This window comes from Nicotiana attenuata, unplaced genomic scaffold (genome assembly GCF_001879085.1).
Source record: "Nicotiana attenuata strain UT unplaced genomic scaffold, NIATTr2, whole genome shotgun sequence".
NCBI lineage: Eukaryota > Viridiplantae > Streptophyta > Magnoliopsida > Solanales > Solanaceae > Nicotiana > Nicotiana attenuata.
Window position 1 is genome coordinate 152,967 of NW_017670298.1, and position 72,089 is coordinate 225,055.

A 72,089-nucleotide genomic window follows, 5' to 3' on the forward strand; every position below is an offset into this window, starting at 1 on the left:
ATGGGTAGTGTGAGAAGCATGTGTTATGATCCTAAGGTGTAAAAGAAAATTTGTTATATAAGCATGTGATATATGGAAGGCATGACCAGGAGATTAATGATGAGAGAGTAAGTCTCTCACAGGAGACAACAAGTTATGAAAGGAGAGTCAATTGAACCCACAATAGAAGACCCTTGTACTATGAATTTTATAAGAATCCAGAAATGTACGAAGTTGTGTTACACTTCTAATGGATATTGAAACGAGGAATTAGAATACCAAGCCTGTGTGGCTGAATAAGAGTAGAGAACTTATGAGTTCAATACCATGGCGACTTAAATCTCCCTAATAGTCGAACATATATACGAGGGCCAGAGACATGAGACATATGTCCCTCAAGTTGCTAAATTCAAGACTTGTGTCGAAATCTGGGACATTCACCCCAAGTGGGGGAAGAAGGGCCATAGTGAGGCTACTTAAATACAATGAAACAAGAGTAGGACCATGTAGCTATGATGTTTGAATATTTGTTGAAGACATGTGTAGTCTACAAAAGTGATAATGGATCACGTGATTCTCTGAAAGGATATGCTAATGATAGACCACTAGTACTCCAAGAAGGTGGAAGATTAAGGAAGATAAATTCTTTAAACAAGGCAATGTAAATGACAGGGTCAACGATCCTAGAAACTAAGAGTAACGTTTGTAAAGGGTCTTATACTTGTTAGAGGGTCAGGGACAATGGAATGTAACGACCCGGCCGGTCGTTTTTAGAATTTACGCCCCGATACCCTATTAACTGCTTTGCCCAAGTTTATTTCTGCTATTTTGATTTGCCGGGATGTTCGGTTTTGAGTTTCGGAGAGTTTTGGGACACTTAGTCCCTAAATGAGAGCTTAAGTGTTGGAAAGTGGTCCGTAGTCGGAATAGTGTGAAGACGGCCTCGGAATGGGAATCTGATGGTTCCGTTAGCTCCGTTAGGTGATTTCGGGTTTAGGGGCGTGGCCGGATTGTGTTTTGGAGGTCCGTAGCTAATTTAGGCTTGAAATGCCGAAGTTTGAATTTTTGAAGTTTCCGGTCCGATAGTGAGATTTTGATCCGAGGGTCGGAATGGAATTCCGGAAGTTGCAGTACTTCCGTCATGTCATTTGGGATATGTGTGTAAAATTTTAGGTCATTCGGACGTGGTTTGGTTAGGTTTTTGATCGGAAGCGTATTTTGAGGAAAGTTGGAGTTCTTAGTCTTAAGTCCTTGATTAATTCGAGTTTCCGACGTTGTCTTAGGTGGTTTAAGGATTGGTACAAGTTTGAATGATGTTATGGGATATGTCCGTAGGTTTGGTTGAGGTCCCGGGGCCTCGGGTGTGTTTCGGATGCTCAACGGGGCATTTTGGAGTTGTTTGAAATTGCAGAATTTTCTTCAGCTATTGCAGACCCTTTTCTTCTTCGCGATCGTGTCCTCCTCCACGCGTTCGCATAGAGTAATCTTGGAGGAGGACCAGTTACCTCTTCGCGTTCGCGTTCAATACTCCCGCGTTCGCGAAGCTTTGGCAGTTTCCTCCATCGCGTTCGCAGCCAAGCCCTCGCGTTCGCATAGTGTTATTTGGCGCTGAGGGCTGTGTCTATTTTCTTCATCGCGTCGGCATGCCCTATCTCGCGTTCGCGTAGCCTTGCCAGTCCAAGCCTTCGCGTTCGCGTACTGTTCCACGCGTTCGCGTAGGGCAATTCGGGCAGCCTTCATTTTCCCTTCTTCGCGAACGCGTGACTTCCTCCGCATTCGCGATGCATTAAATATCTGGGCAGTTATAAAAATTTCAAAATCTCCCAAATCGGATGTCAAAAACCCACTAAAAACTCAATAATTCGGTCTATGAAGTTTTATCAATTTTTCATTCAAAATCAGAAATTAAAGGAGGAATTCACGCTTAGATTAGTGGGTTACAAGCAAAAAGGAGTTTAGAATCGTTACCCAATTGATGTCTCTGAAAAACCCTCGAAATCGCGCTCAAATCCAAGCTCTCAAGCTTGAGTTTTGGTAAAAATGGCTAAACCCTCGTTTTGAAATTTTTATAACGAGCCATGCTAGATCTGATGCTGGGAATAAGCCCCTCAATGAACTGGCGAACCTTCTCGCGAACCGTAGATACCAAAGCTGGTGCATGTCTAGCCAAGTCAATGTAACGGACAACATACTCCGAGACAGTCATAGTACCCTGGCGCAAATGCTCAAACTCCGCGCGCCAGGCGTCCCTAAGACTCAGGGAAGCTGCCTCATCCGGACTGTCTAACTCATAAGCACGCCACCACTGATAGGCGGCTCCTCGAAGCTGGAAAGTGGTGAAGGAAACCCCACTCGATCCTGATATGCCTATTGTGCGGAGAATACGGTAGCACTCCTCCAGAAATCCCAAGGCATCCCCTTAGGATTGATATTGTGGTAATTGAAATGCCTCGTGCGTGAGGTGACGAGCGCGCACTTGTGCTAATTGTTGGAAATCCGGTTTTTCTTTAAAAGTAGCCTTGAATTGTGTTCCTCTTTTCCCTGCTTACACTGTTTGGATATTAAACCTGCTGTAGCTTAGAGAAGCATGTCTACTTGACTAAATTGCTTTATCTGTCTTAACTGTCTTAATTATACTACGTGAATCATGCTAGGTTAGGATTACCTGTTTCACTTTGATCTGAAATTGATTGGATTGGATTTTGCTGTTGCTGTGTATTTACTTTGGGACTACGGAACGGTATTCCGGGAGATCCCCCTGCACTTTATTTTGGGACTACGGGACAGTATCCCGGGAGCTCCCCTGTATGTTTACTTTGGGACTACGAAATTGCATTCCGGGAGATCCCCCTGCACATTTATGAGTTGGACTACGGGACTGCACTCGGGAGATCCACTGGACATGATATGTATATTTGGGGACTACAGGACGGTATCCTAGGAGATCCCCGGTTGTTATCTCGGAACAGAGTTATGTTCTTTTACTGTGTTTTGCTTGCCTTTGTAATAATTGTTGTTGTCCTTTATATCTTGTGTTATTTAATTACACTGTCATTTCACACTGTTAAACCTGTATCTTATTTAACCCCAGTAGGGCCCTAACCTTCCTCGTCACTACTCAACCGAGGTTAGGCTTGGCACTTACTGAGTACCGCTGTGGTGTACTCATGCCCTTTTTGCGCATGTTTTTCATGTGCAGATCCAGGTACTGCTGCACAGACTTACCATCCTTGAGGCAGGGAGAGCTTTGGAGACTTTGAGGTACATCTGCCGCGTCCGCAGACCGAAGAGTCTCTATCTTTATTCTATCTTGTAGTATTAGCCCTTCTATCATTTTGTTGATGTAGACATTCTGGAGTTAGGGCATTTTTACTATATTTCTCTTAGCTTGTGTTCCCGTGAGTTTCCGGGTTTTGGGATAGTATTGTAGAAGGTTGAGATATTGTGCTGTATGTGCCGAGTGGCATTTTACATTTCGTTTCCATTTTGTTAAATCTTGGTTTTAAGTTATAACTTCCGCAAGGCTTCAATTGTTTTTTTCCGCACTTGTTAGGCTTACCTAGTCGTAGGGACTAGCTGCCATCACGACAGTTCACAGAGGGCGAACTGGGGTCGTGACATGGAACCCAAGGAAGTACTATAGATCAAATGTGAAAGGTACCGAGTTTTTAGAATGGGTTAATCATGGATTTGCGATTTAACTAAAGTTCAAAGGCTTTAAGAAAGAAGGAACGAGTAGGAGAAATAAATGTGATGCTATAATAACCCAATAGTGAATTTGGGCTTGATGGAAAGCATTTTAAGAATATTACAAGCAAGGAAGTGTTAAATGATACACTGATGAACACACTTTCCCACGGATATCCCAACAAGTGTCGAGAGGTGAGTAGGATGAATTCCCAACATAGGGAAAAGACCATGTAACATATGGAAGTGTGCATAGCTATTCACTAACTAGGAAGAGTGAGGCGAGAAGAAATGGGAAAAAAATCTATAAATTGATATAGTCATGGTTATCGCAAAATAGTTCGAATCAGAATGGCGGACTCCCCTAGAGCACAAGAGTTAATAAGAGGTATAATGGACTAACCGTAATGTAACCGACTTGGTGACACTAAATATCAACTAGAAGATTTAAAAGGAGTTCATGTATAGACATTACAACGGAAAGTGAGGGTACTGGTGGTGTGATAAACTCAACAAACTAGGCACAATGATACTACGAGTTCATGGGAGGCAGACAAGTGTATGGCACACTAAGGCTATCAACTATGCATTAAGGGCAAAATGGAATGGAAATGAATTTCTCATTCACAAAGAAATGATGGTACCAGCGTATTGGCCAGACCAAAAGGGCATCAAAAAGGGAAAAACAACACAATCTACCCAAAGGGCAAAGGAAACGCTTCGAAACATATTGAGAGAGGATGAACACTTGTTAAGAACCAGACATGTTTAACATGGTAGCTGTTAAGCCGCAATACCAGGAAACACTATTGGTAGCTGCAATACTAGGCATAAGGTGAGTTACTTGAGGTTGGAATCAAATGGACTAAGTCTTACACTTAAGAGGAAAACCAAAAGGCGTTGTTGAAGAATTTAGGAGGATCTCATGTTTCAGAGAATGCCCAGTTCGGTCCAGTGACACTTCCTGAATTGAATATATATAAAGGGTGTTGATATGAGTTTTGGGAAGTGTTTAACAGTAAAGAGGGATCGTTAGAATGTTAACAAGGGAAGTAGAGTGGCTTCTTAAATTCTGTAAGGCACATAAGGAGGAAAGAGTTTGGCTACGAAAGGTCTGAGCACAATGTCACCTTACATTTGATGAAATGTCGTGCAGGTTGATGTTATCAGAGTGTATGCGCAAGCTAGAAGATCTTACTCATTTGATATGGATGGTACTATAAGAAAACTCCTCTAGTAATGTCTTTTGTTGAGAATTTGAAGAGCAAGTTGCAAGTATTCACAAGAAGATTGTAACCATATTAGGGAAATTATTATAGAACTCAATTTCTAGGAGGTCTTATGTAAGAGAAATCTGATAAAGATGTTCCACTAATGATGCAACATGGTAAGGTGATGGTTTATGCCTCTAGGCAACTCAAGAATCATGAAAAGAACTATCCAACACAGGACTTAGAACTTACGGCCATGGTGTTTGCATTGATGTTTTGGCATCATTATTTGTATGTGGTCCATGTGGATATATTCACAGACCGTAAGAGCCCTCAGTATATTTTCAAACAGAGGGAGTTGAATCTAAGGTAGAGAAGGTGGCTTAAGTCATTCAAGGACTACGTTATTGGTGTTCTATATCATCTAGGGAAGGCTAATGTTGTAGCGAATGCTCTTAGCCAGAAATCTATGGGTAGTTTGTCCCACTTGGAGGCATATCAAAGGCCGTTGGCCGAGGAGATTCATTGGTTGGCTAGTTCGTGAGTTCGTCTTGCGGACTCTAGTGAAGGAGAGGAATTGTGCAAAACAGGGTTGAATTATCTCTTGCGGTGAAAGTAGAAGAAAAGCAATACGATGATCCATTATTGGTACAACTGAAATAGGGGTTCCTAAACATAAGACCACAACTATTTCTTTTGGCATGGGTGATGGTACACTAAGGTACCAAGGGCGACTGTGTGTTCCAAATATAGATGGTCTCTGGGAATCTCGGCGAATTTCCATCAACTCCCCGAAGAATTTCTATAATCCTCAAACATATTAGCCTACCTCGGCACCATGAAATCTCGGGTTTTAGGTAAAAAAAAATACGAGGCCTTATAGTTTCATCCACTTAGGATCATTCGTCCTTGAATGAGGGTAAAAATTCGCCTTTAGCATCCAACATGATTCTACTTATTACTTCACACACCGGTCATACCAAATTTTTACTAACTCCAAAAATTTGCAAAAATTCTGCCAGAGTTTCCCCTGTAACCGGGCCTATCCACCTGTTAGGGAATCTCAGAAACCAATCCTAACAACATATACATAAATCATCAACGCAATATAACATGAAAACAACACCAACCGTGGTCTCATAAGCAATATATTACCAGAAAGGAACACCCCTAATATACACTTTATCAGTGTTACATATTTCATAGAGGGTAAGCTCTTAACATTTTTATTGAACACAATTTCATAAATACATTGTCATTCAATTAAATGGGGGTACTTTTATTCATCTCTTCCTCGGCCTCCAATGTGGCTTCTTCAAACTGCTGGTTCTGCCATAGCACTTTCACGGAGGCAATCTCTTTATTTCTCAACTTTCGGACTTTCCTATCAATAATGGAAATTGGAATTTCTTCCTAAGTCAATTATTCATTAACCTCAATAGTCTCAACCGAAATAATGAGTGCCAGGCCTCCAACTACCTCCTTCAACATAGACACATGAAACAGAAGCACCAGGTGCACTAATGACATTTCAGGTGGTAGTTCAATTTTTTTGTATGCCACCTAACCAACTTTTTGAATAATTTTTTACGGTCCGATATACCTCAGACTCGATTTGCCTTTCTTACTAATTTGCATTATACCCTTCATGGCTGAAACCTTCAAGAATATCCAATCATCCTTTTTGAACTCCAAATCCCTACGTCGAACATCCGATTAGGAATTCTAACGACTCTAAGCAGTTTTCAACCGCTCTTTAATAGTCTTAACCTTCTCCACAGCCTAATACACGAGGTCCGATCCTACCAATTCTGCTTCTCCAATTCCTAACCACCCAATGGAAAATCTACATCTCCTACCATGGAGTTCCATGCAACCTCACTATTTCCTTGATATACAACTGACCATAATGTTCTACTGTGTTAGTGGCCTTAACAGGTAAGAAGTGTGCTGATTTCGCGAGTCAATCCACAATTACTCAAAATTTCACGAGTCAAAAGTTGCAAGGAGTCCGAGTTAGTACTACCACAAAGTCCATACTACTTATATTCCCTTTCCACCTTGAAATATTCTATGTCATGTGCCAACCCACCACGCCTTTGGTGTTCGGCCTTCGCTCGTTGATAATTTGGACATCTTGCCGCAAATTCAGCCACGTTCCTCTCCATATTGTTCCACCAGTAGACCTCCTTGAAATCATGATACATCCTTATAGAGCTCAGGTGCACAAAATACTTAGAAGTGTGAGTCTCGGTCATTCTTATTGGCGCCGAGATTTTGGTACGGACTTTTTGAGTTTTACAGTACGTTGAGGAGTTGATGGAAAGTTTTTGTAAGAGAAGGCGATTCTGCGGCCAAGTTTGCGACCGCAGAATAGGTTTATGGGCTACATATCCATTGCATACCTGAGCAAAACAAAATTTTGAATTTTTGAAGGTCATTTCAGCGGTCCATTATGTGACCGCATATGCACTTCGCGAACTGCATTTCAGTAACAAACATGGCATGAGGAAATTTGGAAGGTGATTCTGCGGTCTAGTCTGCGATCGCAGAACAAGTTTACGGACCGTAGAATTGTCGCATACTGCTTCAGACAAGTCCAATTCTTGGCGGCCCAATTGGCAGGCCGCATATCGATTATGCAGTTAGGTCTGCGACCACAAACCCGAGTTCGGCAAGTTTAAGTTTTGGAAATTTTACCCGATCCTATTTTTATAAAAAGGCTTTAGGGGTCATTTTTAAAGGTTTATGTGATATTTTTACAGAGAGGTGAGGGTATCTTTGAGAGAGAAAGAGAAGACCTAGCAATTTTGTTCATCAGTTCTTGCTCAAGGCTTGAAGATTTCACAAGGTCTTCATCTAAGAGGTAAGGTTTCATACCTTAGTTCTTAATTTTGAAATTTAACTAAACATGGGTAATTAGTAAGGCAATTCTTTGGTGTGGGAGTTGTTCATCTTGCGTGCATGTGAAGATTGTTGAGAAAAAAATGGTAGATAATGGGTTGTGGGATGATGGAATCCACCATAGGAGAACCTTGAAACCTTAATGCACACCTAGTGTTTGATAAAATGCTCAAATGAGCTTGAACCATAATCATCTTCCTAATTTTTTGTTCAATTTGTTATATTTCTAAAATAGATCGAAGTTGCTAAGATTTTCGGAACATTTTAGAGTTTAAGGAAGCTCAAGTAAGGTATGTTAGCTAAACTCTTCTCTTAGAATTGAACCCCATAATGTCATGGTACGTTCTGAGTTCCTCATTATGAATCCATTATTCAGAATAAACTTTGTGTCCAAAGACATATATGTTCAATATGTATTCTGAATGATCTTGTCATGTTTTGTTATCATTTGAAAATGTGTTGAAAGGATAGGATGTGTATTAAAAATGTTACGACTTCAAGTCGAGTTCAAATGAAGGCTAATATGCCAAATTGTATAAGAAATCTCAATGTGTTTAAGACTCTATTTTTCTCACATGTGTACTTGATATCTTGTATAGAAATGCCATGTTGTTGGAAATCCATGATGATGTTGAAAGTGAAAAAAGCGACCGTGAAATACGAAATACAGCCAACATGCCAAATTAAAAATGGATATTACAATTGTGACCATTAGTGCCAATGGATGAAAAGGTGTGAAATAAGTATGAAATGGGATGATTGATAGAAAAGGGCGATATTTCGAATGATACGGCCTAGCCGATCGGGTCGTGATCGGACGCCATGACGCACACATGGTGGTGACTGTGTTGGAAATTGTAATCAAATTTGTGAACAGTGGTATATCGGTACTAAAAGTTTTCCCAACTTAAAATATGGAAATTTACATGAAAACTTATCTTATTCATAATTTGATTTTTGGTAATTGTTTGAGGCTTACTGAATTATGATTTCCGTTTCTTGCATTATTGCTCGTTCTTTTGAGGGGGTGTTTGGTCATATATACTAGTATCATTCGACTGTACTAATGTCCCTTTTTTTCGGGGGTGCTGCATCTTTAATGGATGCAGGTGGTTCCACAACAGGCGGTATTGATCAGTGATAACGGTACACTCTCTTCCCAGCTGACTTGGTGAGCCCCACTTCATTCGGGGTCATGTATCCTTTGTTCCTCACTTATTGCGTTTTAGGTATAGCTGGGGCCTTGTTGGCGGCACTATCATAGTATTCTTTTATATCTATTACAGGCTCCGTAGACATAGTGTGGGTTATGTACTGGTGTTGGGAAAGTCAATTGTCATGATGTATTTGAATCACTTGTTCCACGTCCGCTATGAAAGTGTATGTATAGTAAGACTTAAAAATGGAGTTAATAATGGAAATGGAAATTGGGTTTGTTAATGAAATCCCCTCAGTGTTTACTTAATAAGCTATATTCTCTCTTTATTCATGGATGAGGTTCAGTAGAAGGAAATCTAACAGGCTTTCTCATCCGGGTTATCTCGGTTGAGCGTCGGTCACACTCCCCGAGTTCAGGGCATGACATGGTGTGATTGTACGGGGTACCGGGGGCCTCGGGTGTGATTCGAGGTGGTTTCAGACCAAGTTTAGATGTTTTGATGTTGTTGGTGTGCTTCGCAATTGCGAAACTTGTCCCGCAATCGCGAAGAAGGATGATGAAGGACCCCTATTTTTGCCTTCGCGAATGCGAGGAGGCTCACCCGAATACGGAGAAAGACCTGGTCCTACTCCGCGAATGCGAAGGCTTAATCCTGAACGCGAAGGAGGCTATGAGGGGGATGGCTATGAGGCAGAAGGCCTTCGCGAACGAGAGGGGTGGAGTGCGAACGCGAAGGGCAGGGTCAGCTGGGCATCACGAACGCATAGATTATCTGGGCAGCTAGGAGGAGTTGGCCTTCGCAATCGCAAGGCTTTTTCCACGATCGTGAAGAAGAGCGGGCTTGGGCAGATTTGATTTAATACGGGATTTGGCTTATTTTCTTTCATTTTTCATTTAGTTGGGCAATTTTCGGAGCTCTTGAAGAGGAGACTTTCATCATCTATCATGAGGTAATTTATTCCCACTTGTTGTAAGCTATATACATGAGTTGAATACAGATATTAGCATGAAAATTTGTAGAAATTGTGGGATTTGGAAGAAAACCTAGAATTTACTATTTTTGAATTTTGACCAGGAAATTGGGCATGGAATTAGGAATAAATTATATATTTGAGTTCGCGGTGTTATGGGTAATGTTATCTTCAAAAAATTTCAGAATTCGGGCACGTGGGCCCGAGGGTTAACTTTGTTGGCTTTTCGAACGGATTTGGGAATTGTCATAAATTGTTAAATTATGGGTATTAGAGTATACTTTTATTGCTTTTCACATTGTTTGACTAGTTTCGGATCAATGGGCATCGGTTTGAGGTGTTAGAGAGGAGTTGGAGCCGGTTATGGAATGTTGGAGCGAGGTAAGTCTCCTATCTGCCCTTGTGAGGGGAAAATTACCCCGTAGGTGTTACACTTGTTATGTTCTACATGTTGTGGGAGCTACACACGTATGAGGTGACGAGTATCCGTGCGTATGCTAGAATTCCTGATTATGTCCGGGTAGACTTTGAGTCACTCCATGCTTCTTTTTGTACTACTTGAGTTATCCTTACCTGTTTAATTGCTTTAATTCGCATTATGACCTGAGACTAGAGTCGCGTAGAGTAATGGACTCGCTATCTTAGATACTTGACGAACTACTTGATTAGCTGTAGAAATTGTGCTTCCCTTATGAATTTCTTCCGCACTATGCGTATTCATCGCAAAGTTTCCTTAATTTCATATTCACACATATATTTGTGAGTGGGGTCAAGGACCCGTTAAAGCCTCTTATTCTTATGGGATCGGGTCGTTCGCATTGGCAGGATGTTGTAACACACTCTTATGGGATAAGACCGATCTCCTCGGCAGGATATTGTAACACACTCTTATGGGATCGGGCCGTTCGCCTCGGCAGGATATTGTAACACACTCTTATGGAATCGGGCCATTCGCCTCGGCAAGATATTGTAACACACTCTTATGAGATCGGGTCGTTCACCTCAGCAATATCACGTATCATATTCGTATGGGGTCGGGCTGTTCGCCTCGACAGTATCATGTATCATTCTCTTATAGGATCAGGCCGCTCGCCTCGGCAACTTTATGAAATACTCCTATGGGATTAGGCCGCTCGCCTCGGAAAAATCTTGCGTAGTATTTGGCAAGAAGCCAGTGTATCTATGAGTTTCCGGACTTGAGATGTGATGATCTATCTGGTGGGGAAAATATTGTATACTCTATTTAAGGAAATGACCGATATTCGAATACTTTGCATTTACTGTTCAGATGAAGATCATGTCATGTACCTATATTTGTGTTACACCCCATGTTTTAGTACGTGGAAGTACGCCATAAGTAAATTGATATAAGCTCGGAAATGAGATGTTACATTCCGCATTTTCATACGTTAAAGTCTCATCGTAAGCTAATCGACGTAAGTTCGGGAATGAGATTATTTTGAGATTATAAGCATTATGCTATTTCAAACAAATGATGAGTAAATTCATGAAGGTGAGAGGGTAAACAAATCAAGGAAAATGAATTTTCGTCAAAATTTGACATATTGGGATGAAATATGTCCCGAGCTAAAATACCCGATATTTGTGGACTAGTGCCATACAAGGTACCACATGATCATAATAGTATGGTATATAAGGTGTGTTAAAAGTGAGTAGTATTTTAAGTAACTTGAGGTAATTCTTAATTATGTGGATAAGGATATCTTTGGGGCTGCCACATGGCATTAAGCCAAGCCAAGCGGCACCAATATGCATGATGAGTCAAAAGACTTAAATTGCCACATAAGGGTCTTATTTGGGAATATGAAGACCAGCAACGTTATCCAAACTCATGTATAAGGAGCATTCATCACCATTTCTTGAACTGTTTTTTGCTAGAGGAAGTGACTTTCTGGAACTTATCTAATTAAACATTATAAAAATATGTACATGACCAAAATCTGAATTATTTGTAAAAGCAATAGGGAACGAGATTGTAGTCTATCCTTAAACATGGAAAAGAAGCATCTTTCTTCCATTGCCAATGACGTCCTACAGAGATGTTCCTTCATTGTGAGATGCAATTCGGGGAGCACGATACAATCTTTTTCAGGAATATGATACGGATTTTTCTCTACTTCGATCTGCCGGTATGTGCTCTTCGTAAAAGACGTGTGTTAGAGGAATTGTCAAGAGAATAGGTCCAGGTATGTTAAGGCTATCCCTTCTTTTTCTGGCATGATCGATACGATGCAAACAAAATGAGCAAATGCAAAACTTCCATAAATGACTCTATTCATAGAAATACTAGAGATGCTTATGTTCTTGATTCTCTATGTGTCATATTATTCTATCATCTATTCTGGGTCTCAGAAAAATACGTAAGTTGAAAAAGTTTACTTCATGATATTAGTCAAAGGCATAATGGTCTTATGACACTCCAAGAGATTTTATTGACGTACTTCTCATGCATTGCATTCATGTACAGTGACCCATGACCAGATGGCGTCATATACGCGTATATATGTATATTATATGTATATGGGATATGGAAAAAGGTTACGACGTTATATACATACCACCACCTGATCAGCTGGTATACGTTGATGATTTACCCACACTGGCCGAGATGATATGATGGGATGCCCTCAGAAGCTTGGTGATGTTATGAACGCATATACCCATGCATGGTATGACATTTATACGCATATGCATGACATTATGAAAATGAAATGATTCACAGAGCTATGCAAACGTACATGTTGAGTCTTTTACTCCATGTTCCTCTCATGTCTACTATTTACTGATTTTCATTGCTTACATGCTCGGTAGATTATTTGTACTAACGTCCCTTTTGCCTGGGGACGCTGCGTTTCATGTCCACGGGTCCTGATAGACAGGTCGAGAGCCCTCCAAGTAGGCTATCAGCTCAGTGGAAGATGTTGGTGCGCTCCATCTGCTTCGGAGTTGCTTGTTTGGTTAGTATGATTTAGACGTGTATTGTTTGATATGGCGGGACTCTGTCCCGACCTTTATTAGAATTACGTATTCTTAGAGGCTTGTAGACATATGTCATGTACGCAAAAGATTGTATGGCCTTGTCGGCCTTTGTTCAGTATACGAGTGGTTATTTTGGTCTTATAGGCCCGTATGTCTTATGTATATGTTGGTATTACATATTGTATTCTACTTATCTCATGGCATCCTTCCAGCTCAATTATCTATGATAATATGACATGAAAAGATACTTTATGTTGGTACCCGGTTGAGTAAGGTACCGGGTGCCCGTCGCAACCCACGATTTGAGTCGTGACAAAAGTGGTATTAGAGCAGTTCTTTCCTAGGGAATATACAAGCCGTGTCTAGAAGAGTCTTGTTTATGGGTTTGTCCTGCACCACACTTATAAGTAGGAGGCTACAGGGCATTTAGGACTGTCACTCTTTCTTCTTACTCTAGATCGTGTGGTAGAGCTCAGTTGTAAGAACTTACCTTCCTAAACTCTATCTTATTCATAATATGATAATGCGTACATCTAGAAAGACAGTTGGTAAGAGATTGAATATGGCTGTGGAATAATTGAGTCAGAGGAACTCAATTTTTGCATCATGACTATGATGATTAAATGTAAGGTCTCCAACAGAACTTGTGGATACTAAGACGTGTAAGCTTCTTGATAAGGATCCATAAGGCAAGAATATCTATCCACTCTTACAGTAAAAAGGAATAAGAGATTCAGAAGATAGGTACAAGTTTCAACAAGTAGAAGAAGCAAGATGAAGAAGGGTACGAGGTGCCCAGTTAATAAAGATTATCAATATTTACAATTCAGGCAGAGGAATATAAGACTTTTGAGTTAACCTTCAACAATAACAGAGGTATGTACAATTGGCCACATCCATTTCATTTATGCCCCATTGGGGCTAACATAAGTAGTATAAGAAAAGGACGGATATCACGATCCGGATGGGGTTAAAGTGACCCAAAATATTGGGTGGATTGTTTGCGTTAGTTGACATTTCTGAAGGATATTGCAAAGGTGCTAATAAATCTCCTTATGAGACACCCAGTTAGTGCACTCTAAAATAGTTCATTAGGATGTGAGTACTACAAACATAGGCAATGGAAGCCTAGAAGGGATAAATATTACCTTAGTATGGCTCCCATCCCTGGTAGGGAGAGAATGTTAGGCAACACGAAGAGCCCGTGGATGGAGCAAGGGGAGCTAAAAGTAAAAGAATGCCTTGTCGAAGTTTTTGGAATGGAGTGATTGACAGAAATGTTAGCAAGAAATAAGAAGAGAGTTAATGAAGCATTATGAGTAAGACGTGATACATGGATGACAATGGTAGATCAAAAAAATGACAATATTACAGAATCTATTATCAAGGGAAGGAAAAGACGAGAAGTGACAGGCCTTGAGACAACAAAAGAGTATAGGCCATAAAGTCATATCCTCATTTCAAGAAATAAGTTCGTGACTCAAACGCGACTACTAAAAGGAAAAGTTAGACCTCAGAGTAATAAGAAATCAGCATGGACTGATGAATAAGATAAACTAAACATGAACTAGGGACTGAGTAATAGTCGGCATCATGGGAATTTTAGAGATCGCGTCCTGATGATAACAAAATGGACGACAGAAGAATATCCTTTAAAGGATATTTAGGAAGACGCTTCCCTAAAGAAAGAAAGGTAAGTAAAGTTAAGCTTAACGGACTGTATGTGCTAGTTACACTAAGTGTCACCCTCGCGAGTGAGGAATTTCGTTATCCTTGGTATAGAAGAATCACCGCGAGGCGAGCAAGGATCATCGATGATGTAAAAAGATGCCAAAGATGAGAAGGTAAAACATCTATACGAAGATCATCGTAACACTAAATCTTAGTGCTCCCCTAAAGAGGGGAATATGGAGTAATGTGGGATTAAGTCAGAATTAAGCGGTCTAGTAACTATGAAATGGTAAAAAATGCGATAAAAAAATGAGAAAAGGAATGAGATTGAACTGATTCAAATCCTAAAGATATGCTACGATCCCAGAACATTATGCAAACACGATGTCAAGGAAAGGAAGTAAGGGTTCCTACCCAAGATGTTATTGATAAATAAGGAGTCGGTGCAAGACGCAAGTTAAGACAAAGGGAATAACCCAAGAGGGATTACGCGGAATACAAATATGAAAATGGACCAACGAGGAGTTAGTAGTTGATTCAGGAAGAATCTAGTTATGGCTAGATAAGAGGTTACAGACAAATCAGCAGATCGTGCAAGATAAACATAGTGAACCCCAGCATGGGAATTCAGTCTCGCAGACATGACATCGGGATCCTTGAGATATATTCAGATAGGAGTTGGGGTAGTTAAAGGTAAATAAAAGAGAGTGCCACTGGAAAGACAATCAATATATCAGCTCAGAAGCAACCCTACAAGTACAAGGGCATGGAGGTAAGTAACTACGGACAATTATAGGCGAGAAAGGACATCACAAATTCTGTCGAGTATATGATACAATAAGCTTTCTGCCTTGCAAGAATCACAGGGTCCTCCCTAAGTACTAAAATGAAAAACTGGCTGAGGAAGTAAGGAAGAAGGCTTCGACCTAAGCTCAGTGACCTAAAGAGGAAGTGATCTTATGACAACAGTCTCACAACAACATTGTATGTACTCCATGAGAAAGTGGCACCTACCATGGCTAAGGAACGGGAAGAAAAATCAAAAGTAATATTCGAGACCATGTGAGTTGCGCAAAAATTTCGGCATGCGTGGAACTAAGAAAAGCTATGTATACACGCAATAGAGGGGCAGAAAGACCAGGAAAAGTAATAGCTTACGTTTAAAGGAAGCTTAGAGGGAACAAAAGGGATTATGCACTTAAGACTTCAGAGTGATATCCATGCACCATATATGTTGTCATTCATACAAACGTAGAGGACTCCGGAATAAGTTAAAAGAAAAAAAAATTGAGTCCAGGTAATAGACAAAGGATTGAATTGTTAAATGATGGTATCACGGATATTCCAGAGCGTCCATGAAAGGCTAAAGTAATAACTAATACCACGAGCCGCAGATTGGAAGATAGCTTAAGACTAAAGACTGATCAGAAGGAAGAAGAAAGTAAAAAGTTACATCAACGAAGTAAATCAGGAGTTTGATTATTGGACCCAGAAAATTATAGACCTCGTGAATGAGAATATTGCATGATCACTCTTAATATCAGAGGTAGAAGAGGGATAGTACAAAAACCATAGTCTATAACGGCCCTACGATAAAGCCGGTTAGAAAAGTACCAGCCTCATAAGAAGTCATACGATGATCCCACTGGATTGTGTATGCACCAGAGGTGCAAGTATTATAATAGAGCTTCAAGTTATGGACGTGAATTATACCTATGTGGAAGGGAGGTCATGAAAGAGATAGAAGATACGAGGCGAGATTTTAAGGCAAGTAAGGTAAAGGTGAACAACGTACGAGATACTCAAAGGCAGAAGATCGTGAATTTTCCATGCTTCCGATAGAATGATAGAAGCACTGGGATTCAGTATCCAGGAATGATAGCGGCGTAGTCAGTGGCATACTTCCAACCTATGGTTTCTAAGTACCGAGAGATCTAGTAAAGAAAGTAAAGAAGAGTTATGAGACGATGTGAAGTCTCGCTTGATGTTCCAGAATAACACAAGGAAATCTATGGTGCAAGCAAGTTGAAGGAAGGCAACGAATAATATAAATAGATATGTATAGGTCGCAAGCTAAAGTATAGTAAAGCAACAAAGTTTTATGACAAGAGTAAGAACGAGAAAGGGCGAGTGAGAAGGTGACGAGAATGAATAAGTCCTCGGGATTAAGACCATGAAAACAAGAGAGCTAATGGTTTCTCTAAGTTATAGAAAGTTCAGTATAGCCTGAATGAACTCAAAGGTGTCTAAGACTAATAACATCCAGAAAAAAATACGATGCTGCCCTGGTAGTAGAATGAGGGTGTGATTGTGATAGATAAAGGATGACGTTTGATCCTTCGATTGAGTAATGGCATGAAGAGGATTTCATGAATTGTGCGGGATTAAGATACCCATGTAAGGTGAGTCATATTGGGATGCTATGAAATATGGTTATGGAAGTATAGTATCGCCCCTAGGTGGATCAATCTAATTACACCAGATGTCCCCGATGAGACGTGAGCCCTAGCGGCAGTGTTACATAAAAGATCAAGTTATCAGTGGTAAATGATAGATCAATATTAAGGTGAATCAACAATGGATGAACAAAATTAACAAAGTATAAGGTAAGATTAGGCCTTCATTCTTAAGAGGAACAGTAATGAGAAAGCATTAAAGGACATAGATTTATACATACGGGATAAGCAACGAACGTAGCCTGGAGTTTGGTAGCAGACCACAATAACGATAAATCAAGGTAAGATTTATGGTATATTACGACCTACTTAGATGCAGTAAAGCCATGTGGATAAATAACCGGGCTTATGAAATAAGGTACAACAATATTCATAAGTTCAACAAAGTACCGAGCGAAGAACTTCAACATACCTATAGATGCCTAGAGGGACATCTTGTCAAGATCTGTATATGTTTACAAAGTGAGTCCTAGAGATGGGCTAAAAGTTGGAGGAAAAAGAAGAGAAGAGTCGCATAGGAGCACTTACAAGGTCAGAGTCGTACAGGCTGCATGATAGAAGGTAGCAACAGTTACGAGATTGGAAGGATTCCGACCATAAGTCGTAATGTGAGAAAGAGGCCTAAAGAGGAAAATGCCCTGGCCTTTGGAATTATTCACAGAACAATTGCCTAGATAGCAAGGAGAGTACTAAAGTATTCTGAAGGCATAAGGCATGAAAATGATAAGTGCATCAGTCAACATTCGAGGACGAATGTTCCAAAGGGGGGAATGATGTTACACCCCATGTTTTAGTACGTGGAAGTACGCCATAAGTAAATTGATATGAGCTCGGAAATGAGATGTTACATTCCGCATTTTTGTACGTTAAAGTTTCGTCGTAAGCTAACCGACGTAAGTTCGGGAATGTGATTATTTTGAGATTATAAGCATTATGCTATTTCAAACAAATGATGAGTAAATTCATAAAGGTGAGAGGGTAAGCAAATCAAGGAAAATGAATTTTCGTCAAAATTTGACATGTTGGGATAAAATATGGCCCGAGCTAAAATATCCGATATTTATGGACTAGTGCTATACAAGGTACCACATGATCATGATAGTACAGTATATAAGGTGTGTTAAAAGTGAGTAGTATTTTAAGTAATTTGAGATAATTCTTAATTATGTGGATAAGGATATTTTTTGGGCTGCCACATGGCATTAAGCCAAGCCAAGTGGCACCAATATGCATGATGAGTCAAAACACTTAAATTGCCACGTAAGGGTCTTATTTGGGAATGTTGAGACAAGCAACGTTATCCAAACTCATGTATAAAGAGCATTCATCACCATTGCTTGAACTGTTTTTTTCTAGAGGAAGTGACTTTCTGGAACATATCTAATTAAACATTATAAAAATATGTACATGACCCAAATCTGAATTATTTGTAAAAGCAATAGGGAACGAGATCGTAGTCTATCCTTAAACATGGAAAGGAAGCATCTTTCTTCCATTGCCAATGACGTCCTACAGAGATGTTCTTTCAGTGTGTGACGCAATTCGGGGAGCACGGTACAATCTTTTTCAGGAATATGATATAGATTTTTCCCTACTTTGATCTGACATTATGTGTTCTTATGAAAAGACATGTGTTAGAGGAATTTTCAAGAGAATTGGTCTAGGTATGTTAAGGCTATCCCTTCTTTCTTTTGACATGATCCATACGATGCAAACGAAACGAGCAAATGCGGAACTTTCATAAATGACTCTATTCATAGAAATACTAGAGATGCTTATGTTCTTGATTCTCCATGTGTCATATTATTCTATCATCTGTCCATGGGTCATAGAAAAATACGTAAGTTGAAAAGTTTACTTCATGATATTATTCAAAGGCATAATGGTCTTATGACACTCCAAGAGATTTTATTGACGTGCTTCTCATGCGTTGCATTCATGTACAGTGACACATGACCAGATGGCATTATATATATATATATATATATATATATATATATATATATATATATATATATATATATATATATTATATTATATTATATGTATATGGGATATGGGAAAAGGTTACGACGTTATATACGCACCAACAACTGATCAACTGGTATACGTTGATAATTTGCCCACAATGGCTGAGATGATATGATGGGATGCCCTCAGAGGCTTGGTGATGTTATGAACGCATATACACATGCATGGTATGAAATTTATACGCATATGCATGACATTATAAAAATGAACTGATTCACAGAGCTATGCAAACGTACATGTTGAGTCTTTTACTCTATGTTTCTCTCATGCCTACTATTTACTGGTTTTCATTCCTTACATATTCGGTACATTATTTGTACTGACGTCCCTTTTTCCTGAGGTCCTGATAGACAGGTCGAGAGCCCTCCAAGTAGGCTATCGGCTCAGTGGAAGATGTTGGTGCGCTCCATCTGCTTCGGAGTTGCTTGTTTGGTTTGTATGATTTAGACGTGTATTGTTTGGTATAGCAGGACTTTGTCCCGACCTTTATGAGAATTAAGTATTCTTAGAGGCTTGTAGACAAATGTCATGTACGTAAAAGATTATATGGCCTTGTCGGCCTATGTTCAGTATATGAGTGTTTATTTTGGTCTTATAGGCCCGTATGTCATATGTATATGTTGGTATTACATGTTCTATTCTACTGATCTCATGGCAGCCTTCCGGCTCAGTTATCTATGATAATATGACATGAAAAGATACTTATGTTGGTACCCGGTTGAGTAAGGTACCGGGTGCCTGTCGCAACCCATCGATTTGGGTCGTGACAATTTGTTTTGTTTTTTAATTATCATTTTTCATACTTGTCTACTTTTATTGTACTTGATTTACTGGACCACTAATAAGTGTCGATGTCGACCCCTCATCACTACTCCTCTGGGGTTAGGCTAGATACTTACTAGTTACGCGCTGATTTACGTACTCATGCTACACTTCTGCACTAATTGTGCAGGTATATATTTTTGGTGGTCTTTTGGGCGCAAAGGTGAAACTATTGCGAAGACTTTACGGTGAGCTGCATGCTATGTTATGATCTGCAGCACACAGACTTCTCTTCATGTTTGCTTGTATTATCCTGTCAGTTTTACATTTCAAACAGATATTGTATTGGTATTGTATTTCTTAGTAGTTGCTCATGCACTTGTGACACCGGGTTTTGGGATGTTCTAGAATTTGTGCATAGTTTTGCTTAACATTGGCACACCTTTACTTAATATTTCACTTAAATTGTGTGTATCTACGATTTTTAGTGCATTGATTTCCCTATCTAGTAAGATTTATGATTTCAAAAATAAAAAAATGAATAATTAAGTTGGTAGGTCACCGTTGGCTTGTCTAACGACAACATTAGGCGCCATCATGACCTATAGTGGGTTTTTGGTCTTGACAGCTTGGTATCAGAGCACCAGGTTCACTTAGGTCTCACGAGTTATGAGCAAGTTTAGTAGAATCTAGCGGATCGGTACGGAGACGTGTGTACTTATCTTCGAGAGGCTACATGGCTGTTAGGAGAACTTCCCTTGCTTGATTTCTCATCGTGCGATTTGATTTCGTTGAAGCTTATGCCTTCGGTTCTTTCCTACTCATTCGTAGGCAACGTCGGGCATTTGTTATCATTCGAGCATCAACGAGTTGTGATGATGCCACAGATGTGGTGCAGGATGTTTCTCCCTGTATTTCCGGGCGGGCTGTTACTATCACATTGTGGAAGGGTGTTTTGTCGTTTCAACCTTGTGTTGGTGTTGCCTACAGTTGAGATCGGTTATTTTCGAATTTGGTGAAAAATTTGTTAATTTTGTGGTGTCATCTCCCTTGATTGAATGCATTAAGGCTTATCGGCATGTTGGTTTCATTTGTTTGCCTCTGGGCACGGTGTTGTGAGATGGAACCTAAGAGGAAGTTATCAGAGCTGGCTGTGACCTCAGGATCGTATCATCGTTTCCAGTGTTGATGGTTCGAGGGAGATACTCTCTGAGGTGGTTTCAATGTTTAGAAATTTTGAATGAGACGAGAAGGGCTTGATTGGAATGTAGGAAAAATATGAGTATTCGATCATTGTTTTAAATGCGATACAACTTCGAGTTTCAAACATATTGTTGGACCTTCTGGTGATGTTAATGATTGGAAAGATTCATACGGGCAGCAGATCAGTGTGGACCCAAGGAGATTAATTGATTTGATGATGGATGTAGTTATAGATATCACATTGGAGGAAGTCGATATGAGGTTACACAGGTGGGCTATCTGTTGTGAGCAAGTTAGCGGTTGTTTAGTTTTGATGATGTCCCTCTGAATAGTTCTAGTTTTTGCCCATCATGAGATGCATGTATTGCGATGTGAGCTTGGGTCACATGAAGAAGACGGTATGACCCCTAGGAGGTTGAGCATGCGATTGTGGATGATAATTCTAGAGGCAGTATGATTGGTGCAATAAGGGTTTGCGAGATATAGGCCGAGTAACAGTGTGGGATCATGGTAACTAGGAAGAAGAAGTCGTTTTGGGGTCTAGATCTATACGATTGTAGCATCAAGCTAAGTGGGGGAGCCTGCCGTCTATGCTTGGGTCACGTGGTAGTGTGCATGTGCAGTTTCTGGCTATCGGTGCCTTTGTGGATTAGTTATGACCAAGAGAAGAAAATGTCAAGGGTATTTTGGGCAAGGAGTTGGACGTGTATGTGCTATATTTCACCTTATCGTTCCATGTGTAGATGTTTGGTATGGCTTAGAATTTATACTTCTTGTGGATGTGATGTGCAAGGAAAAGAATTTATTTGGCTGCTTCTTTGGAGTGTTCATGTGCTAGAAGAGCACTAGAGTTTGGTCATATATTCAGGACCATGTCAAAGTGTGTGACTCTCAATAGTGGTTCTAGTGGATTCAAGAATTAATGTGCGGTGTTTAAGAATTTTAGGTTCGTTACGTGGCCGAGGACTGGGTTTTATAGCAGAGTGTAAAGAATACTTGGTGAATTTCTATGTTATCATTAGGTATACGGTGTGGTGTTAGAGAAATGGGAGAAACAACTTTGGACTCAGAGGAGGTCTTCCATAATGGGTGTACATCAGGAGATGCTATTGGGTGCATGAGGACGGTATGAGATGGCTGATGGGTATTGAGACGATATGGTCTTGTGATTCGGGTTACTCGGGATGAGTGTAGTTTGGGCTCTGTTATGTGTTTGAATAGAACTATTATTTTGAAGGCAAGTCAAAAGCAAATAGGGAGAAGTAGAGTCAGATAGTAATGGTTTGAATCAGCAGGGTTGTGGAAATGATCAGTTCATTCGATGTGGTAAGGATATACAAGTGGTTCGTGATTGTACGTACGGGATTGATAGCCGTCGTGGTTTGATTTATTTTGAGGTATTTGATTCGGACGGATTGGTTATGTGTGGAAAAATTCCAGAGGAGCTTTGGCAAGCTTGACCGCGACTTGAGGTTTGCATTTTCTGTGGTTATGGGAAGTTGGTTATAGGGGGCAATTCTTCCTCGGAAATGAGTTAAGTGAAAGGTCTAGAGCCGATGAAGTGTTAACTCTACTGATGGTTCTGGAGATTATGATGAAATTCTTGTACTCTGGAGTAGCAACATGATATGTGCAATGAGCGGTATGGAGATTGAAAGTTAAGGATCAAGGTTGTGGTTCAGTTTTGATAAGAATGTCACGAGCTCGGAAGAGTGGGGGGAGGGGGGGGGGAGATTTCAGATGTTTAGAGTATACTGACGCTATATTTGTTGTCGCCTAAAAATAGTGTTCTGTGTAAGTGGCGTGGTGTATTGATTTGCAGATTCTTGATTTGCACTACCAAATTTGTACGGTTGGTGGTATGGATGTGTAGGCCTTGCTACCTGGTGCGGGAGGTCGTGGAGTGACTCCTGTAGGGTGATTGTATAAGGGTGACGTGTCAGCCATTTATGTGGTAGAGATTGAAATCAAGTATGGAGATTCTAGTACTGTCGCTGATAGGAGAGTTTATGTCTGAGAGGCGCTCTATTTCTCTGGTTGTGGACTGTGGAAGTTTATTTCTAATTTGACGGTAATCTTATGTGTCATAGGTATGGTCATTGTGGATCTTTGGGAAGGTTATAGACCCATTTGGAGATAATCGGAGTTGGCTTGAGGTCCGCTAGTAGGCCTAATGTGAATGTATAGTTTATACCAAATCAAATATGCTTATTCAGCATAGCATCAGTTATGGACGGGTCTTCGTGCGTAGTGGATGGTGTTCCTGACGTCATCTATTTCAAGTGCTACTCTATTATTCCATATGGGTGTGAGGCAACTTGATTATCCAATGCGTGTGTTGTGGCCCTGTGTAGCTTGTCATTAGTTGCACCTTCGCCGTGCTCGAGTTTTGCAGTGTAGAGCTCTATCTGTCTCCCCAGGGTTGTATTTATGCACTTGGCGTGCTTGTGGTCGATACAGGCATTTCGTGGGTACGAGAACTATAGCGTGATAGGTATTTCCTTATTGATTGTTATGTATGGATCGGGTGGCATGCCAGCATGGGTATTATGTTTGCATCAGGTTGCACGCTGCAACGGTATCATGTTTGGATCGGGTTGTATGCCTCAACGGTACCATGTGAGAATCGGGTTGCACGCTGCAACGGTGAGGTGTTGAGTACAGTTCCTTATACTTATTTTGTGTGCCTTATTTCTCATATCTAAGATAGGTTCATAGCATATGTTTGGTCCATTTATTCGTTACGCGGGCTGAGTTGTTCTTTGCGAGAGTTCGTTCTTCCTTATGTGTCATATTTGAGTTATAGCTTGTTGGCGCAATGATGGCGTCATATGAGATTTTAGATAGCATTTGAGGTGACTTATTTCCCGAGTAGCGTGTACTGGGTGAGATGAGGTTATAGGACCTGAAATCAGCGCAATCGGATTTATGTATGGTACATTAAAGAGAAAATGTCATTATTCACTTTAGAATGAGGTAGTGGTTCTTGTCAAGTGGAGAAACTCCATGAGTTATTGATTTGACAGGTGGTTATGTGTTCTTGCACATCTCTTTCATCATTGCAGTATTGTGAGGGTTGAGACCGGGCTTATATGTGTTTTGAGGTATACCACGGGCATCTGGTTCATGAACTTGCAGATACTGCAGTTGGAGGACATTATTATAGACATAAGAATTGTGCGGTGCATGGTGTGATTTCACAATGAGTGTATGACCATGTTTTGGTACAGTGAGTTGATATTGATACGGTGTTCGTATGTTGGGATCAGGTCTCGTGGAGAATTCCAGATATTGAAAATTAATTTGAAGGCTTGTGGGTTAAGCTAGGAGGAAGAATCTTCAATCTGGCTCGAGCTAACGTTTTCACATGGGTAGTGGCAGCACGGGTAGGTGCACGAGGTGTTAAACAGTTATTTTGGGTAACTCTCGAACGATTCTTGGCACGGTCGAGGACGAATGCATGTTTAAGTGGGGGAGAATGTAACGACCCGACCGGTCGTTTTGTGCTCTAGCATGTTGTTCAGCGGTTTGAGGTCTTGAGTAGCTTCACTTCATGTATTATGACTTGTATGCGTAGTTCGAATTGAATTTTAGGAACCTCAAACTTGATTCGAGAGGAAAATTTCAATTCGGAAGCTTTAAATTGGAAGAGATGACCAAGGTTTGACCTTTGAGTAAACGACATTGGAATTGGGATCTGAATGTTCCAATAGGTACGTATGATGATTTTGAACTTGGGCGTGTGTTCGGATCGGGTTTCGGGTGATCCGGGAGTGTTTTGGCGCTTAATGTGGAAAGTTTGTTCATTGAAGGTTTTCTTGTTCTTTAAGTTTGGTTTGGAGTGGACTTTGTTGTTATCGAGGTCCCTTTAGGATTCCGAGCCAATGAATAGGTTCGTATGGTGATTCCTGACTTGTACGTAAAGTTTGGCGTCATTCCGGAATGTTTTGATATGATTCGGACGCGTTCGTCAATGTTTGAATGTTTGAAAGTTGAAAGAAAGAATTGATTGTTGATTCATAATTTTGATGATATTCATGGCATTTGGAGCCATTGGATAAGTTTGTATAAGGTATTGGGACTTGTTTGAGTGACTAGATAGGGTCCCGGGGGCCTCGAGTGTGATTCAGGGTGGTTTCAGATCAAGTTTGGAAGTTTTGATGCTGCTGGTGTGCTGGTGTGCTTCGCGATCGCGAAGAACGATGATGAAGGGCCCCTGTTTTTCCCTTCGTGAATGCGAGGAGGCTCACGCGAACGCAGAGAAGGACCTAGTCCAACTTCGCGAACGCCAAGGAGGATGGGCTAACCCTAGGACTCGCCCATTAACATTAAATTAATTTTGGAAAAGATATTGGGGTAGGATAAGATTAATTAACAAGAACTTAAGGCGTTAACCCTTACTTTATAGATTCTACCTAGGGATAGGATTGAACTACTTGTAGCCATATTCAGGTGTGCTTAATCTCTTAGTTGTTTTAGGGATAATTCAATTAGGAAGTCTTGTTAGTCTTTTGAAGAAGCTAATAAAGAATTATTACCCGAGGCTAATTAACATAAACTTGCTCATAGTTGTAAAATTATGAAATACATTGGATCGTTACTTGAGTGCAATTCCTAGTGCATCCATGCTTGTAGCCATTGATCATTTTACTTGCTTTCTAGGTTAGTTTCCATTTTCGCCATTAGACATAAATATTTTCTCAAAACCCTTCTAAGTATTTGGCATAGCATAACAAGTGATAATTCTCTTACACGCGTAATCACTTGCATATTATTCTCTAAGGGATTCGACCCCGACTCATAGTTGGGTAAAATACTGCCAAGCCCCAAACCTGAAGAGGTGTGGCCAGCACCCGGTGTCATAATCGGCCCGAGCGTACTACTCTGTAATTGAGAACTCTGGAGAGGTAACCCTCAACTTAGGCCGACGAGGCGATATTCAGAATCATCTAAAAATAACGTCTACAACCAGCAATACCAAACTAAACATCTACATAGGGTTAGTAAAACCACAATACTGATATAAAAAAAGTACAGGACTCGTCTACAAGTCTCTAGGGATAACTGAACTGTATCATGGTTGAGACAGGGCCTCGACCTATTTATCAAACCTGTATATATAAAATAGACTCCAAGGTATAGACCTAGTAACTCCGAGGAAGTGGAGCTTACCAACCAAGCTAATGTTTGACATTATCTACTAGGAAGGTCTATCCAGTTGTCTATCAGGACCTGCAGGCATGAAATACAGAGTCCCCAGCAAAAGGGACGTCAGTACGAAATAATGTACCGAGTATGTAAGGAAACAGAATATCTGAAAGCTGAAACTGAATTGATAATATAATAACTGAAAGCACCTAGGAGTCAAACATAATTTGAAAATATGCTTACATGCTAATACTGACTCATCTATCTCAATATAGTAAGTAAAATAGTTGTCCTCCCCTATAAGGCTCGGTATGTGTAACTGCTCTTCCGTAGTAGGCTCGTTCATAGGCGCTCGGCCATACTAGGCTCTTAATCTCGGCCATTCCGGGCTTTCTCATAGGCGCTCGGTCACAATAGGCTCGATATATAACTTGCCATCTGATTTGAGGTAGCCTAATAGGGGTCTGCCCATCGATTATAGCTCGATGGTGGTGAAAATATTGTAATACTATATATGTATATATATATATATATACTCTCTGCTCTCTTGGCTGAAAGAAGATAAAACTAAACTGAATATGAAGTCCCGATAAGGGAGAATACTGTAGCTTATGAGACTAAGACAATGTACATAAATTCAGGAATAAGAACTTCTCTTTATGCCTCTTTATCAAACACATGTAGTTACGGGATCATGCCAAAATGAAGGAAAGGTTTAGCCTTAACAAACCTTATCATAATCTTTCCAATCACAAATTTGAACTTCTATTCACACCTTAATCTACAACAATGATAATAATACTATCATTAAGTTACGAAAGGTACAACTATCGCACAACGAACGACAAACTTATTTTGTATTAAAATGGACAACATCTCCCCTATAATCCTTACTTCCTCAAAATTCAAGATAACACCAAAAACACAAGAACACAACAACAACAACATATATACATTATTTTCCAACCTTGTATACACCATAAAATACTACAAAATAGTCCAACACACCCCAATCTCTTCATACACAAAACGACCACCATAATAGTGTCAAACGACCTGAAAATGTTACGACGAACGACCAGCCCACCACCCTGCCTTTATGTGGTGTTTCTCCACACCCTTCCTCCTCAAAAACTCCATAAAACAGTAGTAAAACACGCAAACCATCAGCAACATAAAACAGTCCACAAAACAGTCCGAGACAAGTGAATAACTTGAACTCACAGCTTCCGATCACCGTCACGTGAGTTCTTACAATTATAGAATGACTTTCCATACATCTCCAGCAGAAAAATTGGATGAAAGAGAGAATTAAACTTACCTTATTTTTTTAATGACTCAGCTCCTATCTTGTTTCTTCAAACTCTAGGTTTTACCACCAACTAGAACTTGAAAAGGAGCGAAAATCAATTAGGGTTTGTGAGAAATTTTTAGGATGATGTTTACAGGGGTTTAGGTCTATTTATTTTGTTATATAATGAGTGTTATATTGCAGGAGATAAGACCTTAAATGGGCTCTTTGGCCGACCCGAAATAGCCCATTTTTGGACTCTCATTTAAGCAAGTAGGTAACACACTTACTTGTGACCTAGCAGTCTGCGCAGTCTCGCAAAAACGTACATATCTCTCTACTAAGATGTCGTATTGACAAACGATTTAATGCGTTAGACAATATACTCATAGATATTCAATTTTATGCGTGGCACACCCCTAAATCTAAGTATATTGGAAGAAAATCGTAGTTACATTTGACCTAAATTTTAGTAAAACTTATGAACACAACTTGTGATGACTTTCATCGACTTTTGTTCCACAACTCTCTTGACTTCAAAATATAACACATGACTATAATACGACTAACATAACTCATAACATAACCTCCTTATCAAGTTAAGCACCCTAGTCTCACCCAAAAGTACATCTTATAATATTTCCAACTTGTCGACGAAACATTATTTTCTTCAATTCCTTTAGCTTCTGAGCCTTTCAACTCTCTTGATACTTGTTATCCTTGATCTTAAATATTTGTAACCTCTAAGTTAACATGATTAAATTACTTTATGTACTTTCAAAGATGATCTCATTTGTGAGCTTACATCAATTGACATACGACATACGAAAACATGGGGTGTAACAATTATATTGCATGGGACCGTGTCCATTTCCTTTTCAGTAGTGGATTTGGACATCATCATGCGTATTCATCGCAAATTTTCCTTTAATTTCATACTCATACGTATATTCGTATGTGGGGTCAAGGACCCGATAAAGTCTCTTATTCTTTTGGGATCGGGTCGTTCGCCTTAGAGGGATATTGTAACACACTCTTATGGGATTGGGTCGTTCACCTCACCGGAATATTGTAACACATTCCTATGGGATAGGGGCCTCAGCATGATATTGTAACACACTCTTATAGGATGGGGTCTTTCACCTTGGAAGGATATTATAACACACTCTTATGGGATCGGGCCGCTTGCCTCGGCAACTTCATGAAATACTCCTATGGGATCGGGTCGCTCGCCTCGACAGAATCGTGCATAGTTTTTGGCAAGAAGCCAGTGTATCCGTCAGTTTCCTGACTTGAGATATGCTAATCTATTTGGTGGGGACTATAATTTATACTCCATTTGAGGAAATGGCTGATATTCGAAGACTTTGCGTTTACTGTTCAGATGAGGATCATACCATGTACCTATATTTGTTTTGTTGTTTAATTATCATACTTTATACTTGTTTACTTTTACTGTACATGATTTACTGGACTACTAGTAAGTGTCGATGTCGACCCCTCGTCACTACTCCTCCGGGGCTAGGCTAGACACTTACTGGGTACACGTTGATTTACGTACTCATGCTACATTCTGCACTTATTATGAGGGTGTATATTTTTGGTGGTCTTTTAGGCGCAAAGGCGCCACTATTGCGGGGACTTTACGGTGAGCTGCATCTCATGTTATGATCCACAACACACGGAGTCTCCTTCATGTTCGGTTATGTTATCCCGTCTATTTTACATTTCAGACAGATATTGTATTGATATTGTGTATCTTAGTAGTTGCTCATGCACTTGTGACACCGGGTTTTGGAATGTTCTAGAATTTGTTCATGGTTTTGCTTACCATTGACACACTTTTACTTTATATTTCATTTCAATTGTGCGTATCTGTGATTTTTAGTGCATTGATTTCCCTATCTAGTAAGATTAATGATTTCAAATATAATAAAAATAAATAATTAAGTTGGTAGTTCACCGTTGGCTTGCCTAACGACGATGTTGGGCGCCATCACGACCTATAGTGGGTTTTGGGTCGTGACAAAATCAATAACAAAAATTAATATCCTTGTACGGTGGCATGCCCAACAGGTGTGCAGGAAACACATCTAGAAAGTCTCGCACTGCCGAAACGGAATAAATGGTTGGAGTATCAGCACCAACATCACTCACAAAGGCCAAATATGCTAAACATCCATTCTCAACCATCCGTTGAGGCTTCAAGTATGAAATTACTCTACCGGGAACATAATCTAGGGAACCTCTCCACTCAATCCTAGGCAATCTCGTTATCGCCAATGTCACGGTCCTAGAGTGACAATGCAGAATAGCATAACATGGTGACAACCAATCTATGCCTAAAATCACGTCAAAATACACCATACTATGTAGTAAAAGATCAACTCTCATGTCCAATCCCTCCAATAGTCACCACACACGACCCATACACACGATCCACAACAAAAGAATCACACACCGTTGTAGATACATGAACATGCATAACTAAGGAATCACGGGGCATATCCAAATAACAAGAAAAGTACGATGATACATATGAATAGGTGGAACCAGGGTCAAATAATATGGAACCATCCATGTGGCACACTGAAAAAATACATGTGATCACTACGTCTAATGCAACTACCTCTGGCCTGGCGGGAAAAGCATAGCATCAAGCCTGACCACAACTTGATCGACCTCCCCCTCTAGGGTGACCTCGAACTGCCTGAGTCCCACCTTGAGCTGGCTGAGCGGGTGGTGAAGTAACTGGTGCGGGAGTCATATCCTAACCTCTCTACTGAATTGGACCTCCCATAAGATGGGAACAATACCTCCTCACACGACCAACTCACCACACTCGAACCAACCTCGGTCCAAAGATGGCGGCGGGGACTAAACCAGACCCCGATAACCAAAATAGCTGTTGATGCCCAATTTAACCCTCATATTTTTATAAGTATCATAGATATACTTTTAAAATATCATTCCTACATCATCGCCAATTTACAAGAGTCATATAAGTAGTTTCTGTAATTTTCCATAATTAAGGCTTTCAAAATTGATTTTCATGCATTTAAATTACTCAAATATTTATTAATAACTCCTTCAAATTATTTTGTGATCACTTAATCATCCAAATTTATTTCTTACACCTACATATATGCTTTATAATATGTTACTTTATTTTATACAATTACATTTGCATTTTTGAACTATTTACGCCATTTTGCAATAATAGCCGATATTCTGTACATAATTACATTATTTACGCCATTATTTTCAATCATTTTTACTCCATAAGTAATATTTTTATTATTTGTAAATTACTTTTTATAAATAATTTTCGTGTATTTAATTATATAATCAAATATAGGGCAAATTTCGCACCAAAACTAGGCCCAAAACAGCTGGCACATCTCCATTAAACCCTTCAGCAACCCAAATAAAATAGCCCCTTCATTTAACCCGGTCATGACCTGTTTTAAACAAGCCGCCCACTCTTTCTTCTATCTCGGTCGTTGATCTCAGTGATCAACGGCCCATAGACCCCTCTCATCTTTAATTAACCAAACCTAAACAATAAAGACACACTCCCCCATCTCCGCCGCCCCTAAATCCTCTCTACTCTCTCTTCTTCTCTGAGAAACCCTAGCCGCCGCTGCTTAGTTCCTCTCCCATTCCAGCCTAGAGATGGAATCTACCTATGATATACTTACCTTATTAATTTTCTCTCATCATTGGTCGCCCTTTTATTGTGTTACATAGGTGCTTGCCTAAGTTTTGCAAGTATCACTTCTGAGATAGGACTGGAATGACTCGAATCTTTGATTTTGGGCGTTATTCCATCTATATACGCTCAACGAAGAGCGATTTGCGCTCTTGTATTGATTTTCAGACGATTGAATCCTAATTAGCGTTTGAGACTCTCCATCTCCTTTACCAATTTTGATTTTCATGTGATGTTTTCTTTCCTTATTCACGATTTATTGATTGTTTTCCACGTTTGTTCTTTCAATTTCTGTAACTATATACACCCTTCCCCAAAATTCCCTCAAGACAGACCTTAGTCATGGTTATTCTCTCACTCTCACTTATTCTATACTATTCTGAAACTTGATCTCTTGGCCGGATTAAAGCCAAGGCCACCGGATTTTGTTCACCTTTCTCTAGTGCAAGCACCACTCGGGGTCCATTTTGAGGCTCCTGTGAACTATGAAGCACTAGAGAATTGAGGTTTCAGTGTTCTTCAGTTACCACAGCTATTCTTGAGATTTTTGAGTTCTTCATTCTTTGTTTAGTTTGTTTGCAACTGGTTAGTACCTTATACTCTCGTAATCTCATTACTATCTGATTGTGTGCATTTATCTAGGTGTTTAATGTCATGCTACTTCAAGCCTGCCCTAATTCTGACTTTTTGCTAAGTGATACATGATGTTTAGTTTGCTTGTAACTAAACCTAAATAATGTTTATCGAATTTTGTTTGGATTTCTAGGAAATCATGTTTGTCCAAAAGTGTTTTCTTCTTGTTGAATCCCTTAAACATCACCTGTTTTCCTGCTATAAACTATGGGGTGACATCACATAAATACTTAGCCTAGTATGCTTTCCCTTGACGTTATTAGCCTCAATGCTTGTCTATTGTAGATGACCAAGTTGACTGAATGCTTGTCTTCACGTTTAAGCCTAATTGACTACTTAAGACTTTTGTTTATCTTGAACCATGACTTGGGATCTCTAAGGAAATTAATGTATGCCTAGAACCTATTGAAATATGTCTATGCCGAATCTTTTATGCATACCTGCTATTCCCTAAAACCAGCTTGTGATCATATAAATTCTATATGCCAGTACTATTGCAATGCCAAGGCAGACTTGTACTTTGCTTGGATGTTTTGTGCTCACCAATCGTTTGAGATTCCTAGGGTGAATTTAAATCAACATCTTCTTTACTCCTCTTTACATGATGCCTGCTTTACCTGAAAGTCAACCTCTTCTCATGTGAATGCTCACTTATTGATAAACTGAGTTTTCTTGCATGTTCAATATGTTAAGCTCTGCAAATTAGATGTTCTCATTAGGCTCTTATGTTGAAGCTTCCATGTTAAGTCAGTATCTTACTAGCCTTGTCCATGACACTGCTAGATTTCCATGTTCAAACCCCAGATTAAATTTCCTTAGGATGGTTTAGGACCAGGCTTTGTTCTGAAACTTTGTTTGAAATAGCCTTGTTGCTCTTAAACTCTTTTTCTCGAAGTGCAACCACCAACCTTGCCTCATATGCGCTTTATGTGTCTTTCGATTTAGTATGATCCTGTATATAAGTCTTGTTTAGAGTTGTTGTTGGTCACAGCTTAAAGACTGAGTGTTCAGAGCTGTTCAATTAACTCTGTGTGTAGTATCACCTATATAGCCAAGTTTAGCATCCCTTTGGGTAAGAAATTATATGTTTGGGCCCGGTATGTTGGGCCCGCTTTGCTACTGAAGGTCTGAAGAACACTGTTTGCATCTGGAGTTTGGGCCTGCAGTCCATATGAAGTTCTAAGCATGTTTGAAGGCCCAGATGTGTTACAGGGTTATTGTATATTCGTATTTGGGCCTGTTCAATATGGTATGTAATAACTTGTAAAACTGAATGGAGGGAAAATTAATGAATAGGGGGTTAGGGTATTCTAATGCTTGCATGAAAGGGTAGAAAACATGCCTATATGGTCTATGTGTTCTATTTGCTATTTCGTTCAGCATGTCTTATTTGTTATTTCGTTTCGTGTGTTGCACTAATAGAAATCATGTCGATAGGAATCACACACACACATTACTTAACTTGTCAAAATATGTTGGCACAAGTAATTACTACACTTGTTTCTATGTCTACTACTAAACGCCTTAGATAGCATGCCTATAGGATACAATAATACATGCCTTGGATAATTTAGATATCATGACTATATGGTTTTAAATAATTGATCAGCTGCTTTCTATTACTTTTATACTGCCTCACTTACATGACATGCCGATAGGGATAAAGTGTTATAAAACCAAGTCTAATTGTCAATTGTTAGAAATCGTACCTATAGGATGTTCATTCGCATAAGAAACTGTTTATGAGATAGACGCTGCTAAACCTGGATTTTCAAGCTATTTCACTGCCTCATTATGCAACTACTAGAAATCCTGCCTATAGGATACTGTAAACTACCTAAGAAGCATATCTATAAAATCAGCACTGGTAATTAAGAGTTCTGGGATCGTTTCACTGCCTCATTACGTAGATAGTTAGAAATCAAACCTATAGGACTTGCAACGCTTCTAATCTGCCTATGAGTTAGTCCAAAGCAGCAGTACCGCTTGTACAATATCGGAATCACATAGAAATCATGCTTATAGAACTTAATGATTCCAAGGCGTCTAAAACCTACCTACTGCTGAACCTGCCTGCATGCAATTTACTGCTTACATGTGGAGGTTAACTTGAGCCTTTCCTTAAATTTATGTGTAGTCCTACTAGTTTTTGAATGTGCGCTAGTTTTATCTTTTTTGAGAATCCAAAGAAGAGTCTAGAACCACCTAATAGTAGGTCCAAAGCCTCCTGGACCATAGGCATTGGGACGGGTAGTGCACGCATAAGACACAACTTAGAATTGAATTAGATCGCCTTTAAGTAATCAACTTTAACATAGTAATCGGGTAGCAGGAGATGATAGTCTATGCCCGTTGAATAATATGAGAAACCCCTACCTTAAGGGAGTTGCGAAGTATTATTTGTTGCACGGGATGATCCTTTAGGCTAAAAACTTAGGACTCCCCCCCCCCCCTTTATATGTTTATTGCTCACACATAGTCATTGAATAGAGTTGTATCATCTAACCTCTAAAGACTTGTATTGACATAGTCTAATTATTGTCCTATTTTCTTTGCACGTGTTCATAATAGAACCTTTAAATTCTTTGTCTTTCCTCGCTTATATGATCACATAGGACAGTTATAATCTAATGATCCCCATGGTATAAACTTCGGCCGGGATCCAAAGTTATGGACCTCGAAGAGTGCCTACTACCTTCACTTTGAGGTAACGTGAGCCTTTACCCAATCTTTGGTGAGGTAGATTAGTCAAATAGTGTTATTTGGAAATAGGTGCCCTAACTCACCTTAAAATCATTAGGTGGTGACTCTTCTCTTTTAATACCCATGTAAAAGATTTGTCACATATCGAAACCCGCTTTTGCGAGAAAAAGGGCGCGATAATAGCCACTAGAAGAACCTGGTACAGATAAACCCTGAACTGATGGAGCACATGATGAAATCCGAGCTAAGAGGGCACTGAAAGATGACTGATTCGGACCAACACTGTATGAACCATGACTACCTGATGCACCAAGATTAACCGGACGAGCCATCTGAGCAGGCCTATAAGGTCGACCTTTGTTGTGATGTGACTGACCTCCAAATGAGGTACCACTAAAACCACCTTAAACACGGGGCCTATTTTACTTGCGCTCAAGCCTGCGAACCGACTCTAAGCGCCTAGAAATCTCGACCACCTGGTCAAATCTAATATCTGTCTCGACCTTCAAACCAAACTGAAGCATAAGCCATAATTGAGTTCATCAATGAACCTCCTGATCCTCCCTCTCTCTATAGGAACCAACCACACTGTATGATAGCTAGATTTGTAAACCTAATATCATACTGATTCAATGTCATACCCTCCTGCATAGCTGCTCAACCCGCCTACACAACTCCTCTATGCGAGTCTGTGGAACAAACTTCTCTAACAAGAGAATTGAGAACTCATGCCACTTAAGTTGTGCAGTGCCAGCTGGACAGCTCAACTCATAGCCCTCCCACCATCTATAAGCTGCCCCTGTCAGCTTAAAAGTAGTGAATGCAACCCCACTGGTCTCCAAGATAACCGCAGTGCAAAGAATATGCTAGCATATATCTATAAATTCCTCAGCATCCTCTGACTCTGGAGGCTTGAGCCTCCTAAACCACTCTAGTCTCTTCTGCTCCTCATCTCTCATAGGTGGCCAAACCTGGGCAAACAACAACTGGCTGGGTTGGTAGTACCCCCAATGTCTGGAGTCCCTGAGCTACCTGCTCTGGAGTACTAGCGGCGGGAGTCTGAGACCCTGGCCTGAGAAGTGGCTGGTGAAGCTGGAACTGAGATTGCTTGAGCCAGGTTTGTGCATATAGTCAAAATCTGCGCTAAGGCCTCCTGAAGGCCTGGGACCACAATGGGCACAGCTGGTGCCTGAGCTGGTCCCATTGGCTCAATAACATCTAGTATCTGCACCTCAGCTAGAGTAGCTGGTGGCTCCACATGTGCTTCTCTAGCTGTAGTAGGAGCCGCACCTTGGCCTTTGCCGCAGGCCCGGCCTCTCGCGGCCCTAGTTGGTGATACTGGTGGCCGTCCACCTGATCCGGTTGTACGTGTCCTCACCATCTGTGACAGACTAGAAAAATAAAAGTTCATATTCTGGAATCAACAAATCAGCACGACTAGAGTACAAGAAAGTGAAGTTTCCTAACGGTTTAGTAGCCTCTTGAGGATAAGTATAAACATATTTGTACCGATCTGTAGGACACTACTAAACCTGCTCATGACTAGAGAGACCGATGTAACATAGTGCTTTGATACCAGCTTGTCACGACCCAAAATCCCAACCTGTCGTGATGGCGCCTAACACACTTGCCAGGCAAGCTGACAATCACGCAGCAACTAAACATTTGAATAAAACATGCTTTAATAAACTCAACAGCAGAATATCTCATAAATATCTGATAAAAACAAATGAAATGCTACTACAACCATCATAAAATCTGGTGTCGACGAGTACATGAGCACTACTAAATCTCAGCATAAACCAAACTCTAGTATAATTGGTTGAGTAATAGAGCAGTACTGAAGAAAATAAAAAGGGAGGAGAATTAAGGTCTGCCTGCATCATAACAGCTACCTTAAAGTCTCCGAGCTGATACCAGCACAGATCTAGCAATTACCGTGTTCAGATGTACTTGGATCTACATACGAAGTGCAGAGTGTAGTAAGATTACAACCTACCCATGTACTCAATAAGTAACATGACTAACATTGGGCTGAAAGCAGTGACGAGTTCAGAAGTATACAGTCATCACCAATATAATGACAACACATGTATGATAATGATAGTGACAGTAAATAAGTTAGAGAAATATCCATACTCAGCTCGTTCATGGTACAGAATATTTAGACATGCTTTCAGGTTCACAATTAAAGAATAACACCGATAAAAACATGTCAAATATAACTAGCATGAGGAGTGGTACATCTCTATGCCTATATGTCAAATGTATGAGTTCACAATGATATTCCCAGGTACTCACACTCGTAGAGTGCTTAATCTGATCATCTCAAATACCCACGCCTCACACACACAATCACTCAACACTGTACGGGTGCCTGGCATCAATGCCCCTCACCAAAGCACGTGCATAGATAACGCTTACTGTTGGTATATCAGACCCCGGAGGAGCGGATCCTGCCCAAGTGCTAATGTAAAGCCTATAAGTCCTGTTGCGGCATGTAGCTTGATCAACAATAATAAATAAGCCAATGTTGCCTGCTGCGTCGTGCAGCCCGATGCACAATAACACTCACAATCAGGCTCTCAAGCCTACCTCAGTCATTAATCTCTCAAGTCTCAAGGGCTCACAATCTCGTATCACTAAGCCCAAACAATATAACATGTGATGTAATAATGAATGATAACAGAGACTGGGATATCATCTGCAAATGAAGAATCATGACTAAGTACATAATTTCAGTTAAAGCAGATAACTCAAAACACATAATTAACCTCATTAGGTCTCAACCGAATAAGCACATAGCCTAAACATGATTTCAAACATGAGTCACAGTCCAATTACTCTAACAAGTAAGGATTTCATAGATAGAACAAGACTTGATAACAACACAGTACAAAAGAATCAACTGAATCATAATTACTACGGTGCATGCCCACAGCCCGTCACCTAGCATGTGTGTCACCCTAACACAACACAAATAACACATTTTCAAGGATAGATACCCTCAATTCCAACTTTAGAAATGTTACTTACCTCAAAGTGTGCAACTCACTACTCCAATAAGCCCTTGCCTCGCAAATCCGAAAAACTCGAATCAAGTCACAAACAAATTAGTATAATCAATACAAGCTATACAAATCGATTCCATACGATAAAGCTATGATCTTTAACCAAAATCAAATAGTCAACCCCGAGCCCACACCCCGGAACCCGACAAAATTTACAAAATCCAAACACCCATTCAATAACGATTCAAACCATGCCAAAATTATCCAATTCCAACCACAAATCAACCCTCAAATCGCCAAATCTTACTCTTTAATACATATTCCAAAACTCCCCATATTTCACCTCAAACACACATAACTAGGTGTAAAATCAATGGGTAAACAATAATTATCAATAAGAGGGATGAATCTTCACTTACCTCTTCAATTATAGTGATACCCCTATCAGAAATCGCCCCTAGTCGAGCTCCTCATGTCCAAAAATTGAGAGAAAACATGAAACGCTCGTTTAAATCCTTCTTCCCAGGCATCTCGCATCAGCGGACTCATTAGCCGTCCATGCGATTCCACTTTTGCAGAGAAATCATTGCATCTGTGAAGTCAACTTAAGCTCCCAACCTAGCACACTTGCGGGACTGCTCCTGCGGTCCATCCACCGCACCTTTCGAAATCCAACATCTTGCCGGGCTCCATTTCTACGCTTAAACCTCCGCTTGTGCGGGCTCGCAGATACTGAACTTCCTCGTATTTGCGCTTCTCCACAAGTCTCGCCTAGTCCACTTCTGCGACCACATGTCTGCTTCTGCGGATTCACAGATGCGGAAATCCTTTGCACCTGCGCTCCCAGGCAGCCTCCCTAAATCCTCGCACATGTGCACAAATGGCCGCTTTTGCTGCTCCGCACCTACGGCCAAAACCTCGCAGGTAAGGTTACACCAAAACTGAAGCCACCAGCAATTCCTTAACTCCAAAACTCAACCCGATTATAGTCCGAATCACCCCCAAGGCCCCAGGACCCTATCCAAACATACCAACACATCCTAAAACACAATACGAACTTAGTCGAAGCCTCAAATCACATCAAACAACAACAAATTCACAAATCGCACTTCAATTGAAGCCTATTGAAACTAATGAACTTCCAACTTCTAAAACCAATGGCGAATCATATCAAACCTACTCTGATTGACCTCATATTTTGCACATAAGTCATAAATGACACAACGGACCTATTCCAACTTCCGAAACAAAAATCCAAGTGCAGTATCAACAATGCCAACTCTCGGTCAAACTTCTCAATCTTTCAAACTTTCAATTTTCTAACTTTCCCCAAAAAGCCTCAAACCAATATACAGACCTCCAAATCAATATCCGGACATGCATCGAAGTCCAACATCACCACACGAAGCTATTGGAACCATCAAAACTCCGTTCTGGAGTCGTCTACACAAAATCAAACTGCGGTCAACTCTTTCAACTTAAGCTTCCAACCTTCGGACTAAGTGTCCCAATTCACTCCGAAACATCCCTGAAAACAAATCAACCACCCCGGCAAGTAAAATAAATATAAATGAACATAAAATAAGCAATAAACAGGGAACGAGGCTACAATACTCAAAACAACTGGCCGAGTCGTTACAGTTTCCTCAAAAGTCAAACATTGATCAACTCTTCTAAATTTAAGCTTCCATAACGAGGATTACTTTCCGAATCAATCATGAACCTCTCGAACATCAAAATCAACCATGGGTGCAAGTCATAATATTGTATATGAAGCTACTTAAAGTCACAAATCACAAAACGAGATGTTAGAGCTCGGAACGACCAATCGGGTCATTACAATATATATACCTTAATACCATGTGAAAATAGTGTATTAAAGAGCAAGATCACAAGAAGATAAAAGTTATTCCAAATTGGTTGATACCTATTTGGAACCTTTGCAGTAGAACATTAACCAAACAAACGAAGGAAGCTTCCATTGCAAAGTAGTTTTTAGTACTATAAACTACTAGTAATACAATTACGTATTGAGTCTGTTGATGAAACAATTCTCTGATTGGTTATCATTATTGGTTTTTGCAGTTTCACATGTTTCTTGAACACTTTAACCTTGTTGGCGAACACAAGGAGATGAAAAATATAAAGAAATTAACATGCAAAGAACTCAAGAGGATGCAATATCTAATATATACACAAATAAAAATAATAATTTTAACCTTTTAATTTTTCGACGAGGGAGGTTTAAATGAATTTCTTTGGTCCCCTAGTTTCGCCCTTGTATTTCACAAAGTCTATGAAATTGAAAGATTTTGCAGGATCAACCTAAGTTCCATCTCTTACCCTTTTATTCTTTTAAATTAAAATGTCAAACTTTTTCAAATATTCCAGTGCACAAAAGTACTTTTTGGCAAACTTACAGAAGCAAAATTGCTCAAGAATATACATATAAGGAACCATTTAGAACTCACACAAACATAAGAGATCATTTTTATGATTTTCTTGGCACAATATAGTACGAAATTCCTATTGTATAGACCTATATGCCATGACAAACCAGATAGCTGGAATAGCTCAGTTGGTTAGAGCGTGTGGCTGTTAACCACAAGGTCGGAGGTTCAAGCCCTCCTTCTAGCGATAACTTTTTGTCATTTTCACAAAAAATTTAATCCTCCACATATCTTCTTTGTATCATTTCTCAGTCCCAATTAACTCATAAAGCAATTTGAATAGCTAACGTGAAAAGTTAAACAATTATATCTTTCCAGTAACTCATTTTTATTTACCTTATGCCTGTTCGATTTTGAATATTGATTTTTGAAAGAAAGAAGATAGAGATAAGCTGAATCTCCACTACTAAAAACTATTATATACGGATGAAACCGAGCCCTTTGGACGCTGCTAATATCGATGGAGTAAACGGAGCACAAATGTAAATGTGAGGAGTCTGAATCGAGGCAAGAAGCTCCTGGAGTCGAGGTCCGGGCAAACACCTGCCCTCGGAGAAATCGGAGCCACGTCTCTAGGACCGATTCGAATCCTTGAAGTTCGGAAGACATTATCGGATAATCGAGCACGACCAAATAAGGGCTATGATATCCGCGCCCAGCCCGGTGTCACGGCGTGTATCTCGGCACGTATCGACAAAGGATCAATGAATAGTAAAATGGAAGATTTTTACCTTTTTATGGTATTGTACTTAGAGTGAAACTCCCCAACTATATGAAGGGGAGTCTGACTATTCATTAGGGCCATTGTAACACGCACATCAAGGCAATATACTTTTATTTTTCTCTGTTATTAAAAGTTCTTACCTTTGTTCAACAGTGCTTCATTACCGTGAATCTGGGATCGAAGGCAGGCATTTCATTAAGGCTGTTAGTGAGTCTGTGTTAAGTCCCTACAATTAGTTGATACTTTATCATGTCTTTTATTTGTCTATTATAACGAAATTTATCATTTGTATTGAATTAATCCGCATATCCTTAAAACCACTTATAAATTTAAATATTATCCGCTTTCGGGTGTAAACAATTTGGCACCCATCATGGCGCTTAGGATAATAGTGGCTCTTTGCTACAAATTTCAACAACATACTCTAATTTAATGTTGTTCTTTGAGATATTAATTTCAAGAAAACTTAGCTATTTCAACTCTCAATCTGCTCACCTAAACGTTGATGCTGAATCCGGCCACCATGGCGAGAACGACAATATAGTGCCCAGCGACGAGGTTCAACCTGCTGACCCCAACAGGGTCCCGATAGCAGATCCAATCGACACCAACTCCCATGTGGCCATCGACACTACTTTCCCACTGATTCGAAAACAACATTTCTGGGGAAGCAGGTTGGTAGCCAGGGATACGCACGGCGGTGAAAGCGATAGGATCAACTTGCGGGTGATCTTCAAAATGTTACAGGCTCAACAGGCAGCGATAGATCAGTTACGGAACCAAAGCCGCGCCCCTAGCGGAGTTGAGCCTGAACCATCCCGGAAAAATGCTCGCAGGGATGAACCAGTCATACGAAGGCTGAGTGAAGCTGAATCCAGGACCAACCCCGAGATAATAAAGATGCTCGAGGAATAGACCAAACGTTAGAATCAGGAGAAAAGAAAATCGAAACTAACGACAAAAAGGTGGAGACCTATAACTCCAAGGTCTATCAGATCCCAGGAGCACCACCGATACTGAAAGGCTTGAATTCCAAGAAGTTTGTCAAAAAGCTTTTCTCCCCAAGCACGGCTCCGAAGCGATTCCTAAGTAGTTCCGTATGCCCGAAATCCCGAAGTATAATGGAACGACTTGGAGGAGGATGAAATTGAATCCGTTCTGCTGAAAAAGTTTGGAGAGACCTTGTCAAAAGGAGTTATGATATGGTATCACAATTCACCCCCTAATTCTATTGACTCGTTTGCTATACTTGCAGATGCCTTTGTAAAAGCACACGCCGGGGCCATCAAGGTCGTGACCAGGAAGTCAGACCATTTTAAGGTAAAACAAAGAGATAACGAGATTCTCAGGGAATTCGTGTCAAGGTTTCAAATGGAATGAATGGATCTGCCTCTGGCCGCAGATGATTGACTGTTCATGCATTCACCCTAGGACTCAATCCCCAAAGCTCATTTACTTCAAAGTAGTTAAAGAAAAATTTGATAGAATACCCGGTGGTAACTTGGGCCAAACGTCTATAACACGTACCTGTTGATACCCAATTTTTCCCTATGTATTTTTCGTATCCAAAATACTTCCAAAATAGCATATTTGTGCATATATAAGCACACCCATGAGTTTTGATATTTTTAGATGATTTTTAAACCAATTTATTGCCTATTTTTATACCATAAAATCCAATAATTATTCCCAAAATTTGCCATTTTGGTGAACAATTTATTTTATTCTTGTATTTACATCAAAACATAGCTAACATGATTTTTGCATATTTTTTAAAAATTCATTTGGTATTTTTAAAACCAAATTGCATATAATTGCAATACTAGCCTCTTTAAAGATTCAATTGTAATTATATTTATAAAATTGACTCCAGTATTTTTAATTTGATAAACATGTATCATTAATCATTTTATCACATTTGATTTATTTCCAGAAATTATTTTGCTATTTTTTTTATAAATTAAAACAAGGGAAAAGAGGCTATTTAAGAGTTAGCCCTTTGCATTTCAATTTTAGCCCGAAATTAACCTCAATCTTAAGCCCAAATCAGACCCAAAATTCCCTACCCAATTTCTTAATTAACCCGACCCACGGCCCGTTTATTTTTACCCGCCCGGCTCCCTTTTGATCCAGGCCGTTGATCAAAATGATCAACGGCCACATTTTCTCCTTACCATTTTAATTCCCAAACGACCCTAACCCTATCCCCATTCTCCAAATCCGCCGCCTCTGGTTCCTCTCGTCTCTCTCGAACCCTCTCAACCTCTGAAACCCTAATATCCACCTACCTCCAGAATCCATGGCTAATCCAGCCATGGACAACCTCTACCCACCATCTCTTGCTCTCACACGCTTGCTCATTGAAGATTCGAGGCTAGACCTCGAAGGTCTTCATCCAGACCCTGGCCGGTTCGAGTTTCTTTGGCCGTTTCCGGCTTTGCTCCGGCGTATCTCAGCCTCTCGAGCCTGGATTCGACCTTGCTAGCTCAGAACCATTCTCAAGACTTCCAAGCCTTCTCGTCCTTTTGGGTTCTCAGAAACCCTATCCCAATCGAGGTTCCTTTTTCGCTTATTCGTCTGATCTATGCTAGATCTATGCTGTGTGTGCCATTTTAGAGTTTTTCCCCAATTTTCCCTTTTCAAAACTGTTAGAATCCTATTTTTAGGGTTTTCTGAAAATGGTTTCTAAATGTTTCTGATTCTTTTACTCTTTTTATGTGTGTTCATGCTTGTTGTTTTATTCCTTGTTATGTTCAAGCCTGCTCTTGTGTTTCTTACTGGATCTTTTACGGAGATTCTTTTACCTCTTTTGTTCACATGTTAGCCTAGGTTATTGACTCGCTTTTGCTTATGTGTTTAAGCTCATGCTTTGATTTTTTTTCTGAGTTCTGTTGATCATGCTCTTGCCTACCTTCGTCTTAAAACTCGTAATTTCCTCTTACTTCTGTTTGTGCATATCTGCCTATCTCTGTGACATTGAATGATTCCCTCACCTCCTGCTCCATGTGAAACCCTAAGATTTGGGGGGTTTTCTTTTCTTTGAAGTGAAAGACACTAGGGTTTCACTCTGAAACCCTAGGTTTACAGACTCATGACGAGTCTGTAATCGAACTTGTGAACTTATTTGCCTATGATTATGAAAAAAAAAACTCTCATTGTTCTTCTTTGTTTTGAACTGCATGCTTATATATAAGCTTCCCTTTCAAAGTTTTATTTTCGAAATTCCTTTAATCAGGCTAAGAAATTCGTCACTAATTTCTCTTGATTGAACCTCTTTTGCCTTAATGATGTTTTCCTTAAATAATTGATCCTGTATCTTCTGTGATTTTGTACCAACGTTTGAATTATTTACTTTCTTAATTATCTCAGTCTCTTTGTGATTTACAACTGGAGCCGAGATCCTTTGACTGATTTTTAAACTTATACCTTATTCTTACTACTGTGCCCTCTTTCCTTAAATATCCAATTGTGTATGTGACCTTATTTGTGCACCATATGGTCTCTTTACCTTAATTTAGCCTTAATAAACTGATTCTCTCTTCCTTCTTAGTCGTCTGTACTAGACCCTTAATTAAAGGAGTCTGTCTACCCTAATTGATACTAATTTGATTAGTTTCTATGTTTATACCTTTGTGCCTACCTCACCTGTTTTCAAAACTATATAAAGGGCTCAGCCCTCCCCTTTTCAAAAGGGCAGTAACAACAAAAAAGTAACGATCAAGCAATAATAGGCAATTTGCTTTCTACTCCCTTCTTCTCTCAAATACACAGACCAGTTCTGTGTACTTCTCCTCTTTGCTTTCTAAAATACCCTTTAAGCTCTCCTTGAATCTTCAAGTGTTCTGCTGAAAACCTGAGTTGTTTCTGCTGCTTGCTTGCTGTGGTTACTCTGCTATTCTCTTACTTTACAACTGGTATGTCCATCTTAGTTTAAATACTGCTCCTCCACTATGTGTTTCACATCCTAGTTCTGTTATGCTTTCCTTTACTGTTTTTCTGCAACTTTGTCATTATTGTTCCTATGTGAATCCCCTTACCCTTTACCCTTTGTATGTGAGTTATGGTTCAGGACATAACAGCACTCCAATTTGTTGTCTATGATCCTGAACTGGATTCTTTGAATCCCAAACTCAATCAATGCCCATTCCCTTTTCCCCTTTTATGTGTCTGAGCCCTGGACTGGGGTCTGATAGTGTCCTAATCACTATCTAGACTTTGGTCTGACCTTCAAAAGGTCTGCTCCTAACTTGTTCAACCAAACAAGTGGTCAGGGGTGTGCCAGCCTACTTTGTAGCTAGGTATGACCACCACCTATCATGGCTCCCCAATTCCCCTTTCACTTTGCACTTACTCTTAGCTATAAGTTCTGCCCCTCTCTTGCAAGCCATGCTTTGGGACCCCTGAGCTCCCTCACAACTTGGATGCATGAGAGCTGGCTCTTCCACACTGCACTATTCTAATTCTGATAGTATCCTGGGTGTAAGCAATGCCTTGAATCCCTGAGATTCCTTGGAACTTTGAAACACCTTGGATAAAGAGAAGGCTTCAGAAATCTGGATCCCGGAAGTGGCTCAGTCGCATGTTATTAGACATTAAGGTTGAATTAGGCTACTCGGATCTAGCTGTTAGCTTTTGATGTATCTTTTAATTTCCAGTTTGATTCATTGGATTGTAATAATTTTGTATGAAACTCGGGGAGTATAGTAAAAGGGTGTGGGAGGGGTCTTTACTTTTCTTGCATCCAAGGGTTTAGAAATCATGAGTTAGGATTTTTATTCAAACTAGAAATCCTGCCTATAGGGTCTTTAATACTGATTCAATCACATAGAGACCATGCCTATAGGATTTAACACTTAACTTTACCGCAAAATCACCTAGAAAGCATGTTTATAGGATTTAACATTCATGTTCTGTAATGACACATATAGAGATCATGTCTATAGGCTCTTGCATTTCTGCATATACAAATGTCATTAGGCAAACCGTTTATAGGCTCAATAACAAAGTTGCATATAGACATCATGTGTATAAGACTCCTATTAATGTCATGAAAGGGTTTTAAAATCGATAAACGTATAGAAAGCATGCCTATAGGAAACCTCGTCTTTAATAGCATCATTCGTTCTTAAGCAGTATCGATTGCTGGAACTAGTGTCTTTACTAAAACTGGTAATTTTCTACTTCTGAAACCCGCTAAAATTGGTAAACCTTTTTCCTATAACCAATCTGCACTCCCCCGAAACTCGTAAACCTTTTAATCAGTCTACATCTTTTCTGAAACAACTGGTAACTCTTTTCTAAAATCGGTTTTGCATATTTTCTCTTTGTTTAAACTGATAATTCTTTTTTCTAAAATTAACTTGCATCTTTTCTGAAACTATTGGTAACTCTTTGCATCTTTTTTCCTGAAATTAATAGATCCTACGCCTAGGTTTTTATTTCAACTCATAAACAAAGGTTGGCTAATTAATGAATTGGGTCAGTCCCTCACAACTGTATCCGAGTTGCCTAATGCAGACTCTCTGTTTAAATACATGTGTTGAACCAATCCACTCGCTGCTTAATTTAATCTAAGACCAAATCAGTATTTGTCAAGGCATGCTAAACTAAATGATTGTTTGACTTCTGGGGTTAATTTGAGCCTTGTATGCTTGCTTGTCCTCCCCTTTTACTTGATACTTGTTTTGAATGTCGAGCTAGAATTTTATCCTTTAAACTCCACAAAGGCCCCCATTCCTTTCTTCCCCTTTAGGATTAGAAGTCCTAATACCCCGGGACTAATAGGATTCGGACGGGTAGTAGCATGCGATAAGTAAACGATACCGTTCCGCGCTTTAATACCTTAACGGGGTGGGAAGGGTAGACATGGAGATGATGATTACACGATAACACTCCGCGTACAACTGAGTACCAGTGTTGTGCGAATGATCCATGTAATGTATAAACCTAGGAACCCTTTCTCCTTCTTTATTAGTTTAACAGAATTTTCTGAATCTTTAAAGCTATTGCATTTTCAATTTCTGCTTCTCGCATGATCTTTGGGATTATTTGCACTAAGTACTTGACCTTTTCCTCTACTTGCACGTTTTTTACAAAAATTGCTCCTTTAATATTCAGCACTTCTTTTAACCTTTTGTGCTTCTTGTACTTGTTTATTTACATTTACATCTAAAGTCACAATTGTAGCATGGCCGGGAACCACACTAGTGGATCTTGAGGGGTGCCTAACACCTTCCCCTCGAGATAATTTCAAGCCCTTACCCAAAACTCTAGTATGCATCTTTAATTCTTCTAAAAGTGTCCTAATGCACTATAATCATTAGGTGGCGACTCTCCAAATTCTCAAAAAACCCAATTCCCAAAGTGGGAAAAGAGTTGTCTTCCCAAATATCGTGAACCCGATTCCGCGAGGAAAAAAAAGGGGGCGTCGACAACACCAATAAAAAATTAGGGTAAAAGATGACCAACTCGGGGCCCCTTCTAGGTCCGTCTACCCCATCAGGACTAGTGACAGATCCAAAAGAGACATTGATAACGAACCAAGATCAAACAGAGATCGATATCAGCCATATAATGGAGATCGAAGAAGTAGTGGGTCTAGATGCAACCCTGCGAGGAGTGAAAAAAAGAGTGATCGAGGTCATAATAATCGAGGACTCATGAGCAAAAATGATTTTGACGGACCCATCGCGTCTAAGGAAGCACCAAGGTTATCACAGTACAACTTCAACGTCGATACTGATGGTATCGTATCAGCCATTGGACGCATCAAAGGTACTAAGTGGCCTCAACCGTTGCAGTCTACTCCTGCCCAAAGGAACCCCAACCCAATGTGTAGATATCATGGCACCCACTGCCACAGAACCGAAGACTGCCGACAACTGAGAGAAGAAGTAGCTCGGTTATTCAACAATGAGCACCTCCGAGAATTTCTTATTGACCGAGCCAAAATTCACTTCAGGAATAGGGATGCCAACAAACAGATCGAGCAAGAGGAACCTCAGCACATCATTAACATGATCATTGGTGGAGTTGACTGTCACGCCCCAAAATCCGAGGAGTGCGACCGGCGCTCAACCGAGTAAACCCGACCGAGCAAGCCTGTTAGGTTTCATACTACCCAAATTCGTCTTTGGATAAAGAGGAAATGTACACCATTAATCAAATTCTATAAACATGTCATTAACAATTTCCATTTCATTTTCATTAGCAACTTCGTTCATAACTTTAAAGATATTACAAGTTTTATACATCTTTGCCAAACATCAATATTTCTATTTTAATTCCAATACCCGACACTACCCACAACCTGTCTATGGAGCCTCTAAATACAACTGAAGAGTAATATGGAAATGCCGGCAACAAGGCTCCGGCTATACCTCAAAATACAAAGTACATGATAAACAACGATACAGGACCCCGAAATAAATTGGGACTCACCAAGTCCGCTGAAAGGAAGATGCATCACTAGCTGCGACCAACATTGCGTGCTATGTAAAGATGTAGCGCCCCCGGTAAAAGGGACGTTATTGCCGTCAAATAGCACTAGTATGTATAACTAAACACCATCTCAATAGAAAGAACTATCATACAAGAACAAAGAAATCATAAACACCATCTCAATAGAAAGAACTATCATACAAGAACAAAGAAATCATGAAGATTCAACAAAAGCTTTAAACAATCACCACATCATCAAATAAAAGGAATCACATAGCTCTCACATAATTTCCATACCTCTAGGTTGGGACATTTCAAAACTTTTCATCATCATTCACAATAATTCACAATGCCACTGTTCATAATACCATTGTTCACAATATGCACATCATAACCGACTCCCAATTTCAATCACAATTTTTGTGCCAATATATATATATATATATATATATATATATATATATATATATATATATATATATATATATATACACACATACATATTCCACCGTGAATCTTAGCACGGATTCCGATCTCGGCCCGATCGGCTAGGCCGTCTTATTTGAGACGTGTACCTCAATCACAATTTNATCCATTTAAAGATGTAGCGCCCCCGGCAAAAGGGACGTTAGTACCGTCGAATAGCACTAGTATGTATAACTAAACACCATCTCAATAGAAAGAACCATCATACAAGAACAAAGAAATCATAAGGGTTCAACAAAAGCTTTAAACAATCACCACTTCATCAAATAAAAGGAATCACATAGCTTTCACATAATTTCCATACCTCTAGGTTGGGACATTTCAAAACTTTTCATCATCATTCACAATAATCACAATGCCACTGTATATATATACATATTCCACCGTGAATCTTAGCACGGATTCCGATCTCGGCCCGATCGGCTAGGCCGTCTTATTTGAGACGTGTACCTCAATCACAATTTCATTGTCACTTTCCAATCTCAATATCAGCATAATACCACCATGTGTGCGGCATGGCGTCCGATCACGGCCCGATTGGCTAGGCCGTCTTACCAAGACGTTTTCCCTTTTCCATCAATCATCTCATTTCAATATTTATTTCACATATCAATTCATCGGCACTTGGGGCCACAATCATTACATCATACTTGGCACTTGGCCGCATTTCATAATTCGAGTTCTTTTCACATATTTCACATCAATATCAATCTCAACAACAAGCCATTCAATTCAAGATGTCAAGTACAAATGAGAGGAAACATGAATCATGGTCATATAGAATATTTCAGAAATAATACACCTCAAGTTCATTAGCAATGGAACTTCAAACACAAAGGGTTCTTCCAAAAAGGAGGGGACACACCAACCCATAATAGAAACACACATCAAGTCATAAACAAGCAATTATACCAATTATTCTTTAATTACTCCTTTTCAATCACGACAATATACAATTTAAACATCGGTGTATGTAACAACTCGGATCACATTGGAGGTACTTATAAGGCAAATCATTATCTCGAATAGCCACTTGTGGGCATAAATTGAGTAAAAAGCCTTTAGGCCACTTTATTGTTGAAGTCATTTACGAAAAGTAAAGTCAAGGCTCATTTCATAATCTGTTTCATATTTTCTCATGTCATAGGCATCACCAGGCACAATTATAACTCAAGTTCTCAGCACGTTGGCCACACTCTATTTCCCAAAGTCTTTGATTTATTTCAGACATCTTTATAAATAGAGGATTTCAAATAGTTTGGCATAACAATCTTAATTTAAACTTGACTTAAAATCTAGGCATTTTAGCACATAGTTCACATTCTTCACTTATCCTCAATTTTCCAAGAATAACATATTGAACACATTGGGATACACCTTTCACATATATTCTTGCAACACTAATTCCTTTAAAATAACAAGTACTACATCAATCAAATTTCGGACTTACAATATTTGCATGGACACCATGGGAGCTCAATTTCTAAGAAGAGGGGTTTTTAGCCATACATACCTCAAAGAGCTTTTCCTTAAGTTTCTACAACATTCCGGAAATTCTAGCAATTCCAATCTACTTTGAGACATAACAAAATTGAACACAAGTTAGGAAGATATTCATGGTTTCGGCTCATTTGAGCATTTTATCTAACATTAGCTGTGCATCTTGATTTCAAGGCTCTTTTACAAGATTTCCTTCATTGCCCAACCTAATCTTTACTTATTCGTGTTCAACAATCTTCCCACAAACCTAATTTGTACATGCATGCATACATAATACTATTACACCCAAGAATCATACCTCAATAACCCATCTCATACCCGAAACTCGAAATTAAAGTCTAATGTATGAAACATTACCTCTTAGATGAAGAACTTGTGATTGGGTTCTTTGATTCTTGAAGATTGATGCAAGATTGGATGATTTGAATGTTGGGTTCCTCCTTCTCTCTCTAAAATGCTCTCATCTCTCTCTAGAATGCTCATGAAATCACCCAAAAATGAACCCCAAAGCCTATATATTAAAATGGGGTCGGTTATAAAAGTAGGAAAAATAAGCCTCCGAAATCGGGTCTGCGATCGCATAATGGACCGCAAACAAGAATGCGGGTCGCAAAATGCATCGCGGAACTGGTGCCCAAAACAGGGCTACACTGGTCCAGTTTGCGACCAGATTTGCGGTCGCAGATCAATTATGCGGACCGCATAATCGTTTTTCGATCGCAGAACTGACACAGGATCGCATTTTCCAGCCTTTGGTAATTTGATCATAACTTTGTGTAGGAATGTCCAAATATGAACGATTTGAAGCGTTGGAAACTAGACTCGAAGATCTTTCATTTGATAGGTTGTTCATCATATAAAACCTTATATATATATATATATATATATATATATATATATATATATATATATATATATATATATATATATATATATATATATATATATATATATGCTCGTTCAAAGTAGGGACTTTTGCAAACTCATTTGGAATTTTAGCCTATTATGAAATTTTCCAATTTGACTTAGACTTAAGCCTTTCCTTGGACCCAAATTACTTACAATAATACTTATACACTTATTTACCTAATTGATGCCCATCATGTTAATAGTACATACAATATTATAATTAGTCTACCTGGCACCACGAAGTCCTAAATTACTTAGCAAAATTTTCTGGGGCCTTACATTGACATCCCCCAAGGGCTGATGATAAAACGCACCAAAGTATCCATTATATGAGAAAAAAACTCGAGAATATGTACCGAAGGGAACCACATCTTTCAATGACGAGGATCCTGAAGGCACCGTACAACCACACAATTATTCACTAGTAATATTTGTACTCATAAATAAATCTCGAGTTAAACGTGTGTTGATTGATCTAGGTGGCTCAGCCAATATCATCAGATCGAGGGTCATGGAACAACTGGGTCTGCAAGACCAAATAGTGCCTGCAGTCCTAGTCTTAAACGGATTCAACATGGCATGCGAGACCACTAAAGGGGAGATAACTCTACCTGTGAACACCGTTAGAACCATTCAGGAAATGAAGTTCTACGTGATCGAAGGGGATATGAGATACAATGCTTTGTTCTAGAGGCCATGGATTCACAATATGAGGGCAATACCCTCAACGCTACATTAAGTGTTGAAATTTCCCACACCGGGAGGGATCCAAACAGTTTATGGGGAGCAACCAGCCGCAAAAGAAATGTTCGAGGTCGACGAGGTGGTCCTGATATCCGCACTATCAGCATCAAAGAACCCGAGATCTGTCACCAAAGGAGAAACCAAATAGCAATCACTGACGCCGACCCTGACCAAACTAGAAAAGCAGGAGAGAGGCGAGGATGAAGACTACGGAGTCCCTAGGTCTATCATATTCCCTGACGATTCTGATGCCACCAAGTCAATGGTTGAGGAGCTGGAGAAAGTTAGGTTGATCGAGCACCGGCCCGATCGGAAGGTATACCCGGGCAAGGGACTAACTCCCTGGCTCAGGAAAAAACTCATTGAATTAAATATCACTAACATATATTGCTTCGCTTGGTCCTATCTTGACATGACAGGATCCCACCGAAAATAACTACTCACAAGTTGAGCTTGGATCCGAAGTTTTACCCAACTAAATAGAAGAGAAGGCCTCAATCTGAAGTCAAGCATGCATTCATCAAAGGCAAGGTATCAAATCTTCCTAAAATAGGCTTCATTCAGGAAGTTAAGTACTCGGATTGGTTAGCAAACGTAGTGGTAGTACCCAAAAAGGGGAATAAATTTAGAATGTGTGTAGACTATAAAGACTTAAACAAGGCATGCCCCCAAAGACTCTTTTCTTTTGCCTAACATCAATCGCATGATCGATGCGACTGCCGGGCATGAGATACTCATCTTTCTCGATGCCTACTCCGTGTACAACCAGATATGGATGGACCCGGGTGAAGAAGAAAAGTCTTCCTTCATCATTAAATATGGCACCTATTGTTATAACATAATGCCATTCGGACTAAAAAACGCTAGTGCCACTTACCAACACTTAGTAAATCAGATGTTCGAAGAGCAAATAGGGAAATCAATGGAGGTTTACATTGACGACATGTTAGTTAAGTCCCTGCGAGCAGAGGACCATTTGGAACATTTGTAGGAAACCTTCAACATACTGAAATACAATATGAAGTTGAACACAGAGAAATGCGCATTCGGAGTTGGGTCCGAGAAGTTCCTTGTATTCATGGCGTCCAACCGGGGAATCAAGATCAATCCGGACAAGATAAAGGCAATAAAAGATATCACCATGGTGGACAAAGTCAAGGCCATTCAAAGGTTAACCCGGCGCATAGCCGCCTTAGGTCGGTTCATTTCAAGGTCCTCGGATAACAACCACCGATTTTTCTCGTTACTGAAGAAGAAGAATAACTTTTAATGGACCCCGGAGTGCCAGCAAGACTTGGAAGAGCTTAAGTGGTATCTTTTGAGTCCACTTTTGCTTCATACTCTGAAGGCAGACGAGTAGATGTACCTGTACTTTGCGGTATCCGAGATAGCGGTAAGTGGAGTCTTAGTCCGGGAAGAAGAAGGTACGCAATATTCTATCTATTATGTTAGCAGGACTTTAGGCAAGGCCGAAAGTATCCACACCGGGAAAACTTCATGGCAGGCTCAACTCCGAACGGCCATCAAGTCTTAATGTTTGGCAGACTTCGTGGCAGGCTTCACGCCGACCTTAATACCAGAAGTCGAAAAAATTATGTTAACCTCGAGGACCGCCTCAGGGATCTAAACCCTATTTATGGATGATTCATCGAATGCAAAGGGTCCAGACTCGGCATCGTGTTAAAATAGCCCTCGAGTAACGTAGCTAGGCAATCCATTAGAACTGTGAAATTGACTAAATATGAAGTTGAGTACGAGGCCATGATTGGCGGTCTCGAATTGGCAAAGAGCCTGGTGGCCGAAGTGATCGAGGCTCAATGCGATTCCCTCCTTGTGGTGAATCAAGTCAATGGGACATTCAAACTAAAGGAGGAATGAATGTGAAGATATTTGGATAAACTACAAGTAACCCTGCATCGATTCAAGTAATGGACCCTACAACACGTGCCCTAGAACCATAATAGCGAAGCCGATGCTTTGGCTAACTTGGGATCATCGGTTGACGATGATGAATTCAGCTCGGGATAGTCGTATAACTCATGAAATTGATAGTGGAAGAAGGACACGCCGAGATAAACTCGACAAGCTTAACCTGGGACTGGAGAAACGAGTATATAGATTACCTCAAGACCGGAAAGCTTCCCCCGGATCCTAAAGAGTCAAGGGCTCTGCTCTAGAAGGCGGCCAGGTTTAGACTCTCCGAAGATAATAGACTGTTCAGAAGAATGTTTGATGGCCCACTCTCCATATGTTTGGGACCAGAAGATATCGAATTTGTTTTGATGGAGGTTCACGAAGGCACTAGCGGGAACCATTAAGGCGCAAAATCGTTGGTTCATAAGATAATTAGGGTTGGCTATTACTGGATCGCCATGGAGAAAGATGGGAAGGAGTCCGTGCAAAAATGTGAAGGCTGTCCGAAGCATGCACCAATGATCCATCAGCCTGGGGAGCTGCTGCCTTCGGTCTTATCACCTTGGCCATTCATGAAGTGGGGAATGGACATAGTCGTACCCCTGCCATAGGCACCCGGTAAGGCTCAATTTATATTATTTATTACTAACTACTTTTCTAAAAATTCCTTATCATCTTAGCAACGTGACATTTTTGCAATTTTAAGGAAGCCCGGTATATTCTTTCTCAAGAATATAATACGGAGTTTTCCCTACTCTGATCTTGTCATGACGTGTTTTATCGCAACTAGTGTGTGTTAAAGGGAATGTCAAGAGAATCGTCTCATGTATGTTAAGGCTAAGCCCATCCTTCATTTTGGCATGATCTCATAACTACATGAGTTTGATAACGAGGCATAAAGAGAAGTTCTTATTTCTGAACTTATGTACATTATCCTAGTCTCATAAATTACAGTATTCTCCCTTATCGGGACTTTATATTTAATTGAGTATTGTCTTCTTCCAGTCAAGAGAGAAGAGGTTCTCTCTCTCTCTCTCTCTCTCTATATATATATATATATACACACACACACACACACATATATATATATATATATATATATATATATATATATATATATATATATATATATATATATATATATATATATATACACACACAATATTACAGTATTTTCACCACCATCGAGCTATAATCGATGGGAAGGCCTCATATTGGGCAACCTCTGATCAGATGGTAAGTTAAATGTCGAGTCTATTGTGGCTGAGAGCCTATGCACGAGCCCAGAATAGCCTAGATACAGAGCGTAGTATGGCCGAGCGCCTATGAGCGTGCCTACTACAACGGAGCAATTACACGTTCCGAGCCTCATAGGGCCGGACATTTATTTTACTCACTATATTGAGAGAGTTGAGTCAGTATCAGTAGGTAAGTATATCTCCAAATCATCTTTCACTCCCAGTCACTTTTGGTTATTATATTATCAGTTTAGTTTTATCTTTCAGTTATTTTATTACCTTACATACTCGGTACATTACCTCGTACTGACGTCCTTTTTGCCAGGGACGCTGCATTTCATGCCTGCGGGTCCTGATTGACAATTGGACAGACCGTCCAAGCAGACAGAGTCAGAATTCAGCTCGGTTGGTGAGCTCCACTTCCTCGGAGTTACCAGGTCTAGACCTTAGAGTCCATTTTATATATACAGGTTTGATGGGTAGGTCGAGGCCCTATCCCGACCATGGTATGGTTCAGTTATCTGTAGAGGCTTGTAGACGAGTCCTGTATATTTTTTATATCAGTAGATGTTCATGGCGTCTTTGTCGGCCTGCACAGTTATATATATATATATATATATATATATATATATATATATATATATATATATATATNTTACAAGTCGATAAATCCCTAAAAGAAACCGACCCTGTGTTCCTAGCGCTTCGTGACTTATATATATACGGCTATCAAAGTAAGTATATATATATATATATATATATATATATATATATATATATATATATATATATTGTCACGACCCGACCGGTCATTTTGAGTACTAGCGCTCCGTTCAGCAGTCGGAGGCCATGAACAGCTTCATTTCGGGTATTATGACTTGTACGCGTGGTCGGAATTTGATTTCGGGAAGTTCGGAGTAGATTTGGGAAGAGAATTCTCATTTCGGAAGCTTAAAGTTGAAAGAATGAACTAGGATTGGAATTTGAGTAAACGACCTCGGAATCGGGATCTGAAGGTTCCAGCAGGTTCGTATGATGATTTCGGACTTGGGCATACGCCCGGTGCGGGTTTTGGATAACCCGGGAGCGTTTTGGCGCCTATTGTTGAAGTTAGCATTTTAGAAGAAATTTCATAAGTTTGGCTTGAAGTGCATTTCAGTGTTATCGATGTCCGTTTGGGATTCCGAGACTGGGAATAGCTCCGTATGGTGATTCTGGAGTTGGGGGCGCAATCGGAAGTGAATTCGGAGGTTCGTAGGCCATTTTGAAGCCATTTGGCTAAAGGTAGAAATTTGAAAGTTTTTGAAGAGTTTGATCGGAGGTTGACTTTTTGAAATCGGGGTCAGAATCCAATTTCGGAAGTTGGAGTAGGTCCGTAATGTCAAATATGACTTGCGTGCAAAATTTGAGGTCAATCTGACGTGATTTGATAGGTTTAATCATCGGAAATAGAAGTTGGAAAGTTCAAAGTTCATAAAGCTTGAATTGGGGTGTAATTCATGAATTTAGCGCTGGTTGATATGATTTGAAGCCTCGAGCAAGTCCGTAATGAGTTTTGGGATTGGTTGGTATGATTGGTTGGGGTCCCGGGGGGCCTCGGGTGAATTCCGGGTGGTTAACGGATCAAAAATGGGATTTTTGGAGGAAATATGCAGCTGGTATCTGGTATAACCGCTTCTGCGAAAATGGGATCGCAGAAGCGGCCCCGCAGAAGCGGGGAAGAAGCCGCAGAAGCGGACTAGGGCGAGGGCAGCCAGGACCGCAGAAGCGGCACTTTGACCGCTGATGCGGAACCGCAGAAGCGGTTGACTAACCGCAGAAGCGGAAAGCCTGAAGCGATGGGAACCGCAAAAGCGGTAAGCGGTCCGCAGAATCGGGACCGCGGAAGCGGAGAGATTTCCGCTGAAGCGAAAATAGCTGGGCAGTGAGGTTGTTTTAAGTCGGATTTTGAGTTCATTTCTCCCATTTTTCATGGCTTGGGGGCGATTTTTGGAGAGCTTCAAAGAGGAATTTCGTCATCAATGTTAAGGTAAGTTATTCCCACCTATTATAAGCTAAATACATTGATTATGTATGAGATTAAGCATGGAAATTAGTGTAAATATTGGGGTTTTGGTTGGAAACCTAGAAAATTATAATCTTGGATTATAGCCACGATTTTGAGTATGGAATTAGGAGAAAATTACATATTAGAGTTTCCAAGGTCATGGGTAACCGTTATCTTCGAAAAATTTCGGATTCCAGGCATGTGGGCCCGAGGGCATTTTGGTCAACTTTTCGTTCGGGGTTAGGAATTGTTATAAATTGAGTTGTAAAGTATAGTTGAGCATATATTAATGGATTTGTGTGATCATTGGCTAGTTTTGGTGCGTTGTGCGTTGGTTCAAGCCTTCGGAAGGATGTAGAATGCCAGTTGCGAGTCTTCGAAGCGAAGTGAGTCTCCTTTCTAATTCTGTGAGGGGGAAATTACCCCATAGGTGAGTTAAATTGATTATGTGCTCCTAGTTGTGGGGGCTACGTGCGCACGAGGTGACGAGAGTCCGTGCGTAGGTACTATTATGTTATTGTCCGGGTAGTTTAGGACCCAAAACATGTTAATTGTGGATTAATTGTGAAATCATAGATGGCTTGAATTGCTTAAATCACATTAATTTAGTAATTGGATTTTCTAAAAGACATAAGCTTCGTTTTCTCAACTATTAAAGAGAATTGGCCTTCCTTGGATAATTGCTCTATGTGGACTTCATGACTGACTGTTTGTCTGTGTGTATTTAATTTGGAACGGGCCGAACGCCTCGGCAGATTAATAGATGCATCTATAGGCGCGCCGTCGACCCTCGGCAAGTGCACAATTATTTCTGTTGGAGCGGGCCGACGCCTCGGTATGATTTGCGCATGCTTGTACTGCTGTCTGGAACTTAATTAAATTGTTGTTGCCTTTCATGGCTTAAAAATATTCGGAATATATTTAAAAAGGAAATTCTGGGAGATTTCTTATAAAAGAATTAATTGATTATTTGTTTCCTTCTAGTTGGACTAAAATCATGTTGATAGAATAAACCCATTGGTTAGTATATATATATATATATATATATATTAAAGAGGAACCATTATTGGACCATTAGAAAGTGTCAGAGTTGACCATCTCGTCTCTACCCCTCCGGGATTAGGCGGGATACTTACTAAGTACACGTTGATTACGTACTCATACTACACTTCTGTGCATTTTTGTTGCACATGTACATGATACATTAGCGGCCTATCGGCGCAGCAGCACGGACGATTCAGGGACTAGGTGAGTTGCAGTATGCAAGGCGACCTGTAGCTCTTTAAGTCCCTTTCTAGTAACTGTATTTCTTTTCCGTCCATTGTATTCCGGACGAATGTTGTGTTGTATTTATATCCTATTCAGTAGTTGCTCATGCACTTGTGACACCGGGTTTCTAGGATGGTTTCAGCAAACTTTGTACTAATTATTATTATTTAAGATTGAATTCAAGAAATGATCTTTATTTATGTAAAACTGAAGGAAAAAAAACCTTAGATTTTCAAAAGTATTAAATGAGGAATTAATTGGTAATATAGTTGGCTAGCCTGACAGCGGTGTCCGGCGCCATCACGACCCGTACTGGATTTGGGTCGTGACAACATGGTATCAGAGCACTAGGTTCCCGTCGGTCTCACGAGTCATGAGCAAGTCTAGTAGAGTCTCACGGATCGGTACGGAGACGTCTGTACTTATCCTCGGGAGGCTGCAGGACTGTTAGGAGTACTTCCCTTCTTGAATTCCTTATCGTGCGGTTCGATTCCTTTGAGGCTTATGCCCTTGATTCCTTTCCACTCAATCTTACGCGACGCGAGCGCTTGTTATAAATCGAGGATTTAAGGATCGTAATGGCACTACAAATGTGGTACGGAATGATTCTCCCGGTATAGTCTATTGGACTATTATAGTTACAGTACGGAAGGAGCTTACATTGTTTCAGCTCAGTAACGAAACTTTTCAGAGCCTTGAGGCTAGGCACAGGTTGCCACAATGCTTATGAGCAACTATCCCGCAGTATTGTTGTGATGGTGGGATGTTCGCCCATGTGTCGGGGCAGTGAATGACTTGAAGGGAGGTTTACTCAGTGTGTAATCAAGGGAGTCAGTATTTTATTCCCGGCAGGGGGAAAGCCAAACGAGCTAAGGATGGTCAGACGTGAACTAGTGGAAGTAATGAAACATGGTAATTGCAAGCGTAAAGGAGTTCTCTTCTTTATTGGGGTGCTATTGTCTTAATTGGACGTATTATGTTTGTTGATGTTATTATCTGCTACAATTCGCCTTATGGCGGGATATTGTGAAATACTATTGAAGATGCAACCATCATATATCGCGGGATGCGGTGGTTTAGGATTTAATCAGTGTTTCAAATGTTGACGGTTCGATAAAGATGACCTTCAGATGGGGTTTTTGTCAGTAGCGATTTGTGGATTCAGGTGCTATGAAGATAAATTTTATTAAGACAACGACTGAGCAACAAAAGATGAGGAGGACATATGGGAAGTGTCAGGCAGAGTTTTAAAACTTCTAAAAGGCCAGGCTTAGGGAGCGCAGGCCGAACAGTTGGTTAAAGGAGTGAGTTTGCCCAAAGTGGAAGAGTGGCGGGGCTGTATAGAGCCTAGTAGTAGGATGACTACGCACCTAAGGATAGTTTGGAAGGATTTGGGATTTTAGCGACAGGCAATGGAAGTCGGTAGATTAATTCGAAGCATGGTGTTGTTATACAGCAGGAGATTGGATATGGCGGAAAGGAGCTGCATGAAGTGAAGAAAGACGTAACATGACTTTGAAGCGAAGGGATGTTGTCGCACAATTAATGGATGTCCACGAGGGGTGAATGGACTCGTGCAGCTGGAGAGTGAGCTCAGACTCAGGATGGGTTATTGATGTCGTAGTGATGGTACACTACGCAGCAGCGTTGGAAGATGCCGGGGAGTGATTTCGACAGGTAGGGTATTCCGGTGAGCAGGTTAGCAGTCGCGTGGTTGGCGAGGCTTCTGCGGAGAGTTCTACTGGATATGCAGCAAATGGAATTGTTGTGTGAATGGTGTTAATGATTTAGAGTATCAAATTGAGTTTCTACGGTAAGATACCGAGAATGCCAGCGATTGTCGGTGCGAAGGTGGATGATGATTCAGAATATGAAAGATGGGGATTTACATGAGAATTCCGAGAATTTGCGGCGGATGATTGCGCAAGGTTATGCCAACAAGAGATTAAGAATAATGGTGAACTCCAAAGTTTTGTAATAATGGCTTCAAGCTAAGTGGGAGAGTCCCACCGCTTACGATTTGGGCTTCATGGTTAGCTACTTGCGAGGTTTCTGGTTAATAACATACTGAGGGGTTGTCTCAGCTACGGAAAATTACCATAAGTAGTAATTTTAGCAGAAAAATTATTAAAGGTGTGCTATGGTTGGCCTTATGGCTCACGTTCGAACTTGGGAAAGAATTCAGGATTTATGCCTTGTATGGAAGCGGGTTTTAACGGGAGTTGCTAGGTGCCTCGTCGAGAGAGTATTCCTGTGTTATGAGATCTATGAATCCGATTATATTCGGGACCAAGTCAGAGCGGATGGCTCTCAGTAACGGTCCTAATGGATTCAAAAGGGTAAAGTATGGTGCTTAATGATTTCGAGCCTATAAGTACAATTAAGAATCAAGCTTGGAAAGCAGCTTACGAGTGGTGGCACAGAATGTTCCGTGAGGGTTGGCTTGTGATGTAGCAATTGGGAAGTACGAAATGGTTCGTAGGAGTTGAGACAGTATGGTCTCGTGATTCAAGGTCACTCGGGATGAGTGTAGATGGAGTATAATGTGTGGGATGGAGTTAGTACTATTTCTAAGGCAAGCAAGGATAAATTGGAAGGAAAGGGATTGATTAGCCATCGTTGAATTTGGCATGTTGGGATTTGAGATCAGTTCATTCAGCGTGATCAAGTGGTGTGTAGGATTTGTGGCGGTACGAGTGAGGTTTGCCGGTCGCCGTAATGGGTGTTATTCAGGAGCCTTCTATTGTTATGGCTTGTTATATGGGAAATAGATTCTGGAAAGGGTTATGGTGGCTTGGACCACCACTTGCAGAATTGCATATTCTACGGTTATGGGAATTTACCTATGTGTTTCTATGGTTCCCCTGAAGTGAGTAAAGTGCGAAGCTCTTATATGATAAAGTGTTAAAATATTAACGATTTTAGGGTTATGATGAGAATCGTGTTCTATCGTATGTTGGCACATTGGGTGCAGTGAGTAGCATGGAAATTCGAAGTAAGGATCAATGTTGCAGTTTGGGCTGGAAAGGATATCACGGGCTCGGATGAGTAAGGAAGTGGTTGAATGATTAAAGTAAATTGGTATCGTCTTCAGCGTCACCTGAGGTCGATGTGTTGTGAAAAAGGCTTTGCATCCTGGTAAGGATTCTTGATCGCTTTTCAGCGTTGGTGAATCCGAAGCTTTAAACGTACGGACTCGATATTTATTTCAGAAGATTGTGGGAGCGTGTCCCACGGGAAGATTGTGTAAGTGTGGCAAGTAGTCACTTGATTGACTAAAGATTTAAGCAAGTATGAGGATTGTGGTAATAACACATTTGTTTGAGAAACTATGCCTAGAGGGCACTTTGTTTACTAGGTATGAACTGAGGAGGTGGCTCCGGTTATAATGGTTGTTCTTATATGTTACGAGGCAAAAGGGAGTCACTATGGACCTTTGAAAGGTTGTTACCCAAGTGAGTGCAATCAGAAGTCGGCTTGAGATCAATGGAATGATTTATATATGTGAATCGGGCTTTATATCAGGCCAGTTGTGTATGTTTCAGCGAACGTTCCTCATGAAAGGACAGTCGGGGTGTTATCTTGTCATCAGCTATTCCAGGTAATGATGTATTGCGCCGTATGAGTTGTGAGACGGCTTGAGAAAATTGCTTACGTGTTGAGAATCCGCGTAGAAATGATGTGTATGAGCAAGATGGCTTTGAGATTTATGCTGTATATTGCACCTTAGTTGTGCTTGAGTTTTGTAGCCTATAGTGCTATGTGTTTTCTCAGGGATGGTATTATGCACTTAGCGTGCTTGCGATCAAAATTTGATGTTTTGTTGTAATAAGCAGATTTAGCTCGAAGTGCAATCTCCTTCTGTGAGATCTATTTGTGGATCGGGTGGCACGCCGCCATGGGTATGTTACTTGGATCGGGTTGCGCGCCACAACAGTGTGATGTCGAGTCTAGTTTTCTATATGCTATTCCTTTATGTGTTTCGCTTCCTATTTTTTGGGAAAGTCCGTATTAGTGCGGGGTTTAGATAATTCCTTCCAGAATTCGATTTCCTATTTGTGTGGTGTTCGGATTGGTGGCCTATTGGCGCATGGTAGCATCGTATGAGATTTTAATAATTTCTGGGGTGGCTTATTGCCTGAGCAGTTGTATCAGATGAGACGAGATCCCTTGATCTAGTATTCTGTGCAATCCAGCTATATGAGGTATGTTATGGAGATAAGGCCATTATTGGGTTCAGAATGAGGTGAAGGTCTTGTCAGGAGTGTAGACCTAATGTTTTGTTCACTCGGCGATTGATTATGAATGTTGGTACATCTCTTCCGTCGTGGCGGTATGGTAAAGGTTAGGGTAAGACTTGTATATGTCATGGGATGCGATGGGAGCATCGGATCGGTAGAATTTTGGCTAAGTTGATCAGAGAATATTATTGTGGTCCTGTGGATATAGTGCTGCAAAGTAAGGATTCAGCGAAGTTATGCCGTTATGTTTGAGTACAGCGGGTAGTGATTGATATGGTGATCGTATGTTGGAATCAGGCTTAGCATAGGATTCCAGATGTTGGAATCGGGCTCTAAGGCTTATTTGCTTGAATAAAAGGGAACATTTTCAGAATTTATCGAGCTTATGTGCTCAGCTAAGTTGTGGTAGCACGGGAAGGTGCATGAGGTGCTAAATAGTGATTTCAGACTACTCCAGTACAGTTCTCAGCACGTTCGAGGACGAACGTATGTTTAAGTGGGAGAGAATGTAACGACCCGACCGGTTGTTTTGAGTACTAGCGCTCCGTTCAGCAATTGGAGGCCATGAACAGCTTCATTTCGGGTATTATGACTTGTACGCGTGGTCGGAATTTGATTTCGGGAAGTTCGGAGTAGATTTGGGAAGAGAATTCTCATTTCGGAAGCTTAAAGTTGAAAGAATGAACTAGGATTGGAATTTTGAGTAAACGACCTCGGAATCGGGATCTGAAGGTTCCAGCAGGTTCGTATGATGATTTCGGACTTGGGCATATGTCCGGTGCGGGTTTTGGATAACCCGGGAGCGTTTTGGCGCCTATTGTGGAAGTTGGCATTTAGAAGAAATTTCATAAGTTTGGCTTGAAGTGCATTTCAGTGATATCCATGTCCGTTTGGGATTCCGAGACTGGGAATAGCTCCGTATGGTGATTCTGGAGTTGGGGGCGCAATTGGAAGTGAATTCGGAGGTTCGTAGACCATTTTGAAGCCATTTGGCTAAAGGTAGAAATTTGAAAGTTTTTGAAGAGTTTGACCGGAGGTTGACTTTTTGATATCGGGGTCGGAATCCAATTCCGGAAGTTGGAGTAGGTCTGTAATGTCAAATATGACTTGCGTGCAAAATTTGAGGTCAATCGGACGTGATTTGATAGGTTTAATCATCGGAAATAGAAGTTGGAAAGTTCAAAGTTCAAAAAGCTTGAATTGGGTGTAATTCATGAATTTAGCGTTGTTTGATATGATTTGAAGCCTCGAGCAAGTCCGTAATGAGTTTTGGGATTGGTTGGTATGATTGGTTGGGGTCCCGGGGGGCCTCGGGTGAATTCCGGGTGGTTAACGGATCAAAAATGGGATTTTTGAAAGAAATATGCAGCTGGTATCTGGTATTACCGCTTCTGCGGAAAGGGGATCGCAGAAGCGGCCCCGCAGAAGCGGGGAAGAAGCCGCAGAAGCGGACTAGGGCGAGGGCAGCCAGGACCGCAGAAGCGGCACTTTGACCGCTGATGCGGAACCGCAGAAGCGGAAAGCCTGAAGCGATGGGAGCCGCAGAAGCGGTAAGCAGTCCGCAGAAGCGGGACCGCGGAAGCGGAGAGATTTCCGCTGAAGCGAAAATAGCTGGGCAGTGAGGTTGTTTTAAGTCGGATTTTGAGTTCATTTCTCCCATTTTTCATGGCTTGGGGGCGATTTTTGGAGAGCTTCAAAGAGGAATTTCGTCATCAATGTTAAGGTAAGTTATTCCCACCTATTATAAGCTAAATACATTGATTATGTATGAGATTAAGCATGGAAATTAGTGTAAATATTGGGGTTTTGGTTGGAAACCTAGAAAATTATAATCTTGGATTATAGCCACGATTTTGAGTATGGAATTAGGAGAAAATTACATATTAGAGTTCCCAAGGTCATGGGTAACCTTTATCTTCGAAAAATTTCGGATTCCGGGCATGTGGGCCCGAGGGCATTTTGGTCAACTTTTCGTTCGGGGTTAGGAATTGTTATAAATTGAGTTGTAAAGTATAGTTGAGCATATATTAATGGATTTGTGTGATCATTGGCTAGTTTTGGTGCGTTGTGCGTTAGTTCAAGCCTTCGGAAGGATGTAGAATGCCGGTTGCGAGTCTTCGGAGCGAGGTGAGTCTCCTTTCTAATTCTGTGAGGGGGAAATTACCCCATAGGTGAGTTAAATTGATTATGTGCTCCTAGTTGTGGGGGCTACGTGCGCACGAGGTGACGAGAGTCCGTGCGTAGCTACTATTACGCTATTGTCCGGGTAGTTTAGGACCCAAAGCATGTTAATTGTGGATTAATTGTGAAATCATAGATGGCTTGAATTGCTTAAATCACAATTATTAGTAATTGGATTTTCTAAAAGACTTAAGCTTCGTTTTCTCAAACTATTAAAGAGAATTGGCCTTCCTTGGATAATTGCTCTATGTGACTTCATGACTGACTGTTGTCTGTGTGTGTTTATTTTGGAACGGGCCGAACGCCTCGGCAGATTAATAGATGCATCTATAGGCGCGCCGTCGACCCTCGGCAAGTGCACATTTATTTCTGTTGGAGTGGGCCGACGCCTCGGTATGATTTGCGCATGCTTGTACTGCGGCCTGGAACTTAATTAAATTGTTGTTGCCTTTCATGGCTTAAAAATATTCGGAATATATTTTAAAAAGGAAATTCTGGGAGATTTCTTATAAAAGAATTAATTGATTATTTGTTTCCTTCTAGTTGGACTAAAATCATGTTGATAAAATAAACCCACTGGTTAGTATATATACATATTAAAGAGGAACCATTATTGGACCATTAGAAAGTGTCAGAGTTGACCATCTCGTCTCTACCCCTCCGGGATTAGGCGGGATACTTACTGAGTACACGTTGATTACGTACTCATACTACACTTTTGTGCATTTTTGTTGCACAGGTACATGATACATTAGCGGCCTATCGGCGCAGCAGCACGGACGATTCAGGGACTAGGTGAGTTGCAGTATGCAAGGCGACCCGTAGCTCTTTAAAGTCCCTTTTTAGTAACTGTATTTCTTTTCCGTCCATTGTATTCCGGATGGATGTTGTGTTGTATTTATATCCTATTCAGTAGTTGCTCATGCACTTGTGACACCGGGTTTCTGGGATGGTTTCAGCAAACTTTTTACTAATTATTATTATTTAAGTTTGAATTCAAGAAATGATCTTCATTTATGTAAAACGGAAGGAAAAACCTTAGATTTTCAAAAGTATTAAAAGAGGAATTAATTGGTAATATAGTTGGCTAGTCTGATAGCGGTGTCCGGCGCCATCACGACCCGTAGTGGATTTGGGTCGTGACACAGAATAGCAAACAACAGGGATACCATCATTGCAGTCAGGATACTAACACGAAAAAGAACAACCATTCATCACAAATAACTTGCAACTTTGATTCTCATACCATTTTAACAAAAACTCATTACATGAAGGAAAGTTGAGTTCAAATACCTTGAAACAAACAGCAATAAGAACCAGTGAATGCTAGAACAGGAAAACACTGATTGAAAACACTTGAAATGAGCAGGGGGAAACAGCAAAAATCCAGCAGCCCCAACAATCAAATGAAAACCCAGACTTTCAAACTCAAAACCAAACACTTGAAATCAGAAATCCCCCAGTAAATAAACCAGAATAAACCCCTATTTCAAACCATGTTTACAGCTTGTGAAGAATCAGAGAATGGGAGGATTTTGAAGCTCTTTTTTTTATCTCTAAAGTCTGAAATTTTCAGAAAAAAGAAGAAGGAACTTTTGTGTCGAGAATCCGGCTAAAAATCTGTCCAATATGTATAGAAAATGGTACCATATATAGGTACCAAAGATGCTATGTGCATGGAGGAATTATTCCTCAGCCACAAAAGCATATTCTAAACAGAATTGGACAGCTGGTTTTCCCCCATTGGTTTCAGTACTTTGTACTAACCAAATGAGGCCAGCTGCCCCTGTTCTAGAATATTCAGATATTTCCCTAAATAGCAAACCCTAAATTACCCTTCTACAGCCTGGTTATTATAGTCTCTACCTAAACTTTTTTGTTCAATTAGGTCCCTAGAGTTCTACTGGTTCTCAAATCAAAGTAAACAAAGGCAGAAACAAGAAGGGATTCAGTATCTAAATCGAAATGACTAAAAGAAGCATGCTGATGCAATTTTAAAACTAAAACTAAACTAATTAGTGAATGAAAATGCTTGTCTAATTAACCCTAAATGAAAGCATGAATTTAAATGAAAATTGGGTGGCAGAAATGGTAACAAACAAAGAGACAAATATGATAATGCAATTAAATCTAGACTTACGCAATTGCTTAATAGACTTAAACATGCTTTGATCAAGAACAAATATCTAAACTAACAGATGTGAAATAAAGAAAGGAAAAATTCAAAAATAAAAACTCCTAAAAACATGCAGCTAATAAAAACAACTAGACATGCAGGAAAGAAAACAAAAATCAAAACCAAACAAATCAAGAGAAAAGGAAAGGATTTACCGGAATTTTAAAACTGGTCCAAATTATGAACTCATCCCAAATCTTCGAACTGTAAGTGAACATTGACCAACATTAATTGACTGTTCTTAACAAGAACAGTCGATTAATGGGGTTATTAAGTTCACTTGACCCAAATTTGACCGAAAAATCAGGAAGGGGGAAAGTTAGGGTTTAAATGAATCTGGGATTTAAAATTCGTGGAATTTGGCTGGGATTTTTGGGAAATTGAGGGTATGGTAGTGGTGAGGGAAGATCGAGGATCAACTAGTGTGAATTTGGGGCTTTTTTGGCGACTTAGTATTTTGGCCGTGATTCTTCATTCAAGATTCGAAGAATTCGGCAGCGATTCGAAGGAAAGGGAGTTGAGATTTGGAATAAGGGGGTTGTGGGGTCTCAGGGTGTAATTTTGGGAGGCTTTGGACCACCGAAACCGCCGTGAGGCGATTTACGACGGTGGTTTACGGTGGAGGCGGCAAAGGAATATGGGGCGGCTAGGGTTTGGGTAATCTACAGAGAGAGACGGAGAATGAAAGGGTTCAATTGGGGGAGGGGGGGTATGGTCTTCGGACAGTTATATTGTAAGGGATCAATCAGTTTAGGGTCGTTAGATTGATAAAATCCAACGGCTGTGATCAAATCCCTACAAAATGGGGTCGTTTGAGAACTGTGTGAGCTGGGTCGGGTATATTTAGTTTTGGGCCTGGGTTGTTTTGGACGGGTTGGGGCTGGTTTGGGTTAAATTAGCCCAATTTCAAAAAATCAAACTCTTTATTTACCCTTTTCTTTTCTTTTCTTTTTTTTAATTAAAAATCCTAATAAAAAATCCTAAATTATCTAAAATGTGAAATTAAACTATTTAACTAATTATAAAAATTATCAACATCCCTTATTTCTAAATTAAAGGAGGAAAATTAATAAACTAAAAATTAAAAGACAAAAATGTAAAAATGAGCTATTTTTTGTGATTTTCAAATTTTTATAAAACAATAATTACTGATTAATTCTAAAAATATAAAAACAAAATCCTAAATGAAATGCACGATATTTTTGATATTTTTCATGGTTTAAATAAAAATTAAACATGCACAGAAAAATGCAAATAATTAAAAAAAATGCTACAAAAATTCCTAAAATGGCAAATAATTAACAGAAAACCTATTTTCTTCGATTTTATAGGAGTATTTCGTATAGGGCAAAAATCACATGCTCACAGGTGGGCGCCAAACTTTTTACCTTGAAAATGGTATTAACAATTATATTTGATTTTGTGGTTCTAAAAATATGTGATTTATTTCAATACTAGTTGTTTGGCAATAGATGCTAAGTGTAAGTAAAGAGAATAAGATATGCAAACCAATGTTGTCGCAAGATTGGGCCTCGAGCTGGCTGGAACAGGGGGCCTCAAGGCCTAGTTAGGGCAGTTAGCAATGAACACTTGATGAAGAAACAATGATATCGAAGGCCTCGAAGATAACCTTTTGCGGTTAATAATGGGCAATAAACAAAATAAATGAACAAGCAATAAAGATGTAGAATAATTTTTGAACACGTTTGCGCAAGAAAAGCAGAGAATGTTCTATTGTATTCAATATTCATGTGTGTTACAAAATGACAAGGGCCCCCTTTATATAGGAGGGGGGAATCCCAACATAGTACATGTCTAATAATGACAAGGAAATGCTATTGGTACAGCTGTATAATGGATCAGTACGAATTTGTACTATTTCTCGCAGACTCTGTCAGCTCTAATCACGTGCCCTCGGAAATTTCCCGCCTTTTCATGACGGTCGTCGATTTTCATGCTGCCTCGAGATACGCTATGATGAGTCTTCGATATACCCTCTCGAGGCGAGCGCTTCGGGGACGAGCCTTAGACTGTGCTTCGAGCCCATCGAGGTCGGGCTTGAAACGCCATAGAAGCCTTACAATCGGCCTTCCCTGATTTTGACCGTATACAGTTCCTCTGAGGGGTTTTCCCCCTTTTGCCTTTTTCTGTCCATGAAAGCAAAATATTCCTTTGGTGATTTTTTCTTCCTCCTTCTCTTTCTTTTTTTTTTTTTTTGCTCTGTTTTTTGTTTTAGTAGCTTGATTTCTCTTTTATTTTATCGTTTTTGCTTTTGGATTTTTTAAGATGAACACCGTTTTTAATATTGTCCAAGGTTCTAAGAACTTCATCTTCTTCTCTGAAAAAGGTACGGCTCTCCCCTCAAATTTTCTCCTAACTTGCTTATGTCTTCTTATATACTTTTGTTTCTTTGCTTAAATTTTTGGCTGGGTTCTTCTTCTTACTCCTCTTTCTTTCTTTTATACTTTAATTTTTCAGGAACAATAGGCCGATTCCTCTAAAAAAAAAAAAAGAATTCCCCAGGCCTTTGTTTCTATTTCTGTTGTGTTCCGGTTGGTCTTCCTCTTTTTTTTTTTTTGATTTCTTCTACTTTCTACGTTTATTTTTCAGTGTCTAATTTTAGGGTTTGGTCTTTTCTGATTTTGACTGAGTTGTCATATGTATTGCATGTGTTACTTATGTCTTGAGATGAATAGTGAAAGTTAATTTATAGTGATTAGCACTTGCAAATTTTATATTTCTGTCTCCTGTTTCGGAATAAAATGTAGGACATCTTGAACTTTTGGATATTTTTGGTGATTGTCTACATGCATGTCAATAATTTTATCGAATTTATTTCTCCATGATTTTTGCCCTCACTATCGACTAATTTTACTTAGGTCGTCTGATTATTCTTCAACTAGATTTCTTTTTTACCTGAAAATTGTATTATCATTACCGTTTCTGATTGAGATTTCTGCTACAGTGAATAGTTTTTCGCTATTTTCATTTTTTTAGACGAATTTTGTGGGTTGATCCAGAGGAAAATATCGGTCAAAATCGATCTGAGCAGTTTCTTTGTGTGATCTCTTATTAAGTAGGATTAACATTTAAGTAGTACTCGTTTTTGGACAATTTTATTTTGGGAAAAGATTACCTTTCTAATACTTTCTTTTTTTGTTTTGGTATATTATACTATCATCAAACTTATAGTTTAATTGTAGGAAAATTATCAAACTAACTTTTCTGATATATAATTAATACTCCTATTTACATTAATTATTCGTCACTGCCAAGATAGTATAAAAAGCTAAGGCAATTAAAACTCGAATAGAAGAAATTCTAGTCACTGGTGCAAATTTATCACAATAATCTATATTTTGCTTTTGAGAAAATCTTTTTGCTACTAACCGAGCTTTATATTTATCTAAAGATCCATCATAATTAATTTTTTTTTGAAAATCCATTTACAATCGATAGTTTATTAGGTTTTGCACTGGGAGGTAAATTTGTTAAAATCCATGTTTTATTTTACAAAATAGAATCGATTTCAACTTTTGTTGCCTCATTCCAATAATTAGCTTCGGAAGAAGATATAGCTTCAAAATAATTTTATGGTTCATTATCGACAAGAAAAGTTTGAAAATCATTTCCATAAGAAAAATATTCTTTCCTAGGCCTTTTGCTCCTTCTCAATTCCTCATTAGAGGTAATTTCACTATTCGTTTCAACAGGTGTATGAGAAATTTTATCAGACAGTGGATAAATATATTCAAAAAACTCAACATTTTTTGAGGGTGTTTGGCTAAGCTTATAAGCTGGCCAAACTGGCTTATAAGCACCTTTTAGCTTATCTACGCGTTTGGTAAACATCCAAAGTGCTTATAAGCTAAAATCAGCCATAAGTCATAAGCTGGTCACCTCCAACTTATGGCTTTTTAGCTTATAAGCACTTTTAGTTTGACCAACACTTTTACTAGTTTATCCTTAATAATATTTTCTAATTCACAAAATACTTTTCTCAAAATAAATTTCTTGACTTTCTCTTCATTCCATATTCGTTGTTAATTCTTTACTTTACAAAGAAAATTTTAATTTATAATTTATTTAAAAATTCTTGGGTATTTTAGTCATTTTAACAAAAGAATAACTTATCAGCACTTTTTAATCAAACACATCAACTGCTTATTATCAGTTTCAGCACTTCTATCCAAACACGTAAATGCTTATTTTCAAAATCAGTTGCAGCACTTAAAAAAGCTGTTCAGCACCTCAAGATTATCAGCTATTTACAATCAGCTAATCCAAACAGGCTCTTTGTAACTATAGTATTGCAATCAAGCACATCACTTTTTAAAATAAGAAATTTATATGCAGCACTATGTTCAGCATATCCAATAAACATGCAATCAGCAGTTTTAGAACCTATTTTTCTCTTTTTAGGTTCAGGCAAAAGAACTTTAGCAAGGCACCCCCACACTTTTAAATATTTTAAGTTGGGTTTATAACCCTTCCACAATTCATACGGAGTTTTGTCATTTTTTCTATGTGGTATTCTATTTTATAAGTGACAAGCAGATAATATAGCTTCACCCAACAAATTATCAGGAGCATTAGAACTAACTAACATAGAGTTCATCAACTCTTTCAATATTCTATTTTTCCTTTCAGCTACTCCATTTGATTCGGGTGAATAAGGCGGAGTTACTTCATGAATTATTCGTTCTTTTTCACAAAAATCACTCAAAGATAAATATTCTTTACCTCTATCAGATCTAATTCTCTTAATTTTTCTATTAAGTTGATTTTCAACCTCAGTTTTATAAGAAATAAAAGCATTAAAGGCATCATTTTTATTTCTAAGCAATACAACTTAGTATATCTGAAAAAATCATCAATAAATGTCACATAATACCTTTTACCACCTCTATTCATAGTTTGTTTTAAATCGCCTAAATCAGTGTGAATCAAGGATAACAATTCAGTTTCTTTATTTACAGAAAATAAGTATTTCTAGTACTTTTAGCTTCAGCACATATTTCACACTTGTCTATATTGTTTGAGTCTAAATCAGATATTAAGCCTACTGACTGCATTTTATTTATATACACGACATTAACATGTCCTAGTCTAGCATGCCATAAAGAAATAGACTCAACCATATAAGCAGAAGTACATGCATTTTTATTCTAGTATCGAAAATACTAAGCACAAGTAAAACCATGGTTACAATATCTATTGCCCACAAAAATATTATTT

General features: G+C 39.7%; 1 non-coding gene across 1 annotated transcript; it reads left to right on the plus strand.

Annotated features, from left to right (window-relative positions):
- The first annotated feature begins 40,095 nt into the window (after positions 1 to 40,095).
- On the plus strand, positions 40,096 to 40,169 carry TRNAN-GUU. The gene has a single exon. It is a non-coding gene; the product is annotated as a tRNA-Asn (tRNA).
- Positions 40,170 to 72,089: the final 31,920 nt, after the last annotated feature.